Source organism: Chiloscyllium plagiosum, chromosome 12 (assembly GCF_004010195.1).
Source record: "Chiloscyllium plagiosum isolate BGI_BamShark_2017 chromosome 12, ASM401019v2, whole genome shotgun sequence".
NCBI classification, from domain to species: Eukaryota; Metazoa; Chordata; class Chondrichthyes; order Orectolobiformes; family Hemiscylliidae; genus Chiloscyllium; species Chiloscyllium plagiosum.
Genome location: NC_057721.1, coordinates 27,562,852 through 27,621,736, shown reverse-complemented (window position 1 = coordinate 27,621,736; position 58,885 = coordinate 27,562,852). Strand labels below are relative to the sequence as shown.

Genomic DNA, 58,885 nt, shown 5'->3' with positions numbered 1-58,885 from the left:
TCTCCTGTTCCCTGGATGCTGCCTGACCTGCTGCGCTTTTCCAGCAACACATTTTCAGCCATGAGCAGATTTTAATTTGCATGGGAGGGCAGATTAAATCCCCATAAAAGTACCAGTCTGTCCTCTAATGCTATCATAACAAAAGGTAAATATGCCATTTTTCTTTCTGAATTGCTTGCTGTACTTCCATATTAACTTCCTATTATTCAGAGAAAAGATCACCCAGGTCCCTCCAAATGCAAACACATCACTGAGTTCCCATTGCCAACGTTTCTGTCTCAGGCCTGATGCAGCGCTCCAACAAAGTTCAATGCAAACTGGACAAATAGCACCACGTGGAACCTTACAGCCTTCAGGACTCAATTCAGGAGTTTAACAATTTCAGAGCATGAAAATCTTTTTCCATGTCTATTACCTACCAGCATAAGCCCAGCTTCTGTCAGGAAATGGGTTGCTTTCAGCACAGCCAATCTGTTTTCAATGACTCATCATCCCCATTATCATCTCTCCAGCTTCTCTTATTCTTTGGTTTATTATGAACAATCCCTTTGTGTGCCTCATCTTCTTTCTCTCACTCTGTGCTCTGTCATCACTTATCTGTTCACACATTCACCCCTTCACCCAATTAACTACAATTCTCTATCATCAGCAGATACCCACCTTTTCTTTGCTGTTTCTAGTTCTGAAGAAGGGGCACTGGACTTGAAATGTTAACTCTGTTTTCTCCACACTGATGCTGGCAGCCTTGCTGAGTTTCTCCAGCAGTTTTTGTTATTGTTTGTTTAATACAGATTCTCTCCTGGGTAATTACATAATTGATCACCAACCGATGCTGACCTCTCCTACTAATGCCTGACACCCTGGTTTTCTCCTCACCTTGACTAACCTCAACCTAACCTGACTAACCTGCTGTCTCTACCTACTTTCCTCCCGACTAAGCTATTACCAAGCATTGCACTGATCATCTGACCACTACCCAGACAGGACTGCCCTGTACACCCAACTAGCTTCAAGCATCTGAATACCATCTTGATTCAATTTGACTAACTTCCCATCCCGACTACCCCCCAATCCCTCAATCCCATGCCTTGACTACCCAGCTCAACTCCACTTGACTACACTACTGACCACCTGACTATCTTTCTGGCTCAACAGTTCCCCTGCCCAACCCCTGACTTGAATACTCTTCATGATTGGATCTGACTAACACCAGCGAACTCAGCCAAACTATCCTCCAGCATTGACTTGATTAGCCCTCACAACCCAACTTGACTCCCGCCTCTGCTACCTCACTGTTCATCTCAGCTTGACTAACTTCGGACCACGGAACTACCACTCATACCTGTCTGTTTCTCTTGATCCATCTTGACTACCATCTTCACTAACCACCCAGCACCCACCTCCAACCTGACTAACCTTTCCGATCCTACCCAATATCCCCTTCACCCATCTACCTTTTTGCACAAACTCCCACCCTCCAGTGACAAATGTTCCAGCTTATCCAGCCTTTATTTATAACTCAAACCTTCCATATTTGGCAACATCCTGGTAAATCGCTTTTGAACCAGTTTCATAATATCCTTCCTATAACTAGGTTTTGAAAGGTTTACCCCCTAACCTTGATCAATGATCTCTGGTTTTGAACTGTGGCACCATCAGGAACATCCTTACTGCATCTAATCTACCTAATCCTGTTCAAGTTGCATAGCTTTCCAGAAGACTTGCCCTCATTCTTCTGAATACAATTGGTCTCCTCCCTGTGTCACATTAGATGAGCCTGGGAGAGAGAAAAGATATGAGTTAGAACATACACGAGGAAAGATTCAGAAAGTACTATTATTCAGTTGTTCACATTTGAGTTCATGCTGACAACTAATCAGTATTAGTGATTGTGCAGTAAGTGGCCATTTGATTTCTGGTACTAAATCCCAGCATCCAGGAGATCCATGACTCTCCATGACTAATGGTCATGCTTTCACTCCACTTATCTCTAAAGTTTGTGCCCAAAGAAGCAGTTTGGCTATAATTGCCAAGCCCCTACTCAGTTCTCTGAGCCTCTCTGGAGTGGTGCACTCACTTCTCCTGTGAGGAGAGGAGACAGATATCTATGTATATGTAAAATAACTTTTATATCAAGGATATACTGAAAACAATTTTGCCACGTGACTGTGAAAGATGGTTATGATCTGTTAAAAAGCGAATGGTGAGTATCTGTCTTGGATGTTCAATTGGTGAGGTGAGGAGGTGCCTCAATGATGCTGCAAGGTGTGTTGGTCAGGAAGTGTTATGCAGCATTTCAGGCTGCATAGAGTTGAAGGACTATGTGAAAGTGGATTGTTAATCACCTTTCCTGCACTCATGAGATCACTGGACCTCTTAAGGCAAAAATATCCAACAAAGAGGAACTTCATTCCTGGTGTTGGCCTCTTCAATCATACCCATTGGTCTTGAGAGACTGTACTCTTCCTTATGTCTGCAAGAAATAAAATTCTCTGTGGGTCAAAACATTCTGTAGCATGGTCTCCAAGTGAGTGAGGGAACTATATATTGAACGTTTCTCCTCCTCTCCTTCTTTTCTCATCCATTTTCTCTCTCTTTCTCTCTCTGTCTATCTCACTCTTTCCCTAAGGCCAGGAATTTGCCCTCACTTAGGTAACAAGAATGATGATGAATGAGATGACTTAATTGAGCAAAAGTTAAAATATTGGATTTTTGACATTGTGAGCAATCTGCCAGTTACCTCATGCCTTAGATGGTGAGCTGTGAATCTCATTGTTGAGTGGCAAGGAGGTAATTTCCACCTTAGTAGGAATGGAACTCGTCGTATTCACATTGCACTTCTGATTTTTCTTTCCATCTTCTAGAAACTTAACAGCATAGATATTCAACTGGTAAAACAGGGAGGGTGCCTAGTGATTTGTCTCATTAGCATCCATTGTAAATTGTGGAATGGCTGTGCTGGCCAGCCAGCTTCACTTCCAATGGAACTACTATCTCTGCCGCATGTTCCCCCAATGGTCAATGAACACCGTGCTCCTGAACCCTTTATCCACACAACAATAATCAAAGGTCATTGAGGGTTAATATGAATGTGGAATTTGGAACACAAGCAGATCTCCTCCTTACATCAATCTCTACATCATCCTTACATTATCCCTACATCAATCTAAGTCCACAAGCTAATGGAAATACCTCTGCAGAGACTGGTACCCCTTCACTGAATGACCCTTTACTTACATATAAGCAGCGATATCTCCACAATCTCTTGTTTATAGTACTGCCTCATACAGTGTCAGGCATCACAATGTCAGTATCTCTGACACTCAGCTTTTTTATAAGTCAGCCAGGGCTCCCTGATTGGATCAGATTAACAGACTCAGTCAGGGACCTCGTTTCTGAGAGATCCAGCTGGTTGACCTTGTTATAATCACAACATTAACCTCAGAAAATTATATACTATCTAAAACTAGCCACCAGCCTTTCAGGAATAAACAACAGCCAAACAACAAAAAGCTGTACCAACTTTCCTTTAATAAATAAATCATAAAATCTGATGTATTTACAGCATTCATAGTACATCTTGAAGTACTTTATCTGGTTGTGGATAGTGAGTGGACACAAAATGCAGCTGAGGTTGCTAAAGACAGGGACCATACTCTGTCTGAATTATCATTTATGGACGACTGAAATTTCGAAAGCTGGCAAAGGGAGTTTTGAAGAGGTCAAGCTATGTTGTGATGAAAGTGCTGTAGTGTTTCAGCAGCCATGAGACAATGGCAGAACTACAGTTATGTAGTACTCTGCTGATGAATGGAGGCAGTCATGATGATGGATTGAACGTGGGGAAGACAGCTAAGTTAAAAGCTAAGCAGAAAGCCAAGGTTCCATACCATGAGCATAGCCTGAGGAAGCACTGGGCAGAGAAGTGGAGTCATAAAATATAACTCTGAGGATAGATCAGTTATTTTTCTGAACTTTAACATGTTACTGACAAAGTAAGTCTGTTTCAGGTGATGATGTTCTGAACCATGGAGTATGTTACATTTTAATGAAATTATTACCTTCTATTTATGTTCTGTAAACATTAGCACTCGAATGCGTGGTGAACTTCTATACTAACATCCTCACAGTGTTATTTAAAGATTTATTCGTCACTCCCCTGTGGTGGTGAATAGAGTGTCAGTGGACGTGGATTTTTATTACCTGTCTCTGCAGCTTTTGTCTCTGTCTTTCCTCTTTTGCTTCCTGTTTCCCTTTTATTTTTCTTTCCTTCTGTTGTTTCATCTCTACTCTTTTGCCTTCATGCTTACTTTTCAATCATTTTTTTCCTCTATGCTGGAATATGATGGCTGATGTAATCTGACTCAGTGGCCAAAGGAACCACCAATTGCTGCAGACAACCTTTGGATTGATGGCTGCAAGATAATTGCGGGCGTCAGTACTGCTTTTATCAGCTCTCTCTCAATCACTGTTGCTTCTCCTCTCACTATCATTGCTTTTCTCCTCCTGTTCCTTCCTACTCCTGTTTCCACTGATACCTTCACCTTTATAATTAACTCAACCTATTCTGCTTTGAACTCTGCACCCTTTCCTCCACTTTGCTCACTGTCACTCCTCTTCTCATTAGTTTTCCATCCACTCACATCCCAGTCATTCCCCCTAAAATAATGACGAGAACCCACTGCCTCTTCTCTTTCAATCAATTTCACTTCTGCCCTTTCCTTCTAGCTTCTCCCCTCTAGCTCTTATAAAGAGATGTTTTTATTATTTTTAAAACTAAATATATTTGCTTTGTAAAGTAAAATTAATGTGAGGGAACGTGCTCTGGCATCCACTCACATCCCAGTCATTCCCCCTAAAATAATGACGAGATCCCACTGCCTCTTCTCTTTCAATCAATTTCACTTCTGCCCTTTCTTTCTAGCTTCTCCCCTCTAGCTCTTATAAAGAGATGTTTTTATTATTTTTAAAACTAAATATACTTGCTTTGTAAAGTAAAATTAATGTGAGGGAACGTGCTCTGGCAATTAAATTCCAAAGGACTCACAACTTATATTAGTATACCAGGGTAAAAAACGTATCTATTCTAGTACCATCTAAAATTTATAGATTATTTTCATGACAGTTTTATCACATTTGCAGAATTGCTTTAGAAGTGATTATCCTGAAACAATGCTTGAAGGCAGACCAATCTGCAACAACACTCTTTATAGTGCCAAAGATCCTTTCTGATCAAAAGTAAAATTGTAGATGACATATAACCATCCCAAAAAAATCGGTTAATTGGTCTAGAGATTTAGAGTCTTTCTATTATGTTCAGCAGGACACAAATGTCAGGTGATGTTCTATTATGGGTTTACCAAGGGCATTATGGGCAGAATTTCTGTGGATTCCTAGGAATACTCAAGACATGCCCGTTAAGATATGTGTGCTTTGTGAATGTATGTCTAAGGGTGGAATGTTTGGCTTGGGTAGATAGAAAGTCAGATCTAAAAGAACAGTCTAATTTTGTCAGAATCCAAAGCTAGGATCAATGGTCATTTCTGGGTCACCTTGCAAAGAAATTCACCACAAGTTTTTCTTTTAATTAATATGGGATGATTCTAACTAAGTTCCATATAATGTAAAGTGTAACTATGCATTTTAACTAAGAATGCTATCTTTGACTTCTACAGGCCACTCTTATCCTGTGTTGTCTATTGGTCACAAAATGCATCGAGTAAGATGCTGGTATGCATCAAGCTCTTTTGACACTACCTGATTATTATTTTCTCTATCCTCTCTCTATATTATAACTTCAGCAATTAAACTCTTCTACAGCTGCAAAGAATTCATTTACCATTTCTAATGGTCAGCAAAACAGACAAGACAGACTTTCTACAAAACGTAACAGTTTGCTCTTTTTTAAAAATGGGAATATTATCAGAGGGGTCCACAAATTTTAGGGGTCAGAAAGAGCGGAAAAAAAAATAGAAATGGGTTTATTATTATTTGATGGGGGAACAATCTGAGTTCATCGATATAATAATTTTCAAAACTTAAATTCAGGAAAGTAAGCAAAAAAAATCTTCTAGCCTCCATTGAAAGAACTCACAGGCTTCAGAATTCCTTAACTTATATTTCTGTTATTCAGCAGGCTAATCTTTACGAAGGTGTGATTGTCTTACAAGGACAGATTGAAGAAACTAGGCCTATATTGTTTAGATTTCCAAAGGATAAAGCGGTCATTTCATTGCAAGTTCTGTCTAACAGAATATGCAGCATTCTTATTTCAAATGACCTGTGAATGGTATAACACTGTATGTTAATGATAATTTTCCAATTGTTCATCTGGGTTAATAAATTCTAAACTAAACTGGTTAGTTTAGTTAAAACAGGTTTTAAGTTATGAAGCAGACATTACAGTAAAACAATTGATTTCTATGGTATGTCAGTTTGCAAGCATACAGGGAACAAACTGACAGGCGAGGCACAACACTGTATACACGTGGTATGTGAAGTCCTTAAAAATAAGCTTTCTTGAAGGCAAGATGCATGTACAACAACCCCTCCTTTCCAAAGTTAAACTATTTACAATACAAGGGAGCCTCTATAATGTATAGTTAATTTACTGATATGTTCAGATCTCATGATAGTGCCGTTTAATTCCACAATGATAGTGATTTTATCTGTCATTCGTATTTGTGTTGTCAGATTTTTCTTTCATGGGCTGCAGTTGCTGTCCCAGAATTTACTTATCCTGAAGTACTGCAGCCAGGTTTTGCTCCAGTTAAGCCAACAATTGATCTCATTCCTCAAAGTGGTTCAGATATTCTTGGCATTTACTGCTTTGCTCCTAAAGAGTTTCCAGTTAATTTTAAAGTTTCTTGTTTTACACCCAGATACTTCCAATTCTATTAAACAATCACTGAAACAGCAAATGGAAATGACCCAGACTTCCAAGAGAACAGCTATAGCTTGCTGTTGGTAAAGAATATGTTCTCTTTCATAACATGCTGTAATAACTGTCCAGCCTCTACAACCTTTTCTTTCTCTTTGTTTTCTTGGAAGCCTGGATCAGTTCCATTTGCTGCTTCAGTGGTTGTTTGAATTTCTCCAAGTCATGTTTGATTTCTTTCATTTGAGCATCATTTATTTGCTGGCATTTATTTCTGAAAGGAACATATGATGACTGAGATGCAGCTTGTTGCTTTATGCACTGTGTATTTCCAGGTGTGTTTGCAAAATTGTTCCAGATCTTCCAATGAACCAGAAATCTTGTCATTGCATTGCTGATTTGTATTTCATCCTGTTCCCTTTCTTTCTCTTTCAGCTGTTCATCAATCTTTCTGAGTTGGCAGAAGTATCCTCCAAAGACTTCATCCTCTCAAAGATGGGAGTTCCAGGTTTGGATTAATGCTCACTGGTAGTTTCAGTTCTTCCTCTGAAATGTTTCTCTGTAGCGGAGTGCTGGGAAGAAAGTGAAACATTCCATTTTTCTTTTAGTTCTGCAAGTGTTTCTTTAATGGTCTGCTGATTTGTGACTGATTCCATAGACTGCCACTAGTGCAAGGTCACAGCTTGCTAACAAACCTGCAGTTGTTAGTTCAGCAGTATCTGCAATGGAGAACATCGATGGTGACCAGGCAGATTAATTGTACTTGCTCTCTAGCACTCTTGATCCTGCACATGGAATCAGTAAGCTATTGTAAGATTTATGAGCGTGCCGATTGCAAACCGACTGCAGACCAACTGTCAGGCAGAGTCACAGCATTGTATATACACAAACATGGAGATCTTAAAGGTGAAGTCTCTTAAAGGTGAGGTGCACATACAACACATCCAACCATCAGAAATTATAATCTGAGATGTAAGTTAATAGAAAATCGAGGTTTAATTTCAAAGATTTATATGAAGGGGGCATTAAATTGATATAAATAGAAATGTAACGATCAACCCACAATGCTTCCATGATCAGACCATCTCAGCTGTGAATGCACTAATTGAATTGCTTTGCCTCGCTGACATCCAGGTTTATTGGTTTAGGACATAATTCACATTGACTATTTAAAAGGAAAATTCCAGAAAACACTTTGAAAAATGTGTACTTTTGGATGAGTGCTAACATTTTTAAGGTAAAGATAAATTCTTGATAAGCAAGGAGGCAGAAGGTTATTGGTGGTGGGTGGGAATGTGGAGTAATTGGATCAGCTATGATTTTACTGAATTATGCTGCAGGCTTATACAGCCATATGTTTGCAAGTATTGAACACTACTATCATAAGAATGGTTAAAGCAGAAACTGCTTTAAGTTATATTGCACAATCAGCAATCCATTTAACAATGATTTTGTGTTGATTCCCTACTGCTTAATTCAAGACAAAGACTCAAAAATTACTTAAGAAAGGCAAATGAATGATATTTTTCAAACATAACAACTGAATTAGGATGTGCAAAAAACAATATCGATTCTGGAGACCTTATCCACCAAGCACTGATGTGCTCCTTCTGAAGTGTCCAGGCTATCAAATTACATCTGCAAGACCATTGTCTGTTCAATGATGGTCATTGTGGATTCATGGACAGCATTTTTCCACACCTGTCTGAGCTGAGGATTATGTGCTGGGATCAGTAAACTATTCCTTCTGGGGGTATCCCTTATCACCATCCTGAAATCAGCCCTGAAGATAAAGTGGGAGTGTGAACATTCAGTGAACTCAGGAGCTGTGCAGAATGGAAGTGTGCATTGTGGCTGCTCCATGGGAAGGGGAAGAAAACCTTGCTGTCTCTGGACTTTGCTGTCTCTGGACTTTGAGGGAGTGAAACCCCAGCCTGTTCAGCAATTGGATTAGATGGATCCGGGGAGCTCTGAACGCTACATTTATGCAGCTAATGTTCCCATGGACGTGAGGGAATCCAGAGATGATTGCTAATCTGATGATGTGGGCACCCTGCCCTTCTGGTTCAATGGTAAATTGCACAAGTTTTATTGCTTTCCTAGAAAGGGTAGTGGTGAACTCGTAAATGCACTTTGAGTCCTGATTATTAGGAGATTCCCCCCAAACAACCACACGACCCACACACACCCCCACCCCCCCCAGACACCACTGGGAGAGGAAGTTTAAAGCCACTGTGGTCTTCAGCTTCATAAAAATAGTGCTGATGGCGGTAATAGCCATCCTAATCATGCAAAGGTGCTTCCGGCACATCATTTTATTGCACTGCAGGTAGCCGCAATGACTTTTGCAAGGCCATTGTTCAATGGCTCTGAAGATCCTGGTCTCTGGTTCCTTTGGCACTGGGCATTCCTTCTTCTCCTTCACCTTGACCTGACTGACATGGAAGTACTGATCGGTAACGAAACACCAGGAATGAGATGCATGTTGTTCATTTGAGTGCTTGACATAGTCAAACCATACTTTGAACTCTTGTCAGGCTACTTGAATGAAGATCTGTCCAACAGCCACCTACACATTCCTGTGAAGGTAGATTGAGTATGCGGGGCTGTTAATGATATTCATGGTATGCTGATGAGAGAATGACAGGCTTCTAAATATCAAAAATAAGAGCAAAAGTTGCCGGAAAAGCACAGCAGGTCTGGCATCATCTGTGACTAGACATCAAAGTTAATATTTCAGGTCCAGTGACCATTCCTCAGAGTTTCTGTTTGTATTTCTGATTTACAGCATCCAGAATGCTTTCGGTTTTCTAGATTAGATACCCTACAGTGTGGAAACAGGCCCTTCGGCCCAACAAGCCCATACCAACCCTCCGAAGAGTAACCTATCCAGTCCCATTTCCCTCTGACTAATGCACCTAACACTATGGGCAATTTAGCATGGCGAATTCTCCTGACCTGCACATCTTTGCACTGTAGGAAGAAACCGGAGCACCCGGAGGAAACCCGCACAGAACAGGGAGAATGCGCAAACTCCACATAGACAGTCGCCCGAGGCTGGAGTCGAGCCTGGGATCCTGGTGCTGTGAGACAGCAGTGCTCACCACTGAGCCACCGTGTCACCAGGTCAGGAAAACCAACCCACCTGAAAGACCTCAGAACTAAATTCCAAAACTATAGCCCACTGTTAGAAAACTACATTCTTTTGCCTTCCACGCAATTAAATTGCCCACTTCCAGGTGGGTTTGGAAGATTCCTCCTCAGCTCCCAGCTGAATCACTGAAACAAGGAGTACTTCCTTTTGTTTTGCGACCAAAACATCCTTCAGAAATCTTGTCCAATCTGCTCACTTGGAATTCAACTTTTGAATATTTCCTGTAAAGGTCTCCCAGTTGGACACGGTTGGTGATTGTTAATATGAGACACTTGCATGACATACATTTCAAAAGGAGCTGTCATTTTAAATAAAAAGGTCAATGTGTCTTCTCACTGCTGGACACAGGAATTTCACAAAAATCTGTTTAACTAATGCAACTTGTAAACTGACATTTGTTTCAAGAAATTAATTTAGAGAAAGGTAGGAAATATTGTAAATTAGAGGAGATAAGCCACACACTGGTAAACTAAAATAATTAAATTGTTGTTCATCATATCTTGGACCCAGAAATAAACTAGGGAACTTATGCCATTTGATTTATGGTGTGTTGGCCAAGTAGTCACTATAATCTTAAACAAGTTGTAATATGAATGGTGCTATAGGAAAGCCTTGAAATTCTAAGCCTAATATAAATCGTTAGATTGTTTTGTGATCTAAAAACTCTTTTAAAAGGAGATTCAGGCATTATTTCCCACATGGATTGAAGTCTGTGTGTTAATCCTAAATCTCAATCTATTTTCAGTTATAAGCGCACTTCATGGGCCAGCTCACTGAGCTGCAAATTTTATTGTGTTGTTTTTCATACTTTCCAATTGTTTTAAGAGATTCAAGTTAGTCCCAATCATTTGCTAAATCTGCCCTATGTTCTGCAAGTTCCTGAGATTGATATCATTTATCAATTTACCCTTATTCCTGTGGTAAATCAAGATTACTGTACCTAATGGTTTTTCTTGTAATTCCTAGCTGAGGTTGAGAAACATTGTGTGAGGAATGATTTAGAGGTGCCAGTGTTGGACTGGGGTGTACAAAGTTAAAAACACACACCACCAGTTTATAGTCCAATAGGTTTATTTGGAAGCACTAGCTTTCTGAGCACTGCTCCTTCATCAGCCCGTTGGCACCTGAAGAAGGAGCAGCGCTCCGAAAGCTAGTACTTCCAAATAAACCTATTGGACTATAACCTGGTGTGGTGTGATTTTTAACTGTGTGAGGAATCACACACTCAGATCTGTTCCATAAAAGTTTCTGATGTGACTTTTATCAATTGATTCAATTTTAATGTTACTGAAATAAACTAAACCTTTGTCAAAACTTTAGTAAAGGGCTTTTCTTTTATTAAGTCATTAATGCTGAGATTTTGTTTACTATAGCATTTTCACTCAAACGGACGTTGGCTTTGATGTACCTTCCCAACATTTCTAGTCAGCATAGTGTGATGAAACAAGTGTATTATATCATTACTATATTTAGAATTTGGATTTTTTTTCTTTTAGAAAAGAAACAGATGTCCTTTGGACAGTGACCTAAATACATCATTTCTAAGAAGGCATTTTGTTCATTCATTCATGGGATGTGGCCTTGCCATCTTGCATTTATTGCCTATTCCTCACTGCCTTGGAGAAGGTGTGGTAAGCTGCCATCTTGAATCACTATATCGTTTGGTATAGGCATGTGTTCCACAATTTTGCCACAGTAAGTCTGAAGGAATGATGATATATTTCCAATCAGGTTGCTGAATGGCTTGGAGGAGAACTTGCAGGTGGCCCCTGTCCCATGTATCTGCTGCCTCTTTCCTTTTAGACAGTTATAGTCTTGACTTTGGAAGTTGCTGTTTAAGGAGCCTTGGTGCATTTCTACAATTCATTTTACAGATGGCACACTTTGCTGTTACTGTGTGTTCATGGTAGTGAGACTAACTGTTTGTGAATGTATGACTTTAGCCAACTACCTAGCAAACCCCTGTAGTCTCAATAGGTAAAATATTTATGCTGCTGGATTTATGACAGGAAAAGTAAATGCATTCAAGTAATTAGGTTAATTTGATTTCAGTTGAAACTTTATTGCTGGAACAGCACAGCAGGTCAGGCAGCATCCAGGGAACAGGAGATTCGACGTTTCGGGCACAGGCCCTTCTTCAGGAATGAGCAGAGAGTGTTCAGCAGGAGAAGATAAAAGGTAGGGAGGAGGGACTTGGAGGAGGGGCGTTGGAAATGTGATAGGTGGAAAGAGGTCAAGGTGAGGGTGATAGGTGGGAGTAGGATGGAGGCGGAGAGGTCAAGAAGAAGACATTTCCAACTCCCCTCCTCCAAGTCCCTCCTCCCTACCTTTTATCTTCTCCTGCTGAACACTCTCTGCTCATTCCTGAAGAAGGGCCTGTGCCCGAAACGTCGAATCTCCTGTTCCCTGGATGCTGCCTGACCTGCTGTGCTGTTCCAGCAATAAAGTTTCAACTTTGATCTCCAGCATCTGCAGACCTCACTTTCTCCTCCTAATTTGATTTCAGAACAGACGATCAAAATGGTAATAGGCCATTTTTGGAATATTGTATGCAATTCTGGTCTCCCTCTTATAGGAAGAATATTGTGAAACTTGAAAGAGTTCAGAAAAGCTTTATAAGGATGTTGCCAGGGTTGGAGGGTTTGATCTATAGGGCGAGGTTGAATAAGCTGAGGCTGTTTTCCCTGGAATATTGGAGGCTGAGGGGTGACCTTGTAGAGGTTTATAAAATCATAAGGAGCATGGATAGGGTAAATGGAAAAAACTTTTCCCTGTTTTGGGGGAGTCCAGAACTAGAGGGCATAGGTTTAGAGTGCGTGTATGGAATGAGCAACCAGAGGAAGTGATGGAGGCTGGTACAATTACAACATTTAAAAGGCATCTGGATGGGTATATGAATAGGAAAGGTTTGGAGGGATATGGGCCAAGTGCAGACAAATGGGACTAGATTAATTTAGCCTATCTGTTCGGCATGGATGAGTTGGACCAAAGGGTCTGTTTCCGTGCTGGACATCTCTATGATTCTATGGCTATTACTCTAGCTCAGAAGAGTCTAGAGTTTAATTCAGAGGTAGAATAGTTCCTCCTGGTAGGTGTTTTATAGGTTTAGTTCAGGGAAACCACTGATCTCAGCAGGAGTAGTTTCTAGTCTATGAAGTGTCCAAGCTGTTAGAACTATGTAAGTTTGGACCATCTGAATCGTGGAATTGGTAAGAAAATTGGTAAGAAATACTGGCATAGACAGTAATGCCCATCTTCCATGAACAAAAAAAATTAAGGAAAGATTTAAAAACTGGAGGGTGATATTTCCATGGAATTGAGTTTCTATAATAGATCATGTCAGGAGATAGTTTGAACCTTTGTTCTGATGTTTGTATCAAGATCTTTCTTTCTGCCATTTATATATAAATAGTTATTGTTTGATATTTTTCTGTTTTTATGTAATAAACTTATGTTCTGTTATAGAACATCTGCAGCTCATGTGTTTTTGTGACTAATCACCATATTAACCAACTGCAAAAACTAAATTTATGATCTATCAAGCCATGATTCATTTTTGAGATCTCACTTGTCCAGTAGTACCATCAACTGGGGTTATAAAAACAGATTACTGTTAAAATAGAAACTAATCAGTAAATGGCATTGCAAGAGAGTAATTTAAAAGATTTCAAACCCATAATAGCTGTGTGAGGATTGAGAAGGGAGTATATTTAGATTAGAGTCTATGGAACAGGATATTAAAATATTAACTTTGATTGTTCCAACAAATTATGGCTTGAGAAAGAACTTTATGAATAAGCTTATTAAAAGGAATTTTGAGAAAGTACTGAAATTGCTTTTGCTGAAATTGCTAATTTGATAGCTCATAAATGCAAAGTAGGATATGATACCATTTTGAGATATCAAACATTAATGGTTGTTATATATTTTAATAATTTACCGTTTCCAAAATAATGGATTTGATTTACAAATTATTATGAAAATATAACAAGCTCCTAAAAGTTTCACATTTGCATATTTCTTTGGGAATATGGGATTAGGAAAATCTATTCTGATGATGCCAACTAAAAGAGCTGACACTAGTACTGACACAATGACTGAATAGCCTCCCTGTTGCTATGTGCTATTGGATTTGATAATTATAGGGTACTGTAGCTCAAAAGCATAAATATACCTTAGTGACTGGGCATTCTTCCTTTCAATTTCTAACTTTGCTAATATATCCAATGTAATAAAAAGGAATGGCATATAAATCTTCTACTTTAAACCTATGCAGTGTAATTTTAAATAAATGAAAACAGGCTTTCTTTTTAAATCTCATCAAGTTGTAATACCATATTGATACCCTGCCTGCAGCCTTACCGCTAAAACATTTCTAATGTTTTCAATGTGCCTTCAGAATGCAAAAATATTTATTTTTCACCTTTCAATGATCTTCACAACAAAGTGGTTTTGCCTGTGGAAATTCATGTTCAGGTATTAGCAAGATTAGCATTTTTTCGCAATTTCTCCTATGTGACTGTATCATAGATCTCAAAACAAAAATCTTTTGAAGTCTTCCTGGTGCATAAGTTGTCTGATTCAAAGCCAACCAATGAACATACCTTGGGTTCTGAGGATTAAGGTTTAGAGTTTGGTTTACGAATTTGCAATAAAGCTCAGTATGCAAAATAATATAAACTCAGAGTCTGGAGTTTCAAATCATGTGATGAGATGTTATGAGCTCTGACGTAAGAATTTTAGCACAATATTTTAAGAGGTTCATTGTGACAAATATCTCTCAACTACTTGCCAAAACAATTCCACCTCAAGAATTGATATTTTACCTTCATACTCATATGATACAATAATTTGAAAACTATCATTACAGAGCAAAAAAGGACAAACTAAATGAATAAATCTTTGAATATACTTAAGCTTTGTGAGTACTGTTGACAAATACAACAAAGCTGAAATTAAACAGTCTTTTGTTCAACCACATTTAGATTAAAGAAACAGCCTGGCTTCTAAATTAGTCTTTTCAAGTGGAAGGTGCTGGTTACACTTGACATCTCATATTATATTGTAGACCAGCTCATGGGGTTAGATGGAATTTAAAGCAGCTACTGGATAAAGAACAATCAGCAGTAAATATGCCTCAGACGTCAAATGACAAGATAAAATACTTCTTAAATAAAGGACCAAATTTAATTCTAACTGTTGTGCCTCAGTAAAATGTAATTGATTTATTATGGTCTCTATAGCAGAAAGTCTAAATATGCTTTAATCAATCATTTTAAGAAACTGACAACAATCTAAAGAGTGCAGTCCATATAAAATTTAATTCAATAAGTGGACTGAAATGACAACTTATAAAAATTATTGTGCTTTTGAAGTTTTGTGAAATATCTGCTTTTTTCAATTTGCTTTTATGATTTAGATGTTGTTATCTGTATTTACTAATTCTGATTACTCTCCTTTGAAGACAATATGTACAATTAAAATCAAGTCATATCATTGAGACGTTTTATGCAATGAAATGGCACAAAGTGCCCATTCACAGGGTATCCCTGAACTGAACTTAATGACCAAAACAGTGGCTCCATCCAACCATTTAGAAAGACAGTAGAAATCCTGCCATGGCCAATTCTGGAAGCCCCACAAGGAGTAAATTCCAACCAGATACTCAGCTAACTTCCATCACAGCTTCTAAGCGTTAGCGGTAAAGATATCACCGGTAGGAGCTCCCAATCAAGTAGCAGTGACACACCATCGCTGGAACAGCAGGATGCCCAGCACTAGGAGCAGTACTGGAAACCCAAAAGAAAGATATGTTGGGCATCCTCCCAATGGCCAGTCAGGCAAGCCCCAGTGAGTAGAATTGTAAGTGTGGAGTGTGGGAAGAATCTTCCAGTGAGCATATCATATGTCAACATAGTACAAGGACTGGAAAGCCCCCTCTACCTGAACCCAGAGGCACACACTGTGACATATAAAATACTAGTAATGGCAGGATGAGGTATTTAATTGCCCTAATAGACAACTTATGGACCTACCTAGGTGCAGAAGGTTGACCTTTAAACTCTCAATCTATGATTCAACCAGGAAAAGTATGATGATGACAGGCTTTCCACACCTGGCCTTCCCACTCAATTAAAACTCCATTCCCCAAAGAACTGTCTACCGCCCTGTTCCAAGTGGATTAGGCTCGGGGCAAGGCCATTAAATTCCAGCCTGTAAGTCTGGACTCCTGCAACTTCTTCAACTCATCTGTAGCATGGCCAGGGTCATGATCACAAGCATCTTAGGGATTCCTGATGGGGCAACAATCATCCCACAGCTTTCATGTAGTAGCACCTTGCAGAAGCACTGCAGCATTTTAAGGTAGGCTAGACACTAAGGTGCAACAATTAGTGATTTGGAATGTGTGCTGGCCTGCAAATTCACTGACATTAGTTTGCAGAGCATGTTCCTGCAGTAACTACTGCTGCAATGTTATCTGGCATGAATATTAATAAGATCACAGGATACAGAAGCAGAAGAAGGCTATTCAGCCAATTAGGACAGCTATGCCATTTAATACTCTTTGTTGTGACTCATTCAGTATTTTCTTAAACATCTGCCATTGTTCTTCAGTTGTCTTTGCTCAACGACTTTCATCATTGACTGGAGTCAGCTTTGCCCTTCTCCTTATGTAATTTAGACCATTTTTAAACTTAGCACAGTCTTTGAGAGGGCGCCGTTTGTTCAATGGATAGAAAAAGTAAGACAGATGGTGAATATGGTTGTTAATTCAGGAAAGCAGGACATTTCCAACTGAAGCCTTCTTGAATGAACTACTGCTGATCTAAAATATTGGTTCAATTTCTCTCACCACGGATACTTCCTGACCTGCTGAGCATTTTCTATTTTTATTTCCAATTTGCAGAATCCATAGTATTCTGCTTTTGTTTCAGTGTTTATTTTTTGCGTGAGATTTGGGAGCAGTTGAAGTTTTATACTGTTTTAAATAGCAGCATTTTCTCATCTCCTATTTTTGCTGTAGGATGCTGTATAGGCTTTGTAGCTGCTAGTGGTAACAAGATTTCTCTCTGTCAGGCTGCGTTCAGCACACCAGATTGAATGACAGAATACTTGATGTCTTTGTTGGTACAGCAGCTATAATTTTCAAGTAATTTTTGTGTACTCATCAAGGAGATTACAATCATCTTTTCAACAATCTGTCAATCTACATAATTTAAACACTTCAAACACACTGTCCTAGGTATCAAACAAACTTTTGACTTAATTATCTTCAGAATAAAGGAAATCAAATAAATAGAGACACACAGTGCAGAAGGAGGATATTTAACTCTTCAAATTCATGCTTCCTCTCTGTTGACCAATGCAGCCAGTCTGTTTCCATTGTTCTATCTTGAACCTTGCAAGCTATTTCCCAAAAGTTTTCATATTTCCTTTTGAAATCATTTCTGCCACCACCATCCTGGGCAGAATTAAAGATCATTATTCATTGTTTGGAACAAAAAGGCCTCACAATTCTTTACCCCTTTCCATGACCACCTCCACCTTTACGGTTTAAGTTAAGCTATTCAGAGCATGTGAATTCTGTACTGTAAACAGCCTTTGCAGTACATCCTGCCAATTAACTTCCATCCCACTCATTACCTATGTAACCCCCACTTATGTTGTTATTTTCTCAGAATCATCTTCCCAATAAACACTGGTACAAATATTTACTAAGTATTTCTGGACATACCTTCTGCCTCTTGGTGTCTGGGCATGCTAGCTCATTGTGTTGTATGAGCTCTTGCTGATGATGATGGTGCTGCTTATTTATTAGAGAGAAAGAAATACTTGCTGGTCTAACTGGAAGAATCTTTGTTATTAACAAGATGTAGTTTATTGAAGGCTAGCAACAAGTTACAAGTTACAAATCCATGTGATATTATTGTGGTGGGTGGTGCTTATTGCACTCCTCAGTATTAACTATGCTGATCTTTTGAGATCCATATTTACCACCTCTAGGCATTGCTAAAATGAGACAAGAAGTTGGAACTTTTCATCTTGCACTTATCAGAGCTAAGTGTGCGAGATTTGGAGAAAATGATCATTTTGGACAACTACATTTTATACAAAGGATCATATTTTTACAAACAGCATGTCAGGATGCTGTTGGTTGAACCATCAGTGGCATGGAGGTGTAACAAGAACAGTTCACTATAGATCTTAATTCTGAGATTAGATAGATAGAGTCTGATTGGTCAGGTTGTTGCCATGGGAATGCAGTAGAGACTAGCAGTCTCCAAGACTCGTTTCCATGAAAAGATGAACAAAGTGCAAGTTCCTTTTGCCTACTTAAAACAGGACCCTGTGTATTAATGTATGCAGTTTCTAGCACATTCAAATGTGTCACACTGTGAGCACAGGGTATCAAGAAAGAGACAGTGGAGCTCATCAAAAAGGTATAGCAATTATCATGGGAGAATTAGACTACATTTGGACTGAAACGTCAGATCGGATAAAGTCATCTAGATTTGGAATTTATTGTACATTTTCAGGACAGTTTCCTAGATGAGGGAGCTGATTTTGCCTACTGAGGTAAGATTAATTACTGACCTCATAGAGAAAGCATCCTTGGTTACAGTGACCATAACATGATTGAATTTTATATATAGTTTAAGGGAGAGAAGTATGGGTCCAAGTCTGCAATTTTGAATTTAAATAAAGGCAACTATGAGGGCATGGAAACAGAGCTAGCAAAAAATTTGGTTAAGGGATAAATCAATAGAGATGCAGTGGCAAACATTTAAGGGGATATCCCAAAAAGTGCAGAATAGATATCACCTAACAAAGAGAAAAAAGGCACAGACCTGTCATCTGTGGTTAATTGAAAACGTCAAGGATAGTATTATACTCAAAGAAAAAAACATATTTCTGCAAAGGTCAGTAGCAGGTCAGAGGACTAGATAAAATATAAAAACTAATGTGATGAATTACTAAATGATTAACAAGAAAGGTAAGATTAGAGAGAGAGAGAAAAAATGTTTGTCAAAAACATAAAAAAAAACAGATGGGACAAACTTCTTCAGCTGATTAAAAAGGAAAAAAAGAGTTAACAAACTTATTGTTGGTCCAATAGAAAATTAGTTGGGGGCATTAGTAATAAAGGCTGAAGAGATGGCTGCCAAATGAACAGATATTTTGCATTGTCTTCACTAGAGAGGATGCAAGCTGCATCCAAAAATAAAAGCTACAAATCAGGTATTAAACAAGGAGGAACTTGAGTAAAATGCTATTGCCAGGGAAGTAGTACTGAATAAATTATTGGAACTGCAATTTGATAAGTCCTCAGTTGCTGATAGATTTCATCCTATGGTCTTAAAAGAAGTAGCAATGAGATAGGTAATGCAGTGGTTTCTCAAAAACTCAATAGATTTGGGGAAGGTTCCTTTTGATTGGAAAATAGCCCTTTGGAAAGAGGAAAAAAAGCAGGACAGAGCTACTATTAAAGACATTATAGCAGGGCATTTGGATACACTCAAGGTAGGTAGGCAGCATCAACAAAAACAGAAATCGCTGCTAAAACTCAGCAGGTCTGGCAATATCTAAGGGAAGAAAGCAGAATTTATTTTTCAAATCCAGTGACTCTTCATCAAAACTGAATCCAGAGTTAACATAAGTTAAAAATAAAATGGATGGTTTATGATGTTTGACAATAATATATTATGAGAGCTAGATCACTTTTACAGATACAGAGAGTCAACAAAAATGCCCTCAGACCCATAGTTGGTGGTGTCACTGACACTGAGCAAGAAGCTCTGGGTTCAGGTTCCCCTCCAGGATAACTTGGTCAGGGAAGGTGCATTCATGATGTCACCAAAAACCATCACCAGCAAAAACTTTCAACATCCTCATGAAAGTCAGTACAAGTGGTAAAGTTTTCTATCTTGCCAGAACTGTATGGAGCACTTGTCTACCATCTGCTAAGCAATCTCCTTTGACTTGAAGGACAGCCAATATATTTGAATTATTTTGATTTGAGTTTGTTACAATAAATATTTTAAAAAGAGAAATCATGTTGTTCAGTTATTTCTATTGGATCTCTTCATAAAAATCATTAGTCTTCATGGAGATGCAACAATCATCTTTGAACTTATGGATCTTTTATGTTTTGACACTCAGGTAGTATTGTATTTTGGACAGAACACTCTCCATCTGTAGTATGAATATTACACTTAAAACCAAATTATTTTGTTTCCAGTATTTGGAGGCCTCTAAGTATAGATTGAAAGTCTTAATGCAACAATTACTTCGTCTTTTTATATTCTAACAAAAGAAAATTCATGAGCATTACAATTCTTCAAATCATAAGTTGGAGAGTGTACTGGATTCTCTAGTATTAAAACTAATAGATTTCCTTTTTCTGACATGACGGACTTATGCAAGTGATTTGTATTGATTTCTGACTGACTTTAAGATAAATTATGGAACAAAACCTTTTTGGAAAAATATAACAATTATTTTTATTCATCTTATTCATGTTATCTCTGCTTCTTTATTTTCACCTGATGTGTATAACATAATAACGCAAGTTACATCAATTTAAACTTGAGACACATAATCACTATCATTTTCCTCAGCAAAAGAAACTATATTCCATTCCTACACAGTATTTCTGAATACATTGATTACATATTGTTCCTTTACCTCTTACAGAATAAAAGCATTGAAGAGGAAATGCTGTCAATTTGAACTACCTTGTAGAGAGGTACATTTTAGGACATTTTTCCAGCACATGAACCTTGCAGCTATCTGTGCAGCAACAGCAGGCAAAGATTGTCACAGCAACAGTTACGGCCTGAACAGTTAGTCTCCCTCCATCTTCAAAGAATTCTGCAACATCAAGTATGAGAATTCTTCCATGAAGAGACACAGGAGAATGATCTGCCCACAGAGTTCAGTTGACATGTTTCCATTCTAATAGCTATCAAACTGGAATTTCAGTGCATTTTCATTTACCTGCAAATCTATACATGAGAGGAGACAGGAGACTTTCTGATATGGATGTGATCATTGATATATTCAGCTGAAGTGAGGTTTGCTGTTTGAGACTTTCCACGGACAGCTCAACATTTCAATTATGATCATGTGGAATGCGCATGACTCAAATGAAGGAGAACTAAAAAGTGACAAGAGGTAGTGAAGGATTAGGAAATCCATAGTAAGAGCATGAGCCTGAAGACATAGAATATAGAACTAGAACATTACAGCGCAGTACAGGCCCTTCCGCCTCAATGTTGCACCGACCTGTGGAACCGATCTGAATTACTCATCTAAACCACGCTATTCCACTTTCAACCATATGTTTATCCAGTGACCATTTAAATGCCCTTAAATTTAGTGAGTCTACTTTTGTTGCAGGCAGGGTGTTCCATGCCCCTTCTACTACTCTCTGAGTAAAGAAACTACCTCTGACATCTGTGAGAGGGTGTAGAGGAGATTTAACAGGATGCTGCCTAGGTTGTAGGATCTGAGTTATGAGACAAATTGTTTCAGCTATGGTTTTTTTCCTTGGAGCAGGGAAGGTTTAGAGGGCTTCATTGGGAGGCATTTAAACATAGACATGGCACAGATAGGATGGATACTTGATCAACTAGTAGAAGGGCCAAACCAGGAAGCATCCACTTCGAGGAAAAGGTGGGGGACTAAGAGAGGAGTTGAGGAGAATTATTTTTCCATCTAAAGGGTGATAAGAGTCTGGAACACACTACCTGAAAAGTCAGTTGAGTCAGAAGCTATTGAAACATCTAAACAGTATTTCGATATTCAGTTGTATCACTGTAGCCACCAAGACTAATGGCCAAGAGTTGGAAAATGTTATTGTTACAGGCAGACCTTTGTTGACTGGCATGACAATGCTGGGCCAAATGGCCCCTTCTGTGCTGTAAGGGTTTATGAGTCTCGAATTGAGGAAATTGTGTTTTCCCACCCTGTTCAAAATTTCTGGGTCATTGTGTATCTGCATTGCGACAGGACGACTGTCAGTCACGTTTAGGAAGCAGTTTAAAAAAGTAGCAGAAGTCAATTTCAGGAATGTTATTAAGTCAACATTGCTACAATTCTGGTAGATTTTAAATAATCTGAAATGAGTTGCCAAGGTCTCTGATCTTATTTTTAATTAGCTAAGCGTACCAACTGCACTACCAGCTGACCCAATATTCAAATCTGCATTCCCATTACTGACCTATCAACAATTTCTATCAATCAATACTGACTCAAAATTCATACGCTTTACTTCATATTCACACACTTAATGATGCTGCAACACATACACACACACGCAAACCACACAGACTCACCAACACACGAACACTCATTTATTCAATCATAGTGGTCACCTTGCTAACCATATTGCAGAACACAAACTGAGACCTTTCCCTCTTTCTTTCTATCCTATCTTTCCCTGTCAATATTCTGAACACTTCAATAGATCACCCCTTAACTTTCTAAATTTTAGAGAAAGCAGATCTAATGTGTATAATGTCTCCTCATAACTTAACCCCTGAAGTCCAGGTATCATTCTCATAAACGTACATGCACTCCTACCAAAGCCATTTTCTCCAGGAACTTGAAGCTCTTCACCATCTCCACCTCAGCACCATTGATACTGACAGGGGCATGTTTTCCACTCTGCTTGCTGAAGTCAATGATTAGCTCTTTTGTTTTGCTGACATTGAAGGAGAGATTGTTGTCTTTACACTATGTCACTAAGTTTTCTATGTCTTTCCTGTACTCTGTCTCCTTGTTGTTTGAGATCCAACTCACTAGAGTGGTGTCATCAGCAAATTTGATAAATGGAGTTTGAGCAGAATTTGGTGACAAGGTCCTAAGTGTAAAAGGAGCATAAAAAAGGGCTGAGTACCCAATCTTGCAGGGCTCTGGTGCTAAAGATTATCGTGGAGGTGGTGTTGTCATTTATCCTTACTGCTTGCAGAATGCAGGCTAGGAAATCAAGGATCCAGTTGCACAGGTGGGAACAGAATCCTATCTTTGAGTTTGGAGATGACTTTGGTTGGAATTATGGTTTTGAAGGTGGAGCTATATTCAATAAATAGGTATCTGACATAGGTATCTAGTGCAATTAGTTGTGCTATACTTGGTAGCTCTTTAAGTTTTAAGGTTTCCCTGTGCTAACTTAGTAAAACAGGTCTATTCAAGAAAGCAAGAACGTACATACCACTCCGTGTGAAGATTTGGTGCTGAAAATTCCTCAAATGAAATATTTTCATCATTACACCATTATTCCTACTAAACTACTGATATTTAACATCTGTAGCCACTTATGGTGAAAAACTGAGGAAGTAGTAGAAGGTGTCAGGAACTTGGCTCATTGGTTATGCATCACAAATCTGACTGTCCAACATCTGCCCAAAATCAGGTAGGCAGGGATGGGAAAATTCTGTCATTGTGTATTATCACTGGATTTAAAGTGCTAAACAACTAAACGAATGAGATAAAAGTGCTTCATCTTCAACAAGTATTAAATTAAATTTCTACCTTTAAGATGCATATATAAATGCTGATACACACACTGCTAATCAAATTATATTATAATGCTATTTCCGAAAAGATGATGCATCATATTTGCAGTAAACTAAATAATGTCTACCTCTGGGAACTCAATCATTAATTGCAATTTGTGGCTGTGGAGCAGAAAGCTGTAAATTCAAGCAAGATATGCACATGGTGTAGCAATGTGTGATATTGTTGATACTTGTTGTTACTTCTCATCCTGAAATTTAGGGCATCACTTATTATTTATTTTCTATTGTATGTTTTGTCGCATTAGTTTTAGACAGGTGAGATCTATCTATTCACATGTTTGCCTAATTAGGCACTACAAAAATTTGATTGATTGATGCAAAGATATTGTTCCATTGTGCATCTTGAGATTTGCTATTCAGGATCGAAAAGGTTTCTTCATAAATTTTTTTCCACTGAGTCACATTCACTTTCCTTTAAATCTGCAACCTCTAAAAGTTAATTCAAAACTGTCAGAAGGATTGTGTATACTGTAATTCCACTATTACAATACCTTAATGTTGGCAGCTGCCCACATAGACCCACTACTGTGAGATGCATTGGCATCACTCCAAAATGTTCTTTCCCATACAACCTTCTAATAAAACCATCACTTCATTTTATATGAAACTAATGGGAAGAGAAAAGTAAATGGTTACATAGTCATAAAGTTACTGTATGAGTAAGCCAGAGGCCTGGAGTAATGCTTTGGAGATACAAGTACAAATCCCACTCTGACTGCTGGGGGAATTTAAACTCAAATCACAAACCTGGGATACAATGCTAGTATCTTTAATAAAGTTAATGAAACCAATAGATTATCATAAAAACATATCTGATTCCTTAAAGTCCTTCAGCATGGAGATCTGTAGTCCTTGCCAAGTCTATCATATATGAGACACCTGTACCATAGCAATGTGGTTGACTCTTAACTGCTTTGAACAAACTACACAGTTGTACCAAATCACTACACAAAAGTTGAATAATAATAAAATGAGACAAATCAACTGTCAATTACCTCAGCAGTTGAAATGAGTAAAGGTGCATCTTGTCCACTCAAACTGCAAAGTCCTCCTCATAAACATATGGGGACTTCAGCCAAACTTGGAATAGCTGTTCAAAAGACTAGATGAACAACAGCCAGACACTATCACACTTATTGAACAATACTTAGCAGACCATGTTCCAGACTACTCTTGGTGAGGTCTTGTTCTATTTGAAGTTCAGGACCAGCAGAGATGGTGGTCAGTCATGTGGATCTAGCCAAGGGACTACTGAATAATGACTCTGGACCCCATGAAGTTTCAAGACAGCAGATCAAACAGTGTAAAGGAGGCCTCCTGCTGACTGTCTTGCTGGTGTGTTGAGAGAACTAACAAGAGGGAAATATCTACTTTACCTCATCCTCACCAATCTGTCATGGATGCCTCTCCTCATGATAGTATTCATAAGATTCACCATGGTGCAGTCTTTGTGGAGTCAAAGTCCTACGATACCATTCATTATGTTGTTCAGCTCTACCATTGCACTCAATGGACTGGGTTCAGAACTGATATAGCAGCTCAAATTATGTTACCCAATCACTGCTGCAGCTATCAACATGAGCAGAATTTTATTCTCACATGACCTGAAACCTCATATCCCTCCTCTACCATTGATTCCCTGCTTGATGGCAATCAAAACCAAAATTTTGCATAAGCTAGAGATATGAAATAAAAACAGAACATACTCGGCAGGACTGACAACATCTACAGAGAGAGAAACGGAGTTAACATTTCAAGTCCAGTCTGATTCTTCTTTGAAATTGAAATGAGCTAGAAAATCTCTCTCTTCTCCCTTCCATTCCAAAGAAAAACAATACTGGATTCAAAACATTGACTCTTTCTCTCTCCACAGATGTTGCTTGACCTGTTGAGCTTCTCCAGTACTTTCTGTGTATTTTGCTAAGGAAACAAATTTGGTTCAATATAGAATGAAGGACAGCATATCAGAAGCAGCACCAGGCATGCTTAAAAATGAAGCGCTAATCTGGTGAAGCTATAACACAGGATTTTCCTGCTAAACAGCTGAAACAACGTGCATAAACAGAGTTACTCAATTGCACAATAAATTGTGCAATAATTGTGCAATAATCTCTGTGGTCCTGCCACATCTGCCACATGCAGTCATGCATGGTGACAGACAATTCCCCAACTAACCAGATACAGTCACAGAATCTTGGAGATGTACAGCACGGAAATAGACCCAGCGATCATACTCGTCCATGCCAACCAGATATCCTAAATTAATCTAGTCCCATTTTCCAGCACTTGACCCATATATGTACCACCCTCTACATGAAGTAGTTAACCCTGAGGTCCCTTTTAAATCTTTCACCCCTCACCTTAAACCTATATCCTCTAATTTTGGACTTCCCTACACTGGGGAAAAGACCTTGGCTCTTCACCTTAACCATGATATTATAAACTTTTATCGGGTCACCCTCAGCCTTCAACGCTCCATGGAAAATAGAATCGTAGAATCTCTACAGTGTGGAAACAGGCCCTTCAGTCCAACAAGTTCACACCAAACTTCCGAAGAGTAACCCAGTCAGATGCATTCCCCCTAAATAATATGCCAAGCCTACACATCTCTGAACACCATGGGCAATTTAGCACAGCCAATTCACCTAACCTGCTTTTAAGTGCAGTGAGGGCGGAGAGAACGAGGGCCGGGGGCTGCTGGGAAGGTAAGCAAACCATTTAAAAATCTTATCTCGGGAGTCTGCGCCACATTACCAAAAGGATGTGAATGCTTTGGAGAGGGTGCAGAGGAGGTTTGCCAGGATGTTGCCTGACATGGAGGGTGCTAGCTATGAGCAGAAGTTGAGTAGATTAGGATTATTTTCATTGTAGACCTGATTGAGGTCTACAAAATCATGAGAGGTTTAGACAGGGTGGATAGCAAGAAACTTTTTCCCAGAGTGGAGGACTCAATTACTAGGGGTCACAAGTTCAAAGTGAGAAGGGAAAAGTTTAGGGGAGATAGATGTGGAAAGTTCTTCACGCAGAAGATGATAGATACCTGGAATGCATTGCCAGCAGAGGTAGTAGGGGCGGGAACGATAGCTTCATTTAAGATGGAACTTGACAGATACATGAATGGGCAGGGAGCAAAGGGATACAGATCCATAGAAAATAGGTGGCAGATTTAGAGAGAGGAAATAGGCACAGGCTTGGACAGGGTCTGTTCCTGTGCTGTAATGTTCTTTGTTCATATCTTTAGATTGTGGAAAGAAACTCACACAGGCACAGAGGGAATGTGCAAACTCCAGACAGTCACCCAAGGCTGGGATTGAACCTGGGACCCTGGCACTGGGAGGTAGCAGTGCTAACCACTGCACCAGCATGCAGCACCATTCTATTCACTCTCTCCCTATAGTTCAAATTCTCCAACCCTGGCAACATTCTTGTAAATCTTTTCTGAACCCTTTCAAGTTTCACAACATCTTTGCTATAGCAGGGAGACCAGAATTGAACATTATATTCAAAAATGGCCGATCCAATGTCCTGTGCAGCTGCAACATTCCCAACTCCTATACTGACCAATAAGGGCAAGATGAGGACATGGTAAAAATATTCCCATTCTTAGTATTAGTGCAAAAGACAAGGTTGAAGCATTTTCAACAATCTTCAGGCAAATTTTGAGTGAACAGTTGATATCAACTTCCTCCTGCAGTCCTGAACATTGTAGATGCCAGTCTTCAGACAATTTGTTTGATACCAAGAATCAGACGAGCACTGTAGAATATAGCAGAAGTCTGACTAGTTTCCAGCTGTATTGCCAAAGCGGACCAAAACCTTAGCCAAGCTCTTCCAATCCAACTACAATACTGGCATCGACCCAGAAATGTGGAAAATTGCACAGGTAAATTCTTTCAACAACAAGCAGGGAAAATCAAATGAAACTAAATTACTGCACCAACAGTCTATTCTGAATTACCAGTAAAATGACGATGATATTTTGAATTGTGATATCAATCAGTATTTACTCAGCAATAATCTGCTCATTGATGTATAGGTTGGGTTCCAGCAAGGGCACTTAGCCCTTGAGCTTATTACAATTTTTTTCTGTACATGAACAAAATAATCTAATTCCAGAGGTGATGTGTGAGTGACTGCTTGTAACAGCTGTCAATCAAGGCAGCATTTGACTGAGAATGACATCAAGGGTCCCTAGCAAAATTGAAACCAATAGGAATCATGGGAACATCTCTACTGGTTGGAGACAAACCTAGCATAAACGAAGATGGTTATGGTTGTTGAAGGCTTACCACCTCAGTCCCAGGATAACACTGTAGAAGTTCCCAAAGAAAGGGACCAAACATCTCCAACTGCTTCATCTATGGTCTTCACTCCAAGACAACACCAAAAAGGGATCTTATGTGCAGAAATACCTCTGATCAAGGAGGCCTGGGTTCAAGACTCACCTGCCCCAGAGCCGTGTAATAGTATCTCTAAACAGGTTGATTAAGAAGCATTTAAAAAAAAAGGCAATGTCAGACATGTGGGGTGTACACTAATGATTGAATAATGCTTAGCACTATTCTCCTCACTCCTCAGGTTTTGAAATAGTCTGGATCAACATGCAGCAAAATCTGGACCGTATTTAGATTAGGCTTTTAAATGACAATTAATATTTACACCACAAAAGTGTCAGTCAATGACCATCTCTAACAACAGAAAATCTAACCATTAACAAATAATGACATTACTGTCATCAAATCTTCCATAGAGTCTTAGAGATGTACAGCATAGAAACAGACCCTTCAGTCCAACTCGTCCATGCTGACCAGATATCCTAAATCAATCTAGTCCCATTGCCAGTGCTTGGTCCATATCCCTCTAAATCTTTCCTATTCATATGCCTATCCAGGTGCCTTTTAAAGTTATAATTGTACAAGTCTACACCACTTCTTCTGGCAGCTTATTCAATACACGCACCACCCTCTGCACGAAAACATTGCTCCTCAGTTCCCTTTTAATTTTTTTCTCTCACCTTAAATCTATGCTCTCTAGTTCTGGACTCTCCCACCCCAGGGAAAAGACCATGTCTATTTATCCTATCCATGACCCTTATGATTTTATAGACTTCGATAATGTCACCCCTCAGGCTCCAGAGAAAACAACCCCAAAGTCCCCTGGTTTGCTATTGAACAGAGACTGAACTGACTCCAGCCACATACATACTGTAGCTGCACGAGAGGGAAGTGGCCTTGCATTGTGTGGCATGTCGCACCTGTCTCTACAAAGCATGTCCACCACAAGTTAGGACTGTGACAGAATATGCTTCATTGCTTGGATGAGAGCAGTTTTAACACTCAAGATGCTTGACACCATCCAAGAAAAAGTAACCTGCTTGAAGGGCATGCCAATGACACCTTAAACATTCACTAGTCTCTCCACTGGTGCACAATGAATGTTGTGTGCACAGTCTATAAGATGCTTTACAGCACCTCACCAAGGCTCCTTAACCAGTGTCTTTCATGAGACCATAAGGGAGCAGGTTGGCCATTCAGCCATCAGTTTGCTCCAATGTTCAACTTGGGAGTTCATTAACTCAGTTGTGTGGACAGCTCATTTGTGAAGTAGGATGATGACAACAGCATGGCTTCAATTCCTGCACTTGCTGGGGTTATCATGAAGGCCCAGCTGTCTCTTGAGCTCACTCCTTGTGGGAGTCATTGTGACCCTTCTGCTTATTATGATTGTTTTGTGATTACAACATTATTGTGTCTGGCATATTGTTGTACGCAGGTTGGCTGCTGTATTTCTACATTGCAGGAATGACTGCATTTGAAAAAGGCCTTCATTGGCTGTAAGCTGTTTAGTATATCCTGAACTCATAAAATGTGTCCTAGAAATGCAAGCTTTTTGAAATTCTAATGCACTTGAACCGTTTCAATGTGAAAATGTTCATACAGGTGCAAATCTCATAATAAAGATTCACAGAGACAGAATCAAGAAGGGTGCAAATAAATTTCTTTCACAGGTTAACACCTTTTCAAAATACTATAGAAAAAATATTAATTGTCCTGATATCAAGCAATGCAACTGCAATCCTATTGACTGGACTATTTCAATTGTAGTAAATCTGGAAGAACTGCCAAACCAATTAAGTTCAGAGAGCAATTGACTCAGTTCTTCAAATAAATTGCTAAAAGATACATGCTTATAACTGAGGAATTAATGATGTTGAACTGACCAAAAAACATTTCCAACATATGAAACTAGAAAATAAAAAGCAATGGTCCACATTGTCTGAGGGATAGCAAGGTGAATCATTAATTGAATAGAGTCTATTAAGGTCAGATTTTGAATGGCATGAACAAATCATTGTCAAACAATACCATAGAGAACCCCTGTGGAGGTTTGTGAATACAACCACCTCAAAAACTTAATGTAATAACAACTACATTTTCTCATTCCTCTCCAGTCAAACAGATAAAAGGCAAGAGATGCTATATAAAAAGGAAGAAAATATTCATGAAACAAGTCAAAAGGAGATTATTATTGGCTTTTTGATATTCCCATCTTTGCACTGAATATCAAAACTCCAGGACGTGTATCGTGAAAATAAATTAAACAAATTTGATCAATTCTCAGTCAATATGCTGATGTGAATTATTTTGTCAATCATTTCAATATCGTAAAGGAAAATTTCTGAGAAAAAATATATTTACCCATTTTAAACAACAGGGCAAAATATTCTCCTGTATCACAACTGTTTATACATTTAAGAATATTCCGGAAAACAAATGCCCTGAAGTCTAAAGTCTTTCACAAAAGTAATCATTCTTTCCACAGATAATTTGTCAAGAGCCATCCAGATCTTATATGCTCAGATCAGGTAGCATCTGAGGAGCAGGAGAATCGATGTTTTGGGCATAAGGTCTTCATCAGAAATGTTAGCGGAGGGGGAGGGGGCTGAGAGATAAATAGCAAGGTGGGGGTGGGTTGTGGGAAAGGAAGCTGGGAAAGCAATAGGTGGATGCAGGTGGGGATGATAATGATAGGTTGGAGGGGAGGGGAGGATGAAGGAGACAGGTGGGAATGAAGATGGACAGGTAAGACAGTTCAAGAGGCGGTGCCGAGTTGGAGGGTTGGATCTGTGATGTCGTGGGAGGAGGGACAATGAGGAAACTGGTGCAGTCAACGTTGATGTCATGTGATTGGAGGGTTCCAAGGCAGAAGATGAGGCATTCTTCCTCTAGGCATCGGGTGGCTAGGATTTGGAGTGGAGGGGGCCCAAGACTTACATGTCCTTGGCAGAGTGGGAGGGGGAGTTTATGTGGTCAGCCACAGGGCCATGGGGTTGTTTGGTGCGTGTGTCCAGAGATGTTCTGTGAAACGATCTGCAAGTTGGCGTCCTGTCTCCCCAGTGTAGAGGAGACTACATCGAGAGCAACAGACACACTAGATGAGCATCTTGGGTGTGGAAGGATATTTTGGGTGTTGGATGAGGAGAAGAGGGAGGTGTTTGTGTGGGTGTGGGTGCAGTGAAGTTAATGAATTGTTCAACCTCCTCATGAGAACTGAGGTGGCGCCAATACAGTCTTCAATGTAACAGAGGAAAAGGTGGAGGATGGTGCCAGTGTAAGTACAGAAGATGGACTGTTCCACGTATCCAATGAAGAGGCAGGCATAGCTGAGGCCCATGTGGGTGCCCATGGCTACCTCTTTGTTCTGAAGGAAGTGGGAGGATTTGAAGGAGACGTTGTTGAGGGCGAGGACCAGTTCCATCAATAGAATGAATATGTTGGTGGAGGGGGACTGGTTGATCAGGGGGAGAGGAAGAAATGGAGAGCTTGGATGCCTTCGTCATTGGGAAGACAGGATGCCAACTTGCAGAACGTTTCAGAGAACATCTTCAGGACACAAGTACCATCCTGTGGACAACCACTTTAACTCCCCCTCCCACTCTGCCAAAGATATACAAGTCCTGGGCCTTCTCCATTGCCAAATCCAAGCCACCTGACTCCTGGAGGAAGAATGCATCATCTTCCACTTTGGGATCTTCAACCACTTGGCATCAATGCCAATTTCACCAGTTTCCAATCTTCCCCCTCCCCACTTTATCCCAGATCCAACCCTCCAACTCAAAACCACTCTCTTGAATTGTCCCACCTGTCCATCTTCCTTCCCACCTATCTTGCTGCCTGACCTGCTGTGCTTTTCCAGTGCCACACTTTTCGACTCTGACCCTCCAGCATCTGCAGTCCTCACTTTCTTTCAGTCAATACAAGCCAAGCCTGTCCAAACTTTCCTCAAAAGAGAACTAGCCCATTTTAGTACATCTTATCATAGAATCCCTGCAGTGCAGAAGGAGGCCATTTGGCCTATCGAGTCTGCACTGACCCTCCGACAAACATCCCACACAAAACCAGCTCCCATCCTTTCTCCATATCCACACATTTACTAGAGCTAATCCACCTAGTCTACATACTGCAGGGAAATTTACCATGGCCAATCCACCCAATCCTTGGACTATGGGAGGAAACCAGATAAGATCATCAACACTGTACACACATTGCAAGTGTGATCTAATTAAGTTCCTATGCAATTATTGTAAGATTGCACTACTCCTCTACTAAAATCACCTTGCAAAAAAAGCAACATACCATTAGTGTCTCTTAGCTTGCTATATATTGGCCTTCAGTAGCTGACTGACAAGGAAGCTCAAGTCCCTTTTAATATCTTCACTGTCCACTTGGACTGTGGGAGGAAACCAGAGCACCCACCAGCAGAAACCCACACTGACATGGAGAGAAGGTGCAAACTCTCCACAGACAGTCACCCAAAGCTGGAATTGAACCCAGGTCCCTCGCACGGAGGTAGCAGTGCTAATCATTGAGTCACCATATCACGCATACTCTTTACTGAACTGCTTCCAATACCTTAACGTCTTTTCTTCTAAAGATTGACATTAATACTGTATATAATGCTTGAGATGTATCCATGGCCTTGCAATACTCAAGTGCCATCTTGATGCTTTATCTTCAGTTACCCTTGCAAAAATTAAAAATTAATAGCTTTCCTAATTACTTGCTGTATCTGCACACTAATCTTCAGCAATTCATACACATGAACACACCAATCCCTCTGGATCTCATAGCTCTGCAATCTCTTATAACTGATATGCCACATTTTTTTCAATTCATCCTGCCAAGATAAACAACTCCACTTTTTTCCCCAACATTACACTTCAGTTGCCAGATCTTTGCCCACTCATTTAGCCAATTTTCTCTCTTTGTGTATTAATTACATCTTCTTCACAACTTACTTTCCAGTCTAGCTTTACGTTATCTGCTAATTTAGTGACCATTTCTTCAGTCTCTTCATCCAATTAACTTATATAGATTATAAATAGTCAAAGTTAAAAATCACACAACACCAGGCTATAGTCCAACAGGTTTAATTGGAAGCACACTAGCATGAAGGAGCGGCACCCCAAAAGCTAGTACTTCCAATTAAACCTGTTGGACTATAACCTGGTGTTGTGTGATTTTTAACTTTGTACACACCAGTCCAACACCGGCATCTCCAAATTATAAATAGTCAAGGTTGCAGCTGGGTGAGTGGACTAAGCATGAGTTAGTATGATGTAATGGAGGAGTTTAAGCTAGTGGGATTTGAAAAATGGGAGGCTGGCCAACATTACTCTGGAATGGCCAAGTATAAATATAGTAAAAGATGAATTGAGGCAGGGTGGAGTCAGGCAATGTCATGGAGGTGGACATAGGCAGTCTAACTCTCAACTTGTGCTCAAATATGATTCTGTGGTGGCAAGCATCCTGGTTGATCCTCAGAGACAAGACATTTGAGCCTGGCTGAGGGTGGGAAAGCAAGCAAACAGGGCCTAAAATTATTAAATGCTGACTTGTACAATAGTTTGGTGATACTGCGCATTTTTAGCAGAAACTATTTTGGGACTGGTAAGGTCACCTAACCCTGAAAACAGGCAGCCAATGAGCCTCATTAAAAGCCTTGTTAGCAATAATTTAAGAAAGCTGACTGGGATTTTTTTTTTAAAGGTAGCATACTGCCCATTTTTCATTCAACTTCATTTTTGAGTAAATGGCGATTGTGTGGTGCCTAGAAAATTAGGAGCACTACAGACTCTAAATTGGCCCTCCTTCATCTGTCATGTAGTATCTCTGAAAATATTAAATGTTTCAATGGTGTGCATTGCAAGTTGTTTCTTCAACATGTAACTAATTCTGTGCCAGTGTATGTGCACTGGTGGATGATCACAGAACATCTCAAGTGAAATCTGCCTTGTCTAATAGTCACTCTGCTGATCTTCTCTTCATTGTCCGTAACATCCTGCTAATTGGAAATTACATTGTTGGCTTAAGATGGAGCAGTTGGAAGAAAAAAAAAATTACCATATATGCTCAATTTACCTTAAGTAGCAGGAGAATGAAAACAAAACAAAATGGTCTTAAAACTGCTCATTTGATCTTCTTACTATTTATTCTGAATGATTCTTTTATGGTCATTAATATCCAGAGAATTAGAGTGCTCATTATAAATGGTATGGTTCTGTACCAGCCTAAAGGTCAGAAAAAGACATGGGGCATTGCTACGACTTCATCTACAAATATTAATTGATATTGTGGAACTTGTTCAAGGTTGAAGATTAACCTGTCTGCCCTAGGTCCAGGACAATTACTATTAACGTGCCAAGGGGATACAGTCCTCAGCATTACCTCTATCTATTAGATCAGCGTGGTCTATAATACCCTTCAGAGTTTGTACAATTTAACAAAAATAAGACGAAAATTAGTACATAGGACAAATGAATGTACTAGAAAAGAAAGTATTTTCAGGCCAATAGAGAAAGCTCAAGAGAAATAATGAATTTACAAGCCTGTTTAGAGAATTTACTGAAAGCAAATATTGGAGTAGGCTATTCAGCCTGTTGAGACTGCTCTGCCATTTAATACAATCATGGCTGATCAAATACTTCAAGGCCCTTCATCCACATTATCCCAAAAAAAAATACAATTGATAGACTTATGAATGCCAATCTCTGCTTTAACTATACTCCAAAAAATTATGCATTCACACCCCTCCAATCTAAACAGCAAACCCTTATTTTTAAATTGATCCCCCTTCATCTAAACTTCACAATAATGGGAAACATCCGACTTGCATTTATTTTGTCAATCCCTTGAAGTATTTTGTAGAGTTCAATCAGATCACCTTTCATTCTTCAAAGCTCTAACAAATACAGGCCCAGTTTTCCCAATCTGTCTTCAGAGGTCAGTTCCACTATCCTGGAATCAAGTCTGGTGAACTTTCCTTACACTTCCTCTGTGGAAATAATATCCCTTCTGAGATAAGATCATCAACATTATACACACATTGCAGATATGGTCTAATTAAGTTCCTATGCAATTAATACAAGATTGCACTACTCCTCTACTAAAATCACCTTGCAAAAAGACCAACATACTATTACCATCTCTTAGCATGCTGCATGTTAGCCTTCAGTAGTTGACTGACAAAGGAAGCTTAGGTCCTTTTTTACATCTTCACAATCCAACCTCTTACCATTTAAATATAAACTGCACATTTCTTCTTCCTACCAAAGTGAATCATTTCACATTTTTCCACATTATACTCCATCTACCACATTCTTACCCATGTAACAATCTTGTCCAAATCTTTTTGAAACAACTTCATGTCTCCCTCACAACACACATTCTCAATTAGCTTTATGTCATCTGCACATTTAAAAAATATTACATTTGATCTCCATATCCAAGTCATTGAAGTATACTGTCAACAGCTAGACCCAAGTACTGGTCCTTGTGGTACTCCACTGGCCTCTTTTTTGTGTCACATGATTTAACGAGAAAATGAGAAAAAGGTGTTGATGTATTGGCAAATTAACTTTAATTGGCAAAAGCATTACCTTGAAGTGACAAATAGGGAATTATAATCTCCCAAAATTCAAATTCAATAATTATGTGAGGTTTGAATATATTCCATTAGTTTGCAAAGGGTGGGCTTGAGAATTGCTTGTAACTTATAGCAAGAGCAAGTGGTGTTATACTCAAGATGATATCTGTATTTAAACAGAGTACAATCCATATAACAATGATTATGAGAATATTTATGTGACCATGTCACATTTTTTTCTTTATTCATTCATAGAAGCTAGGCATCACTAGCTGCTTCAGCATTTATCGCCCATCCCTATTTACCCTTGAGAAGGTGGTTATGAGCTGCCTTCTTAAACCATTGCAGCTGATGTGATATAGATAGACCCACAATGCCATTAGATAAGGAGTCCTATGATTTTAACCCAGCAGTACTGATGAAACTGCAAAATATTTCCAAGACTGGATTCAGAGTGGCTTTGGGGAGGAAGTGCAGGTGGTGGTGTTCCAATGTATCTGCTGCCCTTGTCATGATGGTAGTGATCATGAGTTTGGAAAGTGCTGTCAAAGGAGCCTTGGTGAATTTCTGTGGTATATCTGGTAGATGAGTGTCAGTGGTGAAGGAAATGAATGTTTGTGGATTTGATGCCAATCAAATAGATTCCTTTGTCCTGGATGGCGTCAAAACTTTTGAATGTTTTTGGAACTGCACTCATCCAGGCAAATGCCTTGGATGGAACAGCTCTGGGGAGTCAGGAAGTAAGATACTAGCTGCAGGATTCCTAGCCTCGCCTGTTTTTCCAGCTATAGTACTTATTTGGCTAGTCCAGTTCAGTTTCTCCTTCATGATAATGCCCAGTTCATATCCAGATATTCAGAGATGGTAATGTATTGAACATCCAGGTACAATTTGATATTATCATTATCTGATAATAGTGTGATATGAATTATCCCTGAATTAGCAGATCCATCATCCTTCAAAACACAACATTGCATTTTTATTTTTTTCAATGTATCATTCATCTGAATAATATCATCCACTTTGGGATTTTTCATAATTGTATTCAGCTCGAATACTTAAAAATTGGTTTTTGGCCAATTCAGCTGCCCAATTAGACATTGCAATTCCTCCATTTCAATTTTCAAGATCACTGTATCTTTTTGTGGGCCCTACTTTAATTAATAGTCCCAAGGATAATATTTTCCAAATAAGATTACTGATGCAAAGTGACACTTGATCCATTCTGCCTGGTTTCCATTCTGATGTATTTTAAAACCCAAAAGCCGATATCCAATTTTGAATTCTGTTTTAAGCCCATCTACAACAATGTTTTCAAATTCACTACTCCCATCCCATAAAAAAAACATCATTGTGCATTATAAAACATTAGGCCTTCATGAGGCCAATTAAACATGGCAGGATTTATTTTTATCTGAAAATGTGTTGCTGGAAAAGCGCAGCAGGTCAGGCAGCATCCAAGGTGCAGGAGAATCGACGTTTCGGGCATGAGCCTTCCTGAAGAAGGGCTCATGCCTGAAACGTCGATTCTCCTGCTCCTTGGATGCAGCCTGACCTGCTGCACTTTTCCAGCAACACATTTTCAGCTCTGATCTCCAGCATCTGCAGTCCTCACTTTCTCCTAGAGGATTTATTTTTATGGCATACATAGAATCCCTAGAATATCGAAGCAGGCCATTCGACTCATCAAGTCCCCACCAACCCTCCAAAGAGCATCCCACCCAGGCACACTCCCCTACCCTATCCCTGTCACTCTGCATTTCCCATGGCGAACCCACCCGACCTGCACATCCCTGGATACTATAAGCAATTTAGCATGTCCAATCCACCCAATCTTATTTAGGTCATATAGACATTTATCTATGTTCCATAGTATTTCCACTGTGTCGGTGCCTTTTTTGGAGGATAAAGGAATACTTCCCTTTTGGGCTGAACCCTTGTCAGAAATGCAGTTTTAATATCAATTGAGGCACTGTCTCAAGCAGTTGTCACTCACAAGCGTGAAGAAAATTTACCAGGTTGTTTTTTCTGCCACTGGTAAACCTATTCTGATATCTTGGTCTCCCAGATTTTCTTCAAAACCTCATGTTACTGCTTGACTTTGGACTTATAAGTGATAGGGCTCATTGTCTCTGATATGTACACTCCAAATTCTCTCCAGCCTTGAAGTTCTTTTATTATCTTGTCTTCCAGTTTGTTTGTGGCCCCTTGGATCTTCAGATCAGATGGGCATCTGCATCTGATTGTGTTAATGATGTGCACAGTAATTCTGTCCTTGTTAAAGCACGTGATTGTAATGAGGTCAGCCAGGTGGACCTTGTAGAATATGAGTTCCCTGATTGGGTCTGTTAATCTGGTCCAATCAGGGAGCCCTGATATAGACAGAAGTGTCAGAGATGCTGTCATGCTGAGAGCTGTGAGGAAGTTAGATCAGTGTCAAGTAATTTCTCTGTGTAAATAAAGGTTGATTTGGTGATGGAATATTAGCCTCTGTGGAATTACTTCACATTCTGTCTCGCCTTATCTCTCTTTCTGGACTGCTTCTGTTTGATCTCCCACTTTTCCTAATCGGACTTTTAACAATGGTTTATTAACATTTTCTAGGCCCTCCTCATCCTGTATGTTCATCCAGATTTTATATTTTCTGGTGACCTTCCATGCTCTATTCATAATAGTCACATTTCTCCATTGGTTAGCTTCTTCTGATAAATATTTGAGTTTAGAACCCACTTTTATCCTTTGTCAAGTTGCCAATTGCAGTGATTGATCTATATTGCTGTGCAACACCAAGGTACGAGAGATACATAACTCCTCACTATTTTGTGTAACTCCTTCAGAATCTGCAAATTTGTAATCCATACCAAGCAAACTTAAAGAGTGGAACCGGATTGTTTGGTTCCCATGCTGCACAAATGTAAATTTTCTGCCTCGGCAAAGAACTGTCCCTGGCCTTGCCTTGTACTTTGAGTCTTGCAGAATTCTTTCCGTGACTTTGACTTGAATTAAAGCCTTTCTGCCTTAATGCATGGCATTCAAATGCTCCAAAGTGGTACCTCTTCTCAAGCTGAATGCTGATCACTTATTTATTTTGGAAACTTTAGGATTCCTATTTAAGATTAACTGATATGAACTATATCCTCCAATCATCTGCAACAAATTCTTAACATTTACACACTGGTGCTGATGATAATTTACAATTCTGTTAATCTGACAAATTTTTATGAAGCAGTTTGTCTATTTCCTTTGACAGAACCCATTGCTAAAAGGGCTTTCTGTTGCCATATTCAAAATTATTACATTCATATTCACACACACATCTCTAAATTCATTGTTAGCAAACTTGCATTACCCCCATTATCACATAGTTGTCCAAGTTCATTCCCTATCTACTTTTCCATTACCTAATCAACAATTATTTTCTAATGCTAACTATGTGTTATTGTTGATTATCAAAATCTGGTTATCACATTGATAAAAAATATTTTTGTTTTCTTTATCACACACTTTTAAATCTATAGTCACAACTTCATTCAAATCTTTTGCCAAGGGTAGAACTATTAAAGGCTGTGATGATATCTTTTGATATTTCCAACAAATCTCACACCAATAACATCTTGTATGAGCTTATTATACTCTCCATCGCTTCTTGCTACATCATTTACTCATTTTTTAACCTTTGCCTATGTAATTTTAAAATAATGGACATTCCAAAATTCAATCCCCTAATTCATTAACACTCCTTTAATTTCTTTAGTGGAGAGGTAATATTCCATTAAAGGAAGACAAGAGTACACTGATTGTACAAAATGTGAATTCATAGATTTTCTAAATGCAATAGTTTTGTCATTTTCAATATCTACTTTACAGATCTTTATTTAGGCAGTCTACTCCACACACTGCAGATGTGCATCCATTGTCTAAAACTGCACAACTGAAAGACTCTGCCACCAGCACATTCATCATTGGCTGTAATTTCTTGTGACCAATACACTGCCCTGTGACTGAACTCTATCCCAATTTTCTTCCACTGAAACTTCTATTTTTTTTAGATTCAAATATTTTGTTACACTATTTGGGACATTCATAGTATGATGTTGTTTTGAATTTAAAAATTGATTAACGACATCATGAGCATTCTTGGGCTTCACCCACTTATTGTAAATCCCAAATCGAAATTATCAGTTGCATTTCTGTCCTCGTTTCTATTTTATTACAGTTCTCCTATTATATTGTCACCTGCCACCTATATCTAATGGACTGGATGATTTGTTAATAATATGTTGCCCATTTTCTAACGTATCACTTGAAATAACTCCACAGGGGTCAGTATGCCATTACCAAATCACAATTTATTTACACATGCATAGTACTTGACACTGGTCTGACTCTTTCAGAGCCAGTTCTCAAAGAGAACAGACCCTCTGACACTCCTGCTTGTTTTTTTTTTAACTCCTCCTCCTCCTCTCCTTCTCCTCCTCCTTCTCTCTCTCCTTCTCCTTTTCCTTCTTCTTCTCCTTCCTTTCAATACACTGGATGTGGGCCAGCTTGTTCAGAATCAGTCCCCTCGTCTTGATACAAAAAGGGAGAGTCCTTCACACACTGGTCCAGCTCCCTCAAGAGCCAGCTCTCAGAGAGAACAGACCCTCCGACACTCCTGTTTGTATCTGACAGTCAGTGCTCCCTGATTGGACCAGATTAACAGCCCCAATCAGGGAACTCAGATTCTACAAGGTCCATGTGGCTGATCTCATTACAATCATAACATCACTAATTGCCTCCACCCCACCGCATTGTGCTACAAATGTTAATATGAAGGAATGCTTTCCCAGGAATTCTTTTAGTTGCTTCTGACATTTGTTCCAGCATTTTCTGTTCTGCAAATTTAACTCCTGTCAAAACTAGAAGCGAGTCCACTCATGGCTTTTTGGAACTAAGAATTTAAATTCCAGCAGAGAAGCAAAGTTTCTTTGGTGTCTTGGCCAGCATCTATCCCTCAGCCAACATCACCAGACCAGATTATCTCATTATTTATTTCATCACTGTTTGTGAAACTTTATTCAATGCAAAAAACCTCTTAAATTTGCCTTCATAAGACCCCTAAAGCTTTCTATAAGTTTGTCAGGAATAAAAAGATGACTAGGGTAGGAATAGGGCTGGTCAAAGACAGAAGTGGGAAGTTGAGTTTGGATCCTGTGGAGATCGGAGAGGTGCTAAATGAACATTTCTCATTGGGTTTCACTCAGGAAAAGGAGAATATTGTAGAGGAGAAGAATGAGATACGAGATATTAGAGTAGAAAGGATTGAGGTTAGTTACACACAGGTGTTATCAATTCTAGGAGTGAAAGTAGACAAGTCCCTTGGGCTGGATGGGATTTATCCAAGGATTCTCTGGGAAGCTAAGGAAGAGATAGCAGAGTCTTTTGCTTTGATATTTGAGTCATCATTTTCTACAAGTTTAGTGCCAGAGGACTGGAGGATTGCAAATGTTGTGCCCTTGTTCAAGAAGGGCAGTAGAGATGACCCAGATAATTAAAGACCAGTGAGCCTTACTTCTGTTATAGGAAAAGTTTTGGAAAGGATTATGAGACTTAAGATTTATAATCATCTAGCAAGCAACAATTTGATTTTGGATAGTCAACATGGTTTCGTCAAGGACAGGTTGTGTCTCACAAACCTCATTGAGTTTTCTGAGAAGGCGACCAAGCATGTGGATGAGGGTAGGGCAGTTGACTTGGTATACATGGACTTCAGTAAAGCCTTTGATAAGGTTCCACATAGTAGGCTGTTGGAGAAAATGCAGAGGCATGGGATTGAGGGTGATTTAGCAGTTTGAATTAGAAACTGGCTTTCTGAAAAAAGGTAGCGAGTGGTGGTTGATGGAAAATATTCAGCCTGAATTCCGGTTATTAGTGGTGTGCCATAAGGATCAGCTTTGGGACCATCACTGTTTGTCATTTTTATAAATGACTTAGACGCAGGTATAGGTGGATGGATGAGTAAATTTGCAGATGACACTAAAGTCGGTGGAGTAGTGGACAGTGTGGAAGAATGTTACAGGTTACAGGGGGACTTGGATAAACTGTAGAATTGGGCTGAGAGCTGGCAAATGGAGTTCAATGCAGCTAAATGTGAGGTGATGCACTTTGGGAAGAATAACAGGAAGGCAGAGTACTGGGTCAATGGAAAGATTCTTGGTAGCGTGGATGTGCAGAGGGATCTTGGAGTCCATGTATATAGATCCCTGAAAGTTGCCACCCAGGTGGATAGTGCTGTTAAGAAGGCATACGGTGTGTTAGGTTTAATTCATAGAGGGATTGAGTTCCGGAGCCACAATATCATGCTGCAACAATACAAAACGCTACTGCGGCTGCATTTGGAATATTGTGTACAGTTCTGGTCGACATATTTCGGGAAGGATGTGGAAGCATTGGAAAAGGTGCAGAGGAGATTTACCAGAATGTTGCCTGGTAAACAGGTCTGGAGGGAAGCTGTTATGAGGAAAGGCTGAGAGACTTGGGTGTGTTCTCATTGGAAAGAAAAAGGCGAAGAGGGGTTTTTATAGAGACTTACAAGATGATCAGAGGATTAGATAGGGAAGACAGTGAAAGTCTTTTTCCTAGGATAATGACGTCAGCTACAAATTGAGGGGTGATAGATTTGAGACAGATGTCAGAGGCAGGTTCTTTACTCAGAGAGTGGTAAGGGCGTGGAATGCCCTACCTGCCGATGTAGTTAACTCAGCCACATTAGGGAGATTTAAACAATCCTTGGATAAGCACATGGATGATAATGAGATAGTGTAGGGGATGAGCTGAGAATAGTTCAAAGGTCAGCACAACATTGAGTGCCAAAGGGCCTGCACTGCACTGTATTATTCTATGTTCTATGTTCTATTACTATGATTGCATTTCAAAACTAATTAATTGACTATAAAGCACCATTGGCTGTCCTGTGGTTGTCATGGATGTTATATAAATATTTTTTTAATTTATTGATGAGTGCAATTAATGTCATTGATCAGTTATATATTTCTAACAGAGTCACAATAAGATAATATATTTAAGATATTTTTCTGAGGTTGCGCTTGAGTTGAGAGGAGCTATCACTATACTGATCTTTTTTTTAGCTATGTTGAGGTTACATTTACATAAATCGAAAGTTAAAGTGCTAGGGAAAGACAATCTATTAAAATATATTTTCTATTATCCTCACTATATTAACAACCAGAGCTATTCATCATGCAGACTTTTTACTGTTCATGTAGCTTATCTTTATAAATGTTCAATAACATTTTATCTGAAACTGAAAAAAATAATTTCAAACAAAATATTGCACAGGCTGTAAATCTGAGATAAATGCAAAATGCTGTAGTAGTATCTGTAAAGAAGGAATGAGCATTAATCGTAGGAGTGGGTAGTAAGTTGACATTCCCATCATTACCTTATTGATTTGAAGGTCCTGGCACCATATTCAAAGGGCATTCAGACCAGCATTCATTCTTTGTAAGCCAGGAGCATCACCGACTCTCAGATGGGATGGCTGCAGATATACATTTGACCCTTCTACTCTTCCTTTGTCAGCTTGCTTCTCTGTGCTTATTAGCCAGACTCTAAATCTATTGCTTGCCAGATGCTCTCATTTGATCATCTTTTGTGATCTATGTAACTTAAACTATGCCATCTGATCTCACTAGTGGCATGACATTAACAAACATTACCCAAAGAGGGCAAAGCAGCAGCTATTCACTCCAAAGACCAGCAAGCGCAGTGCCTCACCTTATCTATGTCTGTTGTAAGCAGTCATCTGAAGACACAGCAAACTTAATTGCAAAGGGAACTTGATTATGGTGAGCAGGCGTTTTCATAAGCATGCATGACATGTTGATGCATGCAAAAACATTTTCTGATGCTTACCATTGGGAGAACTGATCTGCCTTTAAAGTTCTGTGAAATTAAGTAAAAACTTACACTTTGCCATTGTAGATAGTTTCGCACCGCTGAGGTTGTGAGGTACACCACTTGAGTCCATGAATATGCATTCTTGTATATACAAGCATTCTTTTTCACACAGCTAAATCCGTACATACGTGTCTTCACAACAGATTAGAGAATCTGCTTCCTTCCAGATCTTTCTGTTTCATATGACTTTGGCATCATCACAACATCATAACTACATCATTAGCACGGATGTTTACAATGGTAACTCTGTTGCTCAGCACACATCAGTCCAGTGTACCTCACACTTGCATAAATACTCTCACCTCAGTGGGATTTTACTTATTTAGAAAGGTTGGCACAAGCTAACGAGCATAGCACAGAAAGACTTGAGCAGGCATCACAGACATTTATGACTGCAGCCACTCCCAATCCTTAGAATAAGAAAAGGTACAATATTGCTCACCTATGCAACAGATGTGAAGATCAGGAGTCACTATCAAAGCAGAATGAAATGTGTGATCATCTGTCAGACCATGGAGCACTTCTGTCAGAGGTTGATTGCCCCAAAGTATGAATGTGTGTGTGGTACTATATCTCTAGCAAGTGAGGATGTGGCCTCCTCTATGACCATGAAGCCACCATAAAGGACACTCCTTCTCAACATCTCCCCACACCCGAGGCATAGTGACCCTCAGGTTAAGCCACGATCATTTGTTTATTTCTCTAATGAGATATTAGCCCTATGATCCAGTTGGACAGAAGCACATTTTCACTGACTACCCGGTCTCAAAGATTGCCCCATCTCTCTTCCTTTGTTGAGGAGGAAGCTGATCGCTTAATGTCAGCATCAAATTCAATACTTCTCTGGAGTATCAGGTTGTGCAGTGTATAACATACCACTGTAACACAGAACATATTTGATGGGGGCCTGTAGTAGTTCTCTCTCAGATTTAAAAGACATCTGATCACGATCTCTGTACATGTCTTTATCCTCTGATGTTGGGTTTTCATACATATCTTTACTGCATATCCTTTGTTACCCGATACCCATCCTCCAAGTTTATGATCTGGCCTAAAAAGCTCGGTTACTTAATACTGTTTCAGGATGAAAAAGTATTGTCAATTTCCCAGGGATATACACTTGCAGGATCCATTTGCAGTGGTTATAGGTATTTCCTCATTTAGGGTCTCTTCCTGCTTATGAAGGCACAGAATAGCTTAGCTGGAGCCTTGATGGGAATTGCAGGATTTGTTTACCCTCCTACATCCAGGGAATCCAGTGATTACCTCAAATCTTATTGTCTTCTCAGCCTGACTGACCCAATTTGCACAATACTTGTTGAATTTACCTGTCATTGGCCACATGGAATATATCACCTACAGGCCATTGGCTGAGAGATGTCACAGAAGTCTCAAACAAGTCTCCAGAATATGCCTGAATAGCAAAGTTGAGGATCACAGTCATGCGCATTGCTGCAGGCAATGGGTGGCCACCAAGAGGCCTCAAGTACTCCATCGACAATCAGCATGAGTCTGCAATCTCCTTCTTGGACAGCTTTCAGAGACATAGGAGCTTCAATATTTCCAAGAAACTATTTTTTTTGTCTGTAACTGTTTATCTGGGTAAATCCTTCTGTGAACTTTGATAGACTTATTCTCCTGTGTAATCTCCTCTCAGCTTCATGACATTTCAGCTCCTTGGGCAGTTGCAGACTCCCTCCATATGGCTGATTTTATATCTCCCTATCACTCTCAAATGCAGATATAGAACATGTAGAAATTTCAAACCTTCATGGTGGAATACCTGTCAACTCTATTATGCATCTGTTGGACCGAACTTGGATTAGATCTTTTCAATAAATGCTGACTGCTATGGCTTCATCCTCTGCAATCTTTCCAAGTGTACAAATTGTCCCATTTCTAATTCTCAGCCCGCTGTGTTGTGATGTACCTGTTTTCAATGGTGCCACCTCTAACCAACACTCACCAACCATTAGCTCGCAATGTTATGATAAGATTTTCTATATGTCTGATCACAGACAGCTGACTTCTTATTGATACAAATATCTGGAAGATATTAACAACTATGTATGCTTATATAACATCTCAGAATTATATATTTGGTTTAGGTTATATGCTTAGATTACTATTATATCACATACATAGTTGACTGTCCTACTGACTGACTGAACAGAGTAAGATGGGGACCACTTATACTGGAGCATTGCAAGTCATGATGTCATCTAACTGTCTTCAAGGTATGATGCCTTTCTGAGATCAGTGCAAGGTGAGCTGCTCTGTGGAAGCTGTGTGAGCCAGAGAAATTTAAAAGACGCTGCAAAATCACCTTCCATTGTCTGCTTGCCACTGCCCTGTGTATGTTAAATTCTGGTCACATGGGGTGGTTGCCTAACATTTAATTACCCCAATCTCTCAACCACTACTTGCAGGCCCACTTCCAAGGGGCCAGTGCAATTTTATACATTAACTCAATTTCTGTCTCCAGACTTTGCTGACCATTTTCTGTTAAATCACAGTTAAAATGAGGCTTGGCATAAAAGTATAATATTCCGACTTGGTGTTCCTATCAAAGATAACCATTACAGTTTGTCCAGTTCAAAGCCAGAATGCTTTGCACCTTGTCGGTAAAAGTTGACATTTATCAAAATATCAGAAATGACAAATCTTCCTTTGATGCAGCAAGAGTAATTCTACTGCCTTCTTTGGCTAAACAGATGTCACGTTAAACATGCTTCATTTAATTCTGCATTGCAGGTTCTGCTTTTCCTTTTTGTTGCTTGGGTTGATCATCCCAACAGGTTGGATGGCAGATAAATTACAGAGTGTCAGCAAGAAGCTCTGCATGTTTCCCTGCTTAGGATCACAAAGGCAGACAAATCATTTAGCAGCTACTTACTGCACATTTGCTTTTTCACAATAAGGGAGGAAATGTGGAACAGCATGACCTTGGATAAATTATACTGTGCACCACAAATTGAAAATAAGTCCAGTCTTTTCAAACTGATGTTACTTGTCTGGAAAATTATTAAAATGAAGAGAAAAATAGATAATAGGAAGATGTGACAATACTGTAAACTAATCAAGATGATGTCAAATACCCTGGTAAGATAGTGTAGCTTTTATCCCCTACTCAGCTCTGTATATTTTATATAATATAAACACATTAACCTTTGAAAATTCGTGATATCCTGATTATACGTTGTACCTGTGTAGAAAGTGCATGCCTATCTTATGATTGACACTTTGATTAAAAGATTATAAGTTGCACCCTTGCATAAATTGCTGCCCTATATTTAAATGACACAAAACTGGAATGTAGGTGTGATTTCCACCAGATTTTATTGTAGTCTCACTTTTTAATTCTAGTCTTCAAATCTGCGTTATATCCTTGTGGAGTGAGGTAAGCAGAAATTTTAAAGGTTTTTGAATATGTGTATGATAATCAAATAATCTGATTGTTCGAAATACTTTGCAGTTTCAAATTGAGGATGGATTGTCCACTATCTTGCACAGGTACTGGTGATTTGTAACAACCCTCCTCCCTTGAATGAAGTTTCATGTCCACACAAAAATGAGAATGACCAAAAACCCAGCAGGGTAAAGCAAATCATTTGGAACAGTATTCTTTTCAGAAGTTTGGGTTCTGAGCAATGAGATCATTCAACTCACGCTGTTATAAATAAAGGACAATGTTTTGAGGGATTGCCTTTAATTCTTTAATTGAAAAAGGCAGCATGGAAATCCAAATGAAAGAAAGATAACAATGAACAAAAATGTGTTTTTTACTCCACCTTCAAAATGGCTCATTGCCAACCAATAGTAAATCTTCTTTTATATGTCATGCATGATAAGGAAGATTCTACATTCCTGCAACTAGACATTTTCCAGTAGTACAACAGTAAGGAAAGATGGTAACAATACAATGAGCAAAAAAAGCTACCATATTTATTGACATAACTATCAATGTATTTCAGTGTTTTGAGATGAAAAGAAACACTTTGCGATGTTTCTGAGACATAATATCCCAAATCTTTCTTTGATGCTTATTGTGTTGTTAGTGCTATTGTAAACATTTACCAGTTCTTTTATCTTTCAGATTTACATTTCAATGTTTATCAAATTGACAATGCATTATGCTTGACAATGGATAATTTTCCATTTCAGATCTCAAACAAAAGTACCATAGTCTACACTCTCAACAGAGAGAGAAAACTGATGGCAAGTTTAACCTGAAGTACACCACATCACAAGGTTGAGAAGGCAGTGTCTTCATGGTCACTTCTGCCAGCATGGAAATTGAACATATGCTGTTGGTATCACTTTGGATCACATAGCAACTATTCAAGCTGAATGAATTCATGGACAGAAAAAGAACAAAAGTGATACAAGTGTACAAGAGTCCGAAGTATGTTCCACAAGCTTCTCCAATGCAACACTGTTGGTCTTGGCACAGGAGGTGGAGGTGAACAGACATATCCTCTTAATTCCAGAGGTTTTCCAAATAGATTACAAAGCCTGCAGGAGCTAATAGCTAATGTAGTCAATGCTAGTGGCCCGCCAATGACCAAATGAATGCAATATCACAAGTAAAGCTCAATTTCCTCACATAAATTGTTAAGATCAGTGACTATATCTTCAAGAAAAATACCCTCTCAAATGAACAGGTCTTCCATTCGTGACTGCTAACTTCACTTATCTACCAATAGCCTTTATTCAACATAACTCATACTTAATATTCATAGCCCCTCTCACCCACTTTGCACTGCTAGAAGTCTCACACTCAGGCCTCATAGCTTAAGTACATTGCAGCTATTCAGTTATGACAGAAACATGACCTACAGATAATGCACCCATCTTCCAAGAACCAGAATGGGGCAGGCATGTCAAAACTTCCATGGAGGAGATAATGCTGATGGAGGCTGTTATCAGTGGTGGTGCTGAAATCATGATTTATTAATACAGTATTTGCCTTCCCACATTCATGGTGGATTTTTTTTTCATATTTCCTTTTATTTACCCTTGATTAATAAGTTTGTATGTGGATATATGTGTTTTCTTACCCTCAGAGTATTTTACCTAATTTGAATACTCAGCAGCAAGATTCTGCCATTTAAAATGAAGAAGGTATTTTAGTTTTCACATACTTGATCCAGAGGTTAACAACATGTAATGGAGATAAACCAAGAACAATAAAAATGGAATTTGACTCTGTCACTACTTCAGTGCAGGCTTGATATTTCTTGGTTGAACTGATGGTTTGGCTGGAATAATGGTCTTTAAGTGCAGTGGTTTTTCAATAGCTGAGATGCATCTTGTTGTTTTGTCCAGAAATATATTTCTCAAGTGAACTTGAAGTTGGATGAGAGTAGGAAAGATATTGCAGGTAGTTACTTGTCTAACTGGAGTGGTCCAACCCCCTTGTTTGCAGGACTCTTGCTCTCTTTCTCTCTGATACAATTCACTTGAAACCATTTAGAATTCTGCTGTATCTTTTAACAGGGGGCAAATAAGTTTGCTTTCCACCCATGACTTTTATCATTAGCACTGTATTATTCGCCAAATAAGTTCTAGGGAAAGCCAGTGGGCCATCATATGGTTGTAGCTTTCCTACTTTAAAGAGAGTAACTACACATATCTTTGTATTTGAAGAAATGTCATCATAGTACAATGGAAAAACAATGGATTTTATGTAATTTTGCCAAACACACAATTACATTTCATTATTCATCTATGCCTTTGAATTTCTTTCCAGAAGAGCAATGAGTCAACATCAGTTTGGTATATATTCTTTGCTTCTTCTTTGGATTACATCACTTCATAATCCACAAAAAACATCTTGCAACCCTCGGAAAGCATCTTGCTTTCTCTTTTTAAAATGTAGCCTTTAGAATACAGCTTTAATGATTTAGAATGTCATCATGCCAGTTCTTAGTATAACCTGATGATAGTATAAACGTGCACAATTTGCACTCCCCACATTCTTTCAAACCAATTTTACTCACATGCCTTTACCCTTTTCGATACTAAGAAATGTCGTCTGGTCAGGAACTGATGCATTAACATGACATTAAAGAGGACAGTTGTTGTTTAACTTCTGAATTAGCAACAGACTCAAGTATAGATTACAATTATTTACAATTACACTGGGAGAATCAGTTTTAAATATTCTAAGAAGAAAACTCTGACAACTACCCACAAATTTTCATCTCTTATGCACCTTTGATCACATATTCAATTTCTAATCTGATCAATTTATAACTGCTTGTTAACTAGGTGTCATTTATTTCCTACGGTATAAACATTATTGTTCATGTCCACCTAAGGCCTCTTTTATCCCAATGATTATGCAGTCTAGCCTGCATCTTTGTTTTTATCTCTCACTTCCTGGTCTGACACTTTGCCACCTAGCTACATTTATTTTACCACTAACTCTTCTAAATAAATCTGGATATCACCCCTTTTTAAAGACCATGAGATTGATGAAAAACTCATCACTTGGTCTCACATTTACAGACGCCATTTCAGATAAACCTTTGATGGTATGGAGAGACAGTATTTGCATGTGGTGAGTCATCAGATACAAAGGGCCTTCAGCCAGGCTGGAGGGAAAGCATAACATTGACGCCAGTTCCCCAGAAAGTGGGGCTGCATACAAGTTCAATTGCAGAGGACTCAGATGAGAGCATTACTGGGATATCTTACAGAAAAAAAAAACTTGATGAGCAACTCAAGTATCTTGGTGTGTTAGTGGACTTGCAAGAAAACCATGCAAGGACAGAATGGAGGTCAACTCCAATTTGACACGACTTTACACAGAACATCCATTCCAGCACGGAACTCATGAAAAATCTCATGAGAACAGTTGTAGAATTATCATAATGTAGCTTCTGACGGTGGGATTCTCCAAATTCTATTGAAGTTTGAGCAACCAATGCTGAATGAAATGATGGCTTAGCAATTAAGAGAACACAGACTGCCACAGAATATAAGCATTGTGATGGAGCCAGGACAATAGGTATTCACCAGCCTGATATACATGGTTTGGTTGCCCTCTAATTATAATTGGAGAGCTGTCAGCTTTGTGTTTACAGTATATCTCAGAAGTTAAATGTTCACAAAATAACATAGGCACAGTTGATGGCATCCTGAATCATGTGGAAGTCTGGGAGTCCTGTAAAAGTCACATGCATGTTTCTTTCAATTCAGAGAGAACACAACGAATTTGCTTCTCTTGACAAATAAGCCGTGTCAGCTCATTGATGCAACAGCAGACAACAACCCATGAAATGTTACATATTTCACATACTCTAACACAGAAAAATACCAACACAAATAAATTCAGGCCTGTTGAGAAGTCCATAGCTATTTACATTTTTTCCTCTCCTCTGAGGTTTTAGCTCTGTTTTAAAGTGATTTTATGACACTTTATAAATTGTAGTCAAAACACCCACTGATCCTGAAATTGTGGAGGGGAAAGAAATGTTCTTGGAAGATGCTGGGTAGGTAAAGCCTCCTGGTGAAGAACATCTCCCTGTACTCTCACTTGATTTGTCTACTGCTGATTCAGTTCCATCCCCCTTTCATGCTGCAGTCCAGAGAAGAGTGTACGAAATACACCCATGATTGGGAGCAAGCAGCCTGAAGCAGAACTCTTGTGGGGTTTTGAAAAGGTGTTACATACATGGTTATGACCTCACATTAAGGATAAAAGGGTAACTAGGGAGAGAATAGGACCCCTAACAGATGAGCAAGGCAGCCTTTGTGTAGAGCTGCAGGAGACGGGAAGATAGTAAAGAAGTATTTTGCATCAGTGTTTACTCTGGAAAAGGACATAGAAGATATAGAATGTTGGGAAATAGATTATGACATCTTGAAAAATGTCCATACTACAGAGGAGGTGGTGTTGGATGTCTTGAAATGCATAAAAGTAGATAAATCCCCAGGACCTGATCAGGTGTACCCGAGAACATTCTGGGCAGCTTGGGAAGTGATTGCTGGGCCTCTTATTGAAATATTTGTATCATCAATAGTCACAGATGGGGTGCTGGAAGACGGGAGAATGGCTAACATGGTGCCACTATTTAAGCAAGGTGGTAAGAAACAGCCAGCGAACTATAGACTGGTGAGCCTGACATCGTGGTGGGCAAATTGTTGGAGGGGTACTTGAGGGACAGGATTTACATGTATTTGGATAGACAAGGACTAATTAGAGATAGTCAAAGTGGCTTTGTGTGTGGGAAATCATGTTTCATGAACTTGATTGAGTTTTTTGCAGAAGCAACAAAGAGGATTGATGAGAGCAGAGCAGTGGACGTGATCTATATGGACTTCAGTAGGCAGTCGAAAAACTTCCTCATCATGAGGTTAGATCTCATGGAATACAGGGATTAGGATATCTGGTCGGCATGGACGAGTTAGACCAAAGTGTCTGTTTTTGTGCTGTACATTTCTATGACTCTATAACCGTGTGGGTTTGGGAGAAAAGGGTATTAGCTAAATTATTGAAAGTAAAAATTGCAGTATTAGCATCAAATTATCATGTAATGCTGATTGTCATCACAGTCTGCCGATTCTTCATATACCTGGTGCATGCAACCAACACTAGTGGAAAAATTCTCACAAAGGTGATATTTAGCAGAGTTATAGCAGAAATATCTGCATGTGACGCACCTGCCATTTTCGTACCAAGAAAGCCAAGGATTTTTCATATCATCAAGATGAGCTGATTTCAACTCACAAAGTTTAATCACTCAGTCATCTATTTCTTCAACTGTGCCATTCCCTTAACCAGATGTGCCCAATTTGCCCAATTATTTGCTCCTTTCACACCACCTCCCTTGCAACCTCCAGGAGGGGAATAATCATACCTTAGGATGCTGAAATAATTTACAGAGTTCCAGTGTTGGCAAATAAAATGCCAATTTGAAACCCAAGAAGTGAGTAATCTTTGTGACTGTTGTAGGAGAAGTTTGTTTAAGATTAGAAACCCTTTTACCAGTATTGTGATATTTCACAGTAATGATTAATTCCATGTAGATTTCCTGATTAGAGGCATTCTATGTAAGTTTGGATTCTACTGTCCTGATATACCTTGAGGAGTTGATCTTTGACCGTATTGCTAACCAATATGGTCCAACAAGTGAGGCAGCATCATTGAGCTTGCACTGAGTCAATTGTTGTTTGACTGTTCAAATAACAGATTGTAATAGAGATGTGCTGTGCTTGCCAAGGGAATATCCATATCACTCACATTTACTTTCAATCAAGAAACTGTCAGGATATGGTAATCATTAGGGATGCTTTTAGGATTGATCTGATAAGGTAGATTATTGTCTCAATGACATTGCAGAAATAAATATGGATTGAGAGATTAATAGATGTTGATATAAAAGAGTATTAAGGGTTACAGAGCCAAAGTGAGTTTATGTTAGTAAAATGCAGATCTGCCATGATTCAACTGAATGGGTGAAGCAGTTTGATGGGGAGCATAACTGATTCTGTCCCGATGTTTTGATTTAACATAAAACTCTGTCCCTATTTTTGATTTAACATAAAGCTTCAAGATGAATTCAAAGCTAACCATGAAGCTGCTTTGCAACAAGTCATAAATGTGATACACACACATGAACTATTAGATAGTCAATAAAAAAGCAATAAGCAGCACCTAATTTGTTGATTTAAAAGACAAAGAACTGCACTGACAATATGAAAAATAGAATAAGAACTCGTCTCAGACAAAGGCTCTTTGTAAACACATGATAGGTTCATCAAACAACCAAAGTTGCGAAGTGCCCAAAGTAACAATGTTCCTTTGAATGAATTCCTATCTTTGTGGGTGGATGGATAGCAATTCTTTTTCGTATGCCATATCCAAACAAATGAAGATTCAAATCTTTTCATGACTGATACTATTTATGAGAAATATTGATTAAAATTCACACATCAATCATATTTTGGCCTCAAAATTACTGTTTGTGCCATTACTCTGCAAACATTCCATATATTGATATGGTAGTCCTTTGTTCATTACTTCATGTCATCATTAACCAATGTTTCTTAACATGAAATCATTGGGTGGAATCTTGTGCCCTCCTGCGTGGCGAGTTGGCTGACAGAAAGAAATTCCATCATGTACCAATAGATTCAAGTATAGCCTCTTCCCGAATGTTATCAGATTTCTGAATGGACCTCTCAAATTTCAAATCTATTGTTGATCTTGCATTTTGGACATCTTTGTATCCATAACTTGGTATTCCTCCCTCTGTTCAATCACCCTATGATTTCTGTATCTGTGTATGTTATGATCTGCTGTATTGTATGCAAAACAAAACTTTTCACTGTACTTAAGTACACGTAACAATAATAAATCAAATCAAATTTGACCAGGTAGGGGATATGGCAGGTGCGGGCTGCACTATATGCTTGCCTGTGTTCCAATTACATTCAAGGAGTGAAGGCTCATGTCCAGCATTCCTGCTGTGCCACTAATTGAGGTCTTTAATTGGGTTATTGATTTCCATTTCAGGTCTTCATCCCTCTGCTGCTGATACTAACCCAAGAAAGGAGTGAGTCTTACAATGCAGGAGCACAAGTAAACTTGTTTGCTTCTAAGATTCTGGGTTTGTCATCATTTTAAGAGCTGTGTTGCTTTAACAACTGGATAAGCTAATAAACCAACATCCAGGATAAACTACATGACAAATTGTGACATATACCAGGGCAGAAACATGCTAGTGTTCAGATGCATACATAGTTACCTCTAACTGCAAGTTATATTCAGAACTGTCAAATAAACCTGTATGAGAATTTCAAGTAAACTGAATCCATGCTATTAATTCTATATTACTGACCAATAATATAAGAACTATAACATCAAGGAGGGTCCTGGTTCAAAGAAACTCAAGATCCAATCAAAGAATCTGGTATTAGGAAGAGAGAGCTGTTGGCTATTAAAAAACACCCTCTGCCTTTGATGCTGACCTCCATCCTCATTAGTCCATTCCTATTATCACTCTCCTGAAACCCTGTTCAAACTGAGACCTCTGGCAAGTGCAGTACTAGCAGCAGCCACTACCTCTTTGTGATGCTGTTGAATACAGAGGAGCTTGCTGACTCTGATTGGCTGACCATGGAAGGGGGTCCTCTGCCAAAGGGTAAGCTCTTTGCTGGCCTGTTATGTGCCTGAGTGAGAGGTGATGCACTTGGCCATCTTGAAAAGATGTGACACAGGCTCTTGCTGGTTCTCCCAATAATGGCTGAACCCCCAACACTTCCACAAGATTCTGCCCATTGACTGGAACTGGTCCAACCTAGTCAGAGCTTGGAGGTTAGCTTGATCTCCCCTCCATCCTCCCTAATGCCTATCACATAGTTAGACTTCAGTTATCAGATACTCTGCTTACCTGCTATTTAGACCACTGAGAATTGGAATTTTGCTCATCATTTTAAATTTCTTGTCTGAAAGCAGTAAAGACACACTTCACCTGCAGGCAAAGCCATTCTTTACATGTACATATTGGTTCACTTGATGGCACCAAGAGCTCATAGCAATTTAAATTTGACAACAGAAGTTTGAGTTTGATTTATTGTTGTCACATGTACCGAGACACAGTGAAAAGTGTTGTTTTGCATGCTATATGGGCAAATCAAGCCACACAAAGTGCTTCAGGGTAACAGAACAGAGTGCAGAAGCCCACAGCTACTCCACCGTCATCTGCTGTGAAAAGGAAGGATTAACTATAGATTCACTCCAAGAATAGCCATTCAGCATGTGTGTAAGTGGCTATGGAAATGGAACCTAAGTCAATAGGATTCCAGCAGATATCTACTTTGTACATTAACTGTGTAAGTTAATACTTATTAAAGCCTGTCAATGTTCATTCATAAGGGTATCCCTGATTCAGTTCCAATGTAGACAGTGAAGATGATTTTAAGAACAAGCAGAGATCCAGTTAGATGTATTTTGTCTGTGCCTAGGAGGAGGAGGAATCATCCAACAAACATTCCACACGTACCAGGTGGCCTCCAAGCAACATGGTTTTCCTTCTCTTCCCATCAACTTCCCAACCGGGATAAGTGGGAAGTCAGTGGCTAAGATTTGACTGAAGGCCAGGAGTTAAAATACCCCAGACCCTATTTCTCTTGCTGTGGGTGAGCTTCTCATCCACAAACTTTTCCCACCCAGCTCAATCTCACCCAGAGTTGAACTTGGCTTTTTAAGACATGTTGTTCTAATAATAAGGATGCTTTGTCATGCTCTTAGGTAATTGTGACTTTCCTTAAAAAGATTTAGGGTGTTTAACATATCTATTATCCACATCCAAAAGATTCTAACATGACTGCTCATGCTAGGAATAAGGAGTCCCTGGGGTGACGTTAGGCAGAGTAGTATGACTTCCGTTGAGTACAATAATAATTATAAAGTAAGCTTCTAATTTGGTGAGTTGTATGAGTCACTCCACCACCCTATGAAAAAAGACATCAGTGCTAGTTTTCAAATAATCTACTTACACAAACTATTTACAAATAGTTTATTGCTTGTTTAAGAGTTTAGGTTTAACTACAATAATCAATTAAAATTATTCTGGAATTATTCACATAAAATCAAAAAGAAATTTGGGAATTTTAAACAATACTTTTTATAAATATTAAAATAAACATTAAATATTTCCAAAGTTTGAAATAATATATCAACATAACCATTTGTCTTTTATTATGAATGAAAAACTATACGTTTTATTTTTATTTTACATTTTAAAATGTTTCCTTGAATGGATGCGGGGGGGACATAGGACGCACTGAACTGGGGGGCTGAGAAAATAACCTCTGCCTGGAGGGATGTTCATGTGAGCTGGTCACTGAAACCTATGGAAGATCAAGCATCTGTTTCACACCTTGATAAAAAAAATGAAAGTAGTCCTTCTGGCCCCGGCTCTGGCCTCTGGCCTCCGAAGCAGGGTTGGTGGAGATGCCAGTGGCCGGTGGGGTTCACCAGCGACCAATGGCCCAGTGTGAAGTGTGGCAGCAGTGGCCCAGTGCAGAGCAGTGACACTAGCCCAGTGGGGAGCATGGCAGCAGCGGCCTGGTGCAGGAGCAGGGATATTCACCCAGTACAGAGCGTGGCGGCAGTGGCCCAGTGCGGAGCGTGGCAGCAGTCCAGTGCGAGAACAGGGATATTGGCCCAGTGCGGGAGCAGGGATATCGGCCCAGTGCGAGGACAGGGATATTGGTCCAGTGCAGAGCGTGGCAACAATGACCCAGTGCAGGAGCAGAAATATTAGCCCAGTACGGGAACAGGGATATCAGCTCAGTGTGAGTGTGGTGGCATTGGCCCAGTGTGGCAGCAGGGATATCGGCCCAGTTCGGGAGTGTGGTGTCAGTTGACCAGTGTAGAACATGGTGGCAGCGGCCCAGTGTGGGAGCAGGGATATCGGCCCAGTGTGGGAACAGGGATATCAGCCCAGTACGGAGTGTGGCAGCAGCAGCCCAGTGTGGCAGCAGGATATCGGCCTAGTGCAGAGCTTGGTAGCAGCGGCCCAGTGTGGTAGCAAGATATCAGCCCAGTGCAAAGCGTGGCAGCAGCAGCCCAGTGTGGCAGCAGGATATCAGCCTAGTGCAGAGCTTGGTAGCAGCAGCCCAGTGTGGTAGCAGGATGTCAACCCCATGCAGAGCGTGGCAGCAGCGGCCCAGTGTGGTAGCAGGATATCAGCCTAGTGCAGAGCTTGGTAGCAGTGGCCCACTGTGGCAAAAGGGATATCGGCCCAGTGCGGGACCGTGATGGCAGCTGCCCAGTGCGGAGCAGGGATATCAGCCCAGTGCGGGAACAGGGATATCGGGCCAGTGCGGGAGCAGGGATATCAGCCCAGTGCGGGAGGAGGGATATCGGTCCAGTGCGAGAAGAGGGATATTGGCCTAGTGCGGTATCAGGGATATCGGCCCAGTGTGGGAGCTGAATATCGGCCCAGTGCGGGAGCAGGGGTATCGGCCCAATGCGGGAACAGGGGTATCGGCCCAGTGAGGGAACAGGGGTATCGGCCCAGTGCGGTATCAGGGATATCGGTCCAGTGCGGGAACAGGGGTTTCGGCCCAGTGCGGGAACAGGATATCGGTCCAGTGTGGGAACAGGGGTATCGGCCCAGTGCAGGAGCAGGATATCGGCCCGGTGCGGGAGCAGGGATATTGGCCTAGTGCGGGAGCTGGGATATCGGCCCAGTGCGGTATCAAGAATATCGGCCCAGTGTGGGAGCGGGGATATCGACCCAGTGAGGAAACAGGGGTATCGGCCCAGTGCGGGAGCATGGATATCGGCCTAGTGCGGGAGCTGGGATATCGGCCCAGTGTGGGAGCGGGATTATTGGCCCAGTGCAGGAGCAGGATATCGGCCCGGTGCGGGAGCAGGGATATTGGCCTAGTGCGGGAGCTGGGATATCGGCCTAGTGCGGGAGCTGGGATATCGGCCCAGTGTGGGAGCGGGATTATCGGCCCAGTGCGGGAGTAGGGATATCGGATAAGTGCGGGAGCAGGGATATCGGCCCAGTGAGGGAACAGGGATATCGGCCTAGTGTGGTATCAGGGATATCGGCCCAGTGCGGTATCAGGGATATCAGCCTAATGCGGTATCAGGGATATCGGCCCAGTGCAGGAGCAGGGATATCGGCCCAGTGCAGGAGCAGGGATATCAGCCCAGTGCAGGAGCAGGGATATCAGCCCAGTGCGGGAGCTGGGATATCGGCCTAGTGCGGGAGCTGGGATATCGGCCTAGTGCGGTATCAGGAATATCGGCCCAGTGCGGCATCAGGGATATCGGCCCAGTGCGGGAGCAGCGATATCGGCCCAATGAGGGAACGGGGATATCGGCCTAGTGCGTTATCAGGGATATCGGCCCAGTGAGGAAACAGGGATATCGGCCCAGTGCAGTATCAGGGATATCAGCCTAATGCGGTATCAGGAATATTGGCCCAGTGCGGTATCAAGGATATCGGCCCAGTGCAGGAGCAGGGATATCGGCCCCGTGCGGGAACAGGGATACGGCCCAGGGTGGTATCAGGGATATCAGCCCAGTGCGCTATCAGGGATATTGGTCCAGTGCTGGAACAGTGGTATCAGCCCAGTGCAGGAACTGGGATATCGGCCCAGTGAGGGAACAGGAGTATCGGCCCAGTGCGGGAACAGGGATATCGGCCCAGTGCAGGAGCAGGGATATCGGCCCAGTGCAGGAGCAGGGATATAGGCCCAGTGCAGGAACAGGGATATCGGGCCAGTGCGGGAACAGGGATATCGGGCCAGTGCGGGAACAGGGATATCGGGCCAGTGCGGGAGCAGGGATATCAGCCCAGTGCGGGAGGAGGGATATCGGTCCAGTGCGAGAAGAGGGATATTGGCCCAGTG

At 39.9% G+C, this 58,885-nt stretch overlaps 1 long non-coding RNA gene across 1 annotated transcript; it reads right to left on the bottom strand.

The window, feature by feature from the left end:
* Window positions 1–20,565: 20,565 nt before the first annotated feature.
* Window positions 20,566–35,384, bottom strand: LOC122555548. The gene is made up of 3 exons (XR_006313296.1): window positions 35,279–35,384; window positions 21,030–21,189; window positions 20,566–20,903 (listed from the first exon to the last, which is right to left on the bottom strand). It is a non-coding gene; the product is annotated as an uncharacterized LOC122555548 (long non-coding RNA).
* Between the last annotated feature and the right edge of the window lie 23,501 nt (window positions 35,385–58,885).